This window comes from Nuphar pumila, chromosome 1, assembly GCF_984573655.1.
Source record: "Nuphar pumila chromosome 1, dmNupPumi1.hap1.1, whole genome shotgun sequence".
Taxonomy (NCBI): domain Eukaryota; kingdom Viridiplantae; phylum Streptophyta; class Magnoliopsida; order Nymphaeales; family Nymphaeaceae; genus Nuphar; species Nuphar pumila.
The window spans coordinates 57,347,481-57,419,569 of record NC_143249.1 but is presented as its reverse complement, the minus strand read 5'-3'; positions in this window follow the sequence as shown (position 1 = coordinate 57,419,569).

The following is a 72,089-nucleotide window of genomic DNA, read 5'->3' as shown; positions in this document are numbered from 1 at the left end:
TGTCAGAGATAACATAGCCAAAACAATATAAAGTTGCAGAGATATTGAATGATTAATCCATCCTCTCCACTTCTTCATAGCTTGATGTTTCTGATTACAGGATTCTACTCCACAGGTGGGCCATTGTCAAGAAGAGTTTCTTTGCAGCAGTTAGCTTACTTGCAGGGGCTTGTGAAAGTGCACCAATAATCATGACAGGGGGAAGGGATATGGCAGTGAAGAGAACGTTGTGAGTGAATGCTCAGTGGATAAGTGGTGGAGATGGTACTACAGGAGTAGGTATAGATGCTGGAATGGCACATCTGTAATGGCTGAAGCAGATGATGAAAATGGTTTCAATGAGTCCTCAATAGTCGCTGAAGTTGGAACTGTTTCAAGTTCCTCAAACTCACTTTTAGATGATGAAACCTTGGGTTTTGGAGGAACTTTTGAATAAGCATTCAACATCCAAAGAAAGCAGAGATATTGTAAGAGCCATTTTTTGCCGTCACGAGTAATGTGGTTTCAGCAACTCTTGGTACACAAGATCAATGAACTGGTTGTTATGATTGTTATATAGATGCAGCTTCAAGTGTGGTCAGTAACAGATCAAATGATCTGGGCTAAAAAAAAGAAATGGACTCAAGCTTGATCAGAGCCTAGATAGGCATGAGTGTATCATTTAATTAAAATTGAAATAATCAGACATAAAACGCAATACTCAGCTGAGCTGAGCTCATTCACCCTCCTATATGAATTGCAACAACCAAGATCAGATTGCAGAACATGGTAATAAACTCCTTCATTAAGCATTTAATGGTGGCAACTCTGCATGCCCCTCACGACCAGACAAGTAGCTAGGCACTTCTTCCAAACCAAGAAACTTTCCTAAGTTCAATAAGAAAAATTAAACGAATCCATAAGAGCTCAAATCCAACCTTTCTTTTTTTTTTAGTTTAGTTTCCAATTATTGATTCCATTACCAAGCACAAAAATGCTTGATATGTTAAGGATTGAAACCTATGAATCCTTACCATGCTGAGTAATAAACCTGATGATATGCACATATTTTACAAAAATGCATGGGATACATAGGTGCTTGCATGGGATACATAGGTGCTGTTAGTATTTACCCGACATCTGATGACATATTGTGGCATTACCTGCTAAACACGGTCCACATATTTAAAAAAGCTATGCCAACAGGGATGCTGGAAGTTGAGGTGTTATGCTGGGCTGTGGAATGCACAGGTACTGTTGTTGAACATTGGTCTCATCCTATGAACTTTCCTGAGACCTCCATTAAAATAACGCTCCCATTGCATGCGAGCTTTACTCCGTCAACCACGAACTTAACAGATCCCTCACGAATTTCTCCTTAAAAGATAATCGGATGAACCTTCATAAATTTTCCCCTCGAAAAGGCCAACTCCGCAGCAGGTCATTACTAAGAGATTTTTCAAGGCCATCCTCCAATGCAGAATGATCAAAGTTAACAATACCAGATGTCCCTTGAAATGAATTAGACAATTCACTAGTAAAGCAAACTACAGAGCCTGATAACTCCCTCTAATATCCCAGGATCAGGATTTCCTTTGCAAGGTAACTGAGTGATCTCAGAACTCTTACAATAAGAGATAACCTTGATACTAGCAAATTCTTAAAGTGTTCTTTATTTAGCTGCCTCACCCCCTTTTTTTTTGTCTGATTACACATAACAAACAACTGGTGCGTATATTCAGCAATCACACAGTGCTTCATAACATGAACCAGGCAATCAGAGTCACAACACCTCTCGAATTATACTAGATTCAAAGATTCGAGAGTTCCACTGAAACTTCTGGGGAACTATAGTAGCTGTGAATCATTTGATAGGTCCTGCTACCTTTAGACAAACGATCCTTCATCGTCTTAATTCCAATCTTCATTGGGGACTTATCACAGGTGGATTGCTTCGATGCTCATTATGTGCATGCCAATTCAATAAAACACACAATAACCCTATGCGTATGCATATAATGTGATAATAAACAAGTGAAACAAAATGCATATGATAAATTGACGACATGAACTGGTAAAACAAGATGCAAAGAAGAAATCATGGCATGTGACACAGGTCATGGAACATGAATCAAAGAACATGAAACGTAAATGTACCAAAATGATGAAAGCGATGAAGGAAAAACCTGAGTGAAATATGTTGTGTTACAAATAAAAGAAATGCAGAGGATCAAATGAAACCGCAGTAATGAATCAGGAATGTTGAGCATAAAGCCAAAAGACTAGTATAAAACAATATGTAACAAGAAATTAAAATGACTTTACGACAGTTTGTGACAGGATTTGAGATCTTATGCAGTGATATGTGTGATGGGTGCTTATGAACAAAGAAAATGGGGTTGATTTCAATGTACCAGATCCGAATGAATTAAACAAGATCACTGCAATTGTTACGCTAATAATCGATGTCATATAAAACAAAATGAAACATGCAATGGCTTTGCTAATCATGAATGGGGATGATGCAGATAAACAAGAATATAGCGATGGATAGAAACGATGGATTAGATACTATCGAACAAGAAATCTATCACAACAGATAGTTAAGCATAAACTAATGAAAATCAACACAAGAAAAGGGGATGGGATGCAAATACAGGGGATTAAAACTTGTAGAGTAAATATACTGACTCATATTTCCCAAAAAAAAAGAAAAAAGAAAAAAAAAGAAACGAAATAAGACTCTCTGATGAAATCTCTGGGTTGTTGTTATGCATCACCATGATTCACGGGCATATGGATACTCAGTACCCATCTGCCTCATCCATTTGCCAACAACACTATATACCCAGATGGGATTTTGGGGAAAGTCCATTACGAGAAAATAAAAAGAAAAGGGGAACGAAGGCAAATCGGAAATTGAGGCGTGAATTGACATCAGAATAAACCTTAGATTGAAAAATTAAATCGGCTATAGACTGCAATCATAAATGAAACAATCAAATTATATAAAAAAATGGAAAACATGCAGGAATCGATCATTTTGTTGATGTTACATTGTGTAAACCGATATTGCAATAGGCAAATCGGGATTACAAGGTGTGTGTTAATGGGGTCAAAAATCAGAAGATCAAACGAAAAACAAAACAAAAAAAGGAAAAGAAAGAACTCACAGACGGGAGAAATACTTACCTTGGTTTTCTTTCTTTGGAAGAGGGTGGTCGACTGTAGAGCCTTTGTGGCTAGGCCTCGATTGAGAAGGAAGAAGTGCTATTTCGAATGTGATGCAACAAGGTGATGCTCTTGTAGCTCTGCAGGGGTCCGGCTTACAGAGAAGGAGCCAAAGGGAAAGAAGGATGAAGAAGGGTTTCGTGAAGGAGAAAAGACGAGGGGTACGGGGGTGAAGAGGCTGTGAATATCAAAGGGAGAAAGGAGAGAGGTTAGAAGAAACAGGAGAAAATGGGGAAGCAAGAGGAAAATGGGTCGTGAAAGATGAGAGAGTGGGTGCGAGGGTGAAGAGGCAGTGTCGACCCTTCTTCCCCCTGTGTGTTTTTATAAAAGGGGAAAAGAAGTTTCGAGAAAAGGGAAATTTCGGCATCTTTGAAAATTTTTTAATAAAGATCAAAGGGGCGGCTCTTTTAAGGGAATTTTCTAAAAGAGGTTTTCTTTACAAAAATGATTTTTTTATAAAAGGGGCTTATTTGAACAATTTTTGCATTTTTCTGTTTTTATCTTTTTTTGCTCTCTTTCTTCCATTTTTGTATTTTTTGATATTCTTGGAATAAAGTTCTAAAATTTACGAGAATTAAAGATTTAAAACTATTTTGTTTGGTATTTTTGAGAAATATTTACAAAGGAGGGTTTTTCTGAGAATTCAAGGCTATTTTGGGGAAATTTCTTCAGAAAAATGGGTTTGGATCCAGGTTTTGAGAAAATATTTGAGTTTTAAACCTCAAATTGGGAAATACAACGCGATGGATCCAAACGGATACCAGACGAACTTGTCTGAGCTTTTCAAAAGTTATTTTAGTAATTTTGAGAATTTGGTTTGAAAATTAGATAACGAAGCTCAGATTTGGATTTGAAACACTGGGTCCGCACCCGAAATTGAGTTGGATATATCAACAGGGATTTAATTCAGAAAATATGAAAAATAATTGAAATTTAGTTTTGAAATTGCTTTTATTTTCTCAGAAAAATGGGGCCAGGCGAAAAAAGGAAATTTTTACAAAACTTTGAAAAATTTGGGGTGTTCACAGATGCCCCTCTTTGCTACTAAGCCGGTTGAAAGCCGAGCTTAGTGGCAAAGAAAACACTCCAAATTTTGAAAAAAAATGCCCCAGTCAGCAGATCTGAACTGGGTGTGGAAGAATTATTTTAAAAATATGACTTTTCAGGCTTAAAACATTATCCTGAATGGTTTTGGGGAGACAAAATGCTTGAAAATGATATAACTAAATAATAGAAATGAGGAAATCGTGATGGGACTTTGGGTGAAGATCCCAAAATGATGAAAGATTAGAATTTTGATGAAGTCTTATGGGTGAGACAAGATCAGCCTTTTGGAATGACTCAGGTTTAGCCCTTAACCTGGATTGAACGAAGATATATCAAAATGAATTGAATGAGAAAAGGAATACGTGAGGACCTTGATGGGACATTTTTTTGGAAAATGCCTTGTGAGATGAAGCTCAAGTAGAATCCTATCCTGGATGGATATACAAAACATGGATTCGATGGGAAGAACCATGATGGGACTGGAAGAAAACACCTCGTCGAAAGGAGGAACCTCGTTGGAACAAGACTCAGGTTTAACCCAAACCTGAAAAAGGAAGATACCTCATGGCACGAGGTTCAGGCTTAACCCTTAACCTGAAGAAGACGACCAAATGGAATCCTTAAATGAAGAAACCATAATGGGACCTTAGGAGTTTAAACGAACAAGTCCGAAAAGGATTTGCGAAAGGAGGAAGATGGGGTTCCCTGAAGCTTGGGAAAAGGGATGATATGGGGCGCCTCATTGCTGAGACTGAACCAGCTTTTGAAATTGATGAACTCTCAGCGAAGGTTCAGGTTTTGACCCTTAACCTGAGTGGGAACTACCATACGGATTTCTTGAATGAAGAAACCGTGATGGGACAGGAAGAGATACCTCTTCTGAAGGAGGCAACTCTTTTGGAAAATATAAACAACGCTAGGTTGCATCAAAATGGATATTGAATATGTATTTCATTCTTGGAATAGCTAGAAAATTTTGTCAATAAGATAAAATTATAGTCGACTCAAATGCTTAAAAAATGTGCACGTATGTGCAAAAGACATTCCCTCTTTTATCTAGAGTATCTCCTCCAATGAGGTTAACTCCTTGGTTCTAAGAGTCAAATTCAAAATTTTAGCGCTGATGATTTTCTTCAAGGAAGCTATCCATTTCCTTGATATGAGAAGAGAAAAAATATTCTTAATTTCATAAAAGCAAGTAGTGAAGAGATATTTGATAAAAGAATTTTGCATAAGAAAAGATGACTTCTGGCAATTTTGGCAGTTTGATATCTGGGTGTTTTCCCATGATGATTCTTTTTCACTCTTTTTGAGTTATTGAACTTTTTTTTGGTTTTTAACATCATCCTTCATTTGGATGTGTCCTGACTTTTCTCTTTTTTTTCAGAAAAGGGTACGTCATAAACTCCTTCATCTTGGAGATGTTCTGATCCTTTTTTTGTCTCAGGGATTCTATTGATGGTATTGGCTCAAAAGGTCTTTAGATGATAGCTGAAATCAAATATCTTTTAGGGTTTGTCGGTAGGTTCATCACACTCGCCTTCATCTCGACGGTGATCTGAACTTTCTCTGGAAGGATCCCTCACAAACTCCTTTATCTCAGAGATGATCCAAATCTTCTTTGGCCCCAGGAGTCTAGCTTTGCATATTCGTCTTCATCTTGACGACAATTGAGAGATCCCTTTTGCAGATATTTGATTGCAACTTTAAATGGGCGAGGAAACATGGATTGAGTGGATTCTTTTTATAGCTCAAGATATTTCCAGTGCCTGATTGCCAGATAGATGTCTTTAAACATGCGCCATAGCCATGATCAATATCAATTCGCTTCTGGCTTTTCAACATCATTGAATATTTCTTTTACTGATCATATTGAGGATGCTTCTTTCATCCTTTTGGTTGATCAACAGGTAAAGGATTTGAATTTTATCCCTTTTTCGCAAAAAGTTTCACCTTTTGGAAAGAATACTAGAAGTAATCTGAGGAAATTCTTTTCGTGTAGTCAGATTTTTAGAGTCAACAAATGTTTTTAGCAAATTGGCATAACGTTCCAGAATCCTTTTGTGAAATAATCACCCAATATAAATTTTGATGAGACCTTTAGTTGTAATTTAGGGAAATGATGAAAAGATCAGACCTTGGAAAACTTGACTGATGAAAGACATTTGATTCTGGAAATCCCAACCAGTTATGAGAAACTGGATTTTGGAAATCCCGACTAATGGAAAACATTGGATTTCAAATCCCGACCAGTTTATAAGAAACTGGATTTTGAAAATCCCAACCAGTGAAAAATACTGGATTTCAAATCCCATCCAGTGAAAAACACTAGATTTCAAATCCCGATCAGTTATGAAAAACTGGATTTTGAAAATCCCGACCAGTGAAAATATTGGATTTCAAATTCCGACCAGTGAAAAACACTGGATTTCAAATCCCGACCAGTTATAAAAAACTGGATTTTGAAAATCCCGACCAGTGAAAAATACTGGATTTCAAATCCCGACCAATGAAAAACACTGGATTTCAAATCCCCACCAGTTATGAAAAACTGAATTTTGAAAATCCCGACCAGTGAAAAATACTGGATTTCAAATCCCGACCAGTGAAAAACACTAGATTTCAAATCCCGACCAGTGAAAAACACTGGATTTCAAATCCCGACCATTTATGAAAAACTGGATTTCAAATCCCGACCAGTGAAAACACTGGATTTCAAATTCCGACCAGTTATGAAAAACTGGATTTCAAATCTCGAGCAATTATGAAAGCTGGATTTCAAATCCTCACCAGTGAAAACACTAGATTTCAAATCCCGACCAGTTATGAAAAACTGGATTTTGATTTAAAAAAGGTTCTATCTGAAGGTTTGAGAATGATTGAAATTTGAGAGATTATAACCCGAGGGTTGAGAAAATGATGAGATTTTGAAGATATTGCAACACAGAGGTTGGGAACTGATGGAATAAAGATTTTGAAGGTTTGGAAATGATAGAGTTAAGAAATTGCACCCTAAGGGTTTGAGCTTTTGGAAATACATGACCAACGAGTGTTGGATCTTTTTGGAAATACATGACCAACGTGTGTTAGATCTATTGGAAATACATGACCAACGAGCTGCTGGATTCTTTTGAAATATATGACCAGCGAGCTACTGGATCCTTTTGAAATATGTGACCAGCAAAAGTTGGATCCTTTTGAAATATGTGACCAACAAAAGCTAGATCCTTTTGAAATACATGACCAGCAAAAGCTGGATCCTTTTGAAATACATGACCAACGAAAATGTTGGGTCTTTTTAGAACACATCAAATTTTGGGAAGTTCAAACTTGAATTTTTTAGAATGAAATACTTTGACCAGAAAATTGAATTTAGAGAGTTACCGGTGCGAGGACCGGATTTTGAAAATGAGCTCAACATATGATTAAAAAAGTTTGAGAAATAACCAGTGTGAGGACTGGGTTGCGAAAGATGATCTAGATTTTCAAAAAGAATTTAGAAATCAAAGATCCTTGGTGAAGAATTAATGGACTATCATATTTTTAACTGTATGTGGTCTGCTTTCAGAATTTATTCCTTTATCCTGAACAGGGGAGGAAGGAAAGAAATACCTCGTTAGTAGGAGGCATCATGTTTATCCCTTAACCTGAAGGGGTATGAATGAAAATTGAAGAATGATAGAAATCGATGAAAGATTGATAGAAATTGACAAAATGTTTAAGGAAAGATTGATGTAAGTTCTGAATTTTGATAGGCCATCATAGTTAATCGTATGTGACCCGGTTTTCAGAATTAACCCCTTATCTTGAATGGGGAAGAAGGAAAAGAAATACCTCGTTACCGGGAGGCATCAGGTTTATCCCTTAACCTGAAGGGGAAAGAAGGATTTTTAAAAGAGAATAAACCAGAATCTTGAAATTGGGAATGGATTAGCCGGAAGGCTGGATTTTGGAAGAAGGTCCCACCTGGCAGTTGGGGTTTTTTGAAAAAGAAGAGAGTCTGCGTCGGAACTTGTGTATTTAAAAAGGAAGATGGAATATATAAAGGGGAAAAACCCGAGTCGAAAATCGGATATTCAAGATAAAAGATAAGATAGAAATTTTGAGTTTAGAAAACTCGAATTCTTGATGCAACGATTGGTCCCAACATGAGCATTGGATCTTAAAGAAAGTCTTAGTCGGAACTCGGAACTTCAAACGAAAGAATAAAGAGAAAAACTCGAGTGAGAGCTCGGATCTTCAAAACAAAAGATAAAAAGAGAAATTTTGAGTTTTTGAAAAATTTAAAATTTCGACGCAACGATTGGTTCCAATGTGAGCATTGAATCCAAAAGGAAGTCTGAGTCGAAACTTGGATCTTCAAATGAAAGAATAAAGGGAAAAGCCCGAGTGGGAACTCGGATTTTCAAAACAAAAGATAAAAGAGAAATTTGAGTTTGAAAAATTCGAAATTTCGATGCAACGATTGGTTCCAATGTGAGCGTTGGATCCAAAAGGAAGTCCGAGTCGGAACCCGAAACTTCAAACAAAATAATAGAGGGGAAAACCCAAGCTAGAACATAGATCTTCAAAATAAAAGATAAAAGAGAAACCCGAGTTTAAAAACTTGAATTTCTGAAGAAATGATTGGTTCCAACACAAGCATTGGTTTTTGACAGAAAGTTTTTAGTCAGAATATTGAATTTTGAAGATTTGCCAGTGCGAGGACCGGATCTAGGATTGAGAATGACCAGCTCGAGGACAGAATTATTTGCATGTGATCTGATTGCCCCCTTATCATGACTGGGGAGGAAATAAAATTTGAAAAGAATTGACAAGAAGAGATAGAAATTGATGGAAGTTTTTGACAAAAGAGAAGAATCAAAGAAATTTATGAAAATTAACTTTGTAAAAGAATTCTCACAGGTAGCAGTGTTGCTCCTATGAGGGGTTTCAAGATTATCCCTTATCCTGAATGGGATAGAAATAAAATTTTGGCAAAAATTGATAAAAGGTTTGATAAAGAATCGACAAAATTTTTGATAAAGAAATAAAATTTGATGAAATTTGATAAAGGATAAAATTTTGAAAAAGATTTGGCAGAGATTAATGAAGCTTTGAAAAGATGAAGAAAGACATTCAGAACTATCCCTTATCCTGAAGAAAGAAGGACCTCATAGGATGAGGTTTCAGGTTTATCCCTTATCCTGAAGGGGTGGGGGGGAGAAGGAAAAAGAAATACCTCTTGGGAAAGAGGCATCAGGTTTATCCCTTAACCTGAAAGGGTAAATTTTGAAACAAGAATTGACAAGAATAATTTTTAAAAAAAATGGATGAATAAAATTTGATAAATATGAATAAAACTGATAAGACTGAAAGAGGATTTGATAAATGAAAAATTTGATAAAAGTTGAGAAAAATAGTTTGTTTGATTCTGCCTGCATGAGGGATCTTTAAAGAATATGCGAAAAATCATTTTTTGGAAAGAGGATTAACCGTGAGAGGAATGATCAGCGTGAGAGCCGATCTTTGAAAAAGGAATTAATCACGAGTGATCATCATGAGGGTCAATTTTTTTGAAGGCAATGGTTTTGAAAACCTATTTTTATGGAAAATAAGATTAACACGAGGGTTGATTTTTCGAATGCAATGGTTCAAAACCAATTTTTGGAAAATATGATCAACAAGTGGGTTGATCTTTGAATGAAATGGTTTGAAACCAATTTTTAGAAAATATGATCAACACGAGGGTTGATTTTTTTGAATATAATGGTTCGAAACCAATTTTTGGAAAATATGATCAACACGAGGGTTGATCTTTGAATACAATGGTCTGAAACCAATTTTTTGGAAAATATGATCAACACGAGGGTTGATCTTTGAATGCAAACGGTTTGAAACCGATCTTTTGGAAAACATGATCAACACGAAGGTTGATCTTTGAATATAATGGTTGAAAACCTATTTTTTTGGAAAAGATGATCAACACGAGGGTTGATCTTTGAAATATAATGGTTAAAAACCTATTTTTGTTAAAGATGATCAACACGAGGGTTGATCTTTGAAAAAGGTTGGACTAAAATATTTGAACTTTTTGGTTATTATGATGAAGATTTTGCAGAAACTAAAATTTCATGATTTTTGAAAGACCCCCATAAGTAATATCATTTCTCTCATGAATGATGTCAGGATTGTCCTGTATTTTTAAAAGGACAGGAATTTAATGCCCCAGTATGGCAAAAGAAGGAAGTATTGAATATCAAAGATATAAAGAAAATTGACATTTCATTCATAAGCAAAGGTAGATAATAAAACTGAATATTTACAAGTACTTCAACCAAAAAGTTACAAAAGACTGGGCTGACTTGCCCCTATAAAGTGAATGACAAAAGGGGATGAAAGCGAATTTTTTTGGCATTCTCAATTCTCTGAGTGGTTTGGAAATGGTTTGGGTGGAACTGCAGGCTGCTCCTCTCCTTCCTCTTGCACCAAAAGTTCTTTGTCAATGTAGTCATGCATAATATTTTTTAGGACGAAACAGTGTTTCGTATCATACCCTCTTGCTCGATGAAACTTGCAGAAGCAATCTTTCCATTTCCCCTTGGTGACAGAAGGATCAACCTGCCTTGGGAGCTTGATCATGTCTTTCGCGAGCAGGTATTGGAGAACTTCTTCGATTGGATGACCTAGAGGTGTAAGCTTGCGATCATAATCCCAACCATCATGCTTTGCTTTCTTCGGCTTGCTTAACTTCTGCTGAGTGTTGACCCCTTTCTACGAGTTGGACTGGGCTTGCATGGTTAGGAGATTTGGATGCTTTTCTTCTTCATTTTTGACAAAGAGATTCTTATCAAGGCAGTCTTGAACGATATTCTTGAAGACAAAGCAATGCTCAGTGTCATGCCCTGTTTCCCTATGGAACCTGCAGAATTGGTCTATATATTTTCCCATGATTGTGGAAGGGCTGGCGACTTTTGGGAGCGTGACTAATCTGTTAGACAACATGTATTCGAGGACTTTGTCGAGCAGCTCATCTAAAGCAGTGAAATCTCGACCCTTGCTCTAATCCTTGCGCTTTGGTCCTTCTTGCTTCTTGCCTTTTTGTTGAGGACTGTATGGAAGAAGTCTATCATGGTTTTCACAACATTTCCCTCTCTGGCCTTTATACTCTCCTAGGTTGCTGCCCTGGTTGCCTTGGTTGCTGCCCCTGCTGGATTTAGAGTTTCCTGCATTGATATTGCTGTGTTCATTAATGGGGAAAGTGACAGGTGTCTCTCCTTCGGTGGGAATTTTTCTGCAACTGGCTTCAGCTTGTTCGGATAATATCTCAACCATCATCTTTTTGAATAACCGATATATAGCAGGATCAATCTCACTTTTGTTGTCCTGAACTCCCTCTCTGACAAACTTTTGAGAATCCATTCCTTACTCTCTGCTTTAGAGCAGTGCAATCTTTGATCTTTGCCTGAATTAACTGGCAATGCCAATGCTCTCTCTGTAGGGCAAAATGGGGTTTTTTAGGAAAGATTTTGGAAGAAATTTTAATAAAGGAAGAAATCATTATCTGACAATGAAAATATCCCATTACGAGGGATCGGGTTGGCACCAAAATTTGCGACAACCGCATTGTTTTTCTGTGAAAAAGGATAAACAACAAATATTAATTTTGAAAAGGACATCTCCTGACAAAAGATATTTTATTGCAAAAGAGGGTAAGAAATAGAATATATCAGAAAAAGAATTTTGAAAGTAGATGGCAAAGATTTAAGATTTGAAGAATTTGTAGGCAGGATCAAAGAATTTGAAGAAATCATAAGGAAAAATACACCTGGGTTTTAAAAACAAAGAGAAATTTTTTGAATAATATATACCCAGAGTTTTGGAAAATATAAGGAATATAAAATATCATACAATCACAGATGTACAAACAAGGATGCACAAACAACACTTTCTAAAGCTGACTCTAAATGCAATATTTTGAAAATGGCTTGTAGGACCTTAATCCTAACTCTAAGGTTCAGATCACCTGATTCCAATCAAGGTATGCTGATTTACACAATCCAAAGCTCAAAGTACGTGGCATAGAAATATTTCTCTGGTTCTAAGGTAATGGCTTCCCAACATCCTTGAGCACCTATCGATATACCTCGAACTATGGCCCTTAAGTACGTGGTAGGGGGGCGCTAACCCAAATAAGTGGTCCAGTTGTGAGGCTCTTTCCCAAACTATGGTTCAGTGAGACAGCCCAACAACGTGAAGACCGGGACAATATAGGTATGGAGTTTTTCAAAAATATGTTTAACATGCAAGAAATCAGATGGCTCTAATGCAAGTCCTAAAAGAGATAGATGAAAATGAAGAGGAGCATACACTTGCATACATTGTTTGCATTCAATCCCTAGAATTGAGGAGAGTTGTATTTCAGACCTAAGTCTAATGTGAACATGGAATAATCTCCTCAATATGGTCCTACCAAACCATACTTAAAATCCTATATGCAATGATGTCAGCTTAGGACAGAGTCTAGGCTCCTAAGGTTTGCATGGAAATGAAGCTGACATTTGTAGAATAAAGACTTAGAAAATATCAAAGGCAAAGAGAAAGGTATAGATCCAACTGGACGAAGACGGGTCCCATCACGATCGCCAAACCTGTGATCATCGCAAAATTTTTCCTCTTGTTCCTCTTTTTCCTTTCTCTTCGCCTTTCTAACCTCTATTTCCCTTTTGAAGGGGGATAAAAGATAGAAAAGAAAAAAGAGAAAACGAGAAAAAGGAAAAAGAGAGAGGAACTCTTTTGCGGGGTCTCACTTGACCTTAATTTTGAAGATATTTAAGAAAATAACTCACCTCCGTTTTGAAATATTTGTGAGAAAATTAGGAGACGGGATTCGCTCGTTTGTACGAGGTTTGACCGTTCCTGGCGCCTTTACCAGGGGTAATCGAACCAAGGGTCGAATTCATGCCTTTTTGCTTTGCTAAAAGATTATCTAAGAATTTATTCTAAGTCTAAATGCACAGAGAATCATACTTGTGCAATGCAAGGATGTATGCTCTTTTGAAAGAATGATTTGGAAATCTCCAAGTGTTTCTGAGATGAACTTGATAATGGAGTGAAGAAATGTTTTCTGAATGGTTGAATCTAACTTAGAACTTGAGATAGATTAGGAAGGATATTTTGAAGTTCTAAGTCTTTGAAATGATCAGAGTTGGGAAAATAAATCTTTGAATTTGAAAAGAATGATTGGAATATGAGAGAAAAAAAAATGAAGCTTCAAAGTCAGAAATGGACTTTACATTTGAATTTTAAACTCAGATTTGAAGTGGAATTGATTTCTAGATTTAAGTTTTGAAATCAGGATGGAATTTGGACTTTGAGAAGTCTAAATGGAATTGAGAGATGGAATTGGTTTTGGGAATTTGGGAATCAAGATAAACTTGGATTCTGAAATCAGGAAAGAAATGTTGTTGGATTTGAAAGTTGGAATTGGAAATAGAATTTGATTCAAAGTCTGGAATTCAAGATAGAATTTGAATCCAAAGTCTGGCCCCTAAATAGAATTGAGATCCAATATGAAATTGAATTCTGGATTTAGAATCCTAAATGGGAATTGGATCTGAAATCTGAGATCCAATGATGAAATTTGGATCTGAAGTCTGAGATCCAAGATAGAATTGGATCTGAATTTTGGAATGAAATTTGGATCTGAAGTCTGAGATCCAAGATGGAATTGGATTCTGGATCTTATAATGGATTTTGGATCTGAGTCTGAGATCCAAGATGGAGTTGGATTCTGGATCCTAAAAATAGATTTGGATCTGAAGTCTGAGATCCAAAAGTGGAGTTTGCAATCGGAAATCTTGATCCAAGTTGGGATTCGGATCTAATTTTGGATTTGGATTTTTAAAGTCCGAATGGGACTTTTGAAGATGGATCTGGGTTTTAAAAAACCCGGATTGAATTTAAAACTTTAGCAAAGAATCAAACTTTGAGATTTAGAATCAATCTCAAACCTTTGAATTGAGAATCACGACTCAATCTGAAGATAAAGAATAATTTTGAATTTTAAAATCAGAAGATGAATCAGAAACTTCAAAGTTAAATTGAACTTTTGAAGTTTTGAATTTTGAATTGGAAATGGAAGTTTTGAATACAAAATGTTTTTGAAATTTCAAAGTCAATTTGGGCCTTGAAATCGAATTTTTGGATCTTGAATGAGATAGAATTGAATTTGATTCTATAAATAAGATTTGATCTGAGAAATAAAGAAAATACTCAAAAATCACTCAGAGTTTTTAAAAGGGAATTTTGAAAATATGATACAATTCTATCCTAAATGATGAATGAATTTAAAGATTTTGAAATTGGATTTGAAAATCATATCTTATTTTTTAAGTGAATTAAAATAAGATTGAAGATATAATACACTCCTGACTATGGTCGTTGAATGTATTATATAATGATCATATTTAAATTCGAATGAAGAATAAAATATATTTTGGTGCTCTTATAGAGTTTAAAATGAAATTAACTCTCAATATATCCTGACTATGGCCATTGATATATGTATTGAATTAATTTTAAACTAAACTCTGATAAAAGAGGAAAATATTTAAAGAAAATATGATGAATTTTGAAAAAGGATCGAGTGTGGATCCAGAGTTATTCCATAAAAGATGAGAATCCTAAGTCTTGTTCACATCCTGACTATGGCCATTGATGTAAATCATCAACTTAGGATTAATCACCTCTTATAAAACTGTGCACGTGCCATTCGTGTGCCCATTTGTGAGTTTTTTTTTAAATGAAAGAGCAAATTGATATAAAACCTAGCACATATATACTCATGCATTCTAATGCAAGGAAATAAAATAATCTCATTGGTATCTAATCATTACATCATTTGAATTTGTATAAAATCCTAATATGAGAAAAAAATTTATCATTCTCCAAGAACCAAGGAAAAATGCAAAAAAGAAGGAAATGAAAATGTTGTGTCAAACTAATTATACACATGCTAATGAAGAAGTGAATACGTAGAGTGCCATAAAATGTTAAATGATAAAATAATGTGAAGATGCAATATTTGCACAAAAAGGTGACGGGATACAGATAATATATAAGATATGCAGGTGGTCAGGAATATACAATACACAGTCATTTAGATTTCCAATAAGGATAGAACATTTCATGTGCAGCAATATCGAGAGTCGCTGCAAATCAAATACAGCCAGTTGTTTTACTGCAAATTGAGTACATATGTTGTCAACCTGTGCATGCTATTTGAAATGAGAATTGCCTATATTGTAGGACTGAAATAGAACGTATATATCAGATAGAATGGTACATACCAGAGTTAAAACTTACCATTGATGAACAACCTAGGAACAGAAACTATTGAACTTCCTATGGATCCTAAAGCCAAAATGTCACTGCTTGACCAGTGAACTCCCAACCGATGTCGGCTTTAGGGATAATATTAACAACATCAGGACTAAACCCTGCTAACCATAACACAAATGACACCAACAACTTCATGAATCTAACGAGTTATGCAGAGGCAATCAGTGACATGACCATATATGATGAATGATGGGATGGAACAATCCCTTACCACCTTCACAAAGAATTTGTATGCTATAACAGTTTCACCGTATTCGGCTGAAGTTTATTATTAGTGCGGGAGGATGATCTTCCAAAGCACAAGATTATAAAACATAATGAATTGTATAAAGTTGGAATGTAATATAAGCATTCAAGAAAACAATGTCAAATAAGTAAGCTATGTGAAATAAAACAAAAATTGAAATGCCAACAATAAAAGGCAATGAAACTGAAAATGAGGATGCTGGAACTGAAAAACAGTGAGCATAACAGTGTAGTGTAGGTGCTGAAATATAAAGGTATGGCTAATGTGTAAGTGCAATAAATGTGTAATGAATAAAAATCAAAAAAAAGAAAAAAAGAAAAATATACAGGTGGTGGCTATAATATGCTGCTGGAGATTTCAAATGCCATATGATGGAGTGGACAGATTGCTATGCTGTGTAATAAGTGCTAAGTGGATCATAGCAACTGTGAGATGACATATTTGGAGATTTAATGATTGAACTAGCAGACATAATGCCAAATAGCATAATGAACAGATGTGAGGGACGAAAGCTAACTTGATGGAGAATTACGATCTTGCTGCTGCCACTTTATCTTGCTAGAATTATGATATTGGATGCTGCTCGTCTTAAGAGACAAGATGACGAGATCACCACAGTTGTCAGAGATAACATAGCCAAAACAATATAAAGTTGCAGAGATATTGAATGATTAATCATTCCTCTCCACTTCTTCATAGCTTGATGTTTCTGATTACAGGATTCTACTCCACAGGTGGGCCATTGTCAAGAAGAGTTTCTTTGCAGCAGTTAGCTTACTTGCAGGGGCTTGTGAAAGTGCACCAATAAGCATGACAGGGGGAAGGGATATGGCAGTGAAGAGAACACTGTGAGTGAATGCTCAGTGGATAAGTGGTGGAGATGGTACTACAGGAGTAGGTATAGATGCTGGAATGGCACATCTGTAATGGCTGAAGCAGACGATGAAAATGGTTTCAATGAGCCTTCAATAGCCGTTGAAGTTGGGACTGCTTCAAGTTCATCAAACTCACTTTTAGATGATGAAACCTTGGGTTTTGGAGAAACTTTTGAATAAGCATTCAGCATCCAAGGAAAGCAGAGATATTGTAAGAGCCATTTTCCGCCATCACGAGTATTGTGGTTTCAGCAACTCTCGGTACACAAGATCAATGAACTGGTTATTATGATTGTTATACAGGTGCAGGTTCAAGTGTGGTCAGTAACAACTCAAATGATCTGGGCTAAAAAAAAGAAATGGACTCAAGCTTGATCAGAGCCCAGATAGGCATGAGTGTATCATTTAATTAAAATTGAAACAATCAGAGACAGAAAACACAATACTCAGCTGAGCTAAGCTCATTCACCCTCCTATATGAAGTGCAACAACCAAGATAAGATTGCAGAACATGGTAATAAACTGCTTCATTAAGCATTTAATGGTGGCAACTCTGCATGCCCCTCACGACCAGACAAGTAGCTAGGCACTTCTTCCAAACCAAGAAACTTTCCTAAGTTCAATAAGAAAAATTAAACGAATCCATAAGAGCTCAAATGCAACCTTTCTTTTTTTTTAGTTTAGTTTCCAATTATTGATTCCATTTCCAAGCACGAAATTGCTTGATATGATAAGGATTGAAACCTATGAATCCTTACCATGCTGAGTAATAAACCTGATGATATGCACATAATTTACAAAAATGCATCGGATACATAGATGCTGATAGTATTTACCCAACATCTGATGACATCTTGTGGCATTACCTGCTAAACACGGTCCACATATTTGAAAAAGCTATGCCAACAGGGATGCTGGAAGTTGAGGTGTTATGTTGGGCTGTGGAATGCAAATATACTGTTGTTGAATATTGGTCTCATCCTGTGAACTTTCCTGAGATCTCCATTAAAATAATGCTCCCATTGCATGCGAGCTTTACTCCGTCAACCACGAACTTAACAGATCCCTCACAAATTTCTCCTTCTTAAAAGATAACTGGATGAACCTTCGGAAATTTTCCCCTCGAAAAGGCCAACTCTGCAGCAGGTCATTACTAAGAGATTTTTCAAGGCTATCCTCCAATGCAGGATGATCAAAGTTAACAATCCCAGATGTCCCTTGAAATGAATTAGACAATTCACTGGTAAAGCAAACTACAGAGCCTGATAACTCCCTGTAATATCCCAGGATCAAGATTTCATTTGCAAGGTTATTGAGTGATCTCAAAACTCTTACAATAAGAGATAACCTTGATACTAGCAAATTCTTAAAGTGTTCTTTATTTAGCTGCCTTACCCCCTTTTTTTTTGGCTGATTACACATAACAAACAACTGGTGCGTATATTCAGCAATCACACAGTGCTTCATAACATGAACCAGGCAATCAGAGTCACAACACCTCTCGAATTATACTAGATTCAAAGATTCGAGAGTTCCACTGAAACTTCTGGGGAGCTATAGTAGCTGTGAATCATTTGATAGGTCCCGCTACCTTCAAACAAATGATCCTTCATCATCTTAATTCCAATCTTCACTGGGGACTTATCACAGGTGGATTGCTTCGATGCTCATTATGCGCATGCCAATTCAATAAAACATGTAATAACCCTATGTGTATGCATATAATGTGATAATAAACAAGTGAAACAAAATGCATATGATAAATCGATGACAGGAACTGGTAAAACAAGATGCAGAGAAGAAATCGTGGCATGTGACACAGGTCATGGAACATGAATCAAAGAACATGAAACATAAATGTAATAGAATGATGAAAGCGATGATGGAAAAACCAGAGTCAAATATGTTGTGTTACAAATAAAAGAAATGCAAAGGATCAAATGAAACCGCAGTAATGAATCAGGAATGTTGAGCATAAAGCCAAAAGACTAGTATAAAACAATATGTAACAAGAAATTAAAATGACTTTACGACAGTTCGTGACAGGATTTGTGATCTTATGCAGTGATATGTGTGATGGGTGCTTATGAACAGAGAAAATGGGGTTGATTTCAATGTACCAGATCCGAATGAATTAAACAAGATCACTGCAATTGTTACGCTAATAATCGATGTCATATAACGCAAAATGAAACATGCAATGGCTTAGCTAATCATGAATGGGGATGATGCAGATAAACAAGAATATAGCAATGGATAGAAACGATGGATTAGATACTATCGAACAAGAAATCTATCACAACAGATAGTTAAGCATAAACTAATGAAAATCAACACAAGAAAAGGGGATGGGATGCAAATACAGGGGATTAAAACTTGTAGAGTAAATATACTCACTCATATTTCCCAAAAAAAAGAAACGAAATAAGGCTCTCTGATGAAATCTCTGGGTTGTTGTTATGCATCACCGTGATTCACGGGCAGATGGGTACTCAGTACCCATCTGCCTCATCCGAATGCCAACAACACTATATACCCAGATGGGATTTTGGGGAAAGTCCATAACGAGAAAATAAAAAGAAAAGGGGAACGAAGGCAAATCGGAAATTGAGGCGTGAATTGACGTCAGAATAAACCTTAGATTGAAAAATAAAATCGGCTATAGACTGGAATCATAAATGAAACAATCAAAGTATATACAAAATGGAAAACATGTAGGAATCGATCATTCCGTTGATGTTACACTGTGTAAACCGATATTGCGATAGGCAAATCGGGATTACAAGGTGTGTGTTAATGGGGCCAAAAATCAGAAGATCAAAAAAAAAAAGAAAAGAAAAGAAAGAACTCACAGACGGGAGAAATACTTACCTTGGTTTTCTTGATTTGGAAGAGGGCGGTCGACTGTAGAGCCTTTGTGGTTAGGCCTCGATTGGGAAGGAAGAAGTGTTATTTCGAATGTGATGCAACAGGGTGATGCTCCTGTAGCTCTGCAGGGGTCCGGCTTACAGAGAAGGCGCCAGATGGAACGAAGGATGAAGAAGGGTTTCGTGAAGGAGAAAAGACGAGGGGTGCGGGGGTGAAGAGGCTGTGAATATCAAAGAGAGAAAGGAGAGAGGTTAGAAGAAACAGGAGAAAATGGGGAAGCAGGAGAAAAATGGGTCATGAAAGATGAGAGAGGGGTGCAGGGGTGAGGAGGCGGTGTCGACCCTTCTTCCCCCTGTGTTTTTATAAAAGGGGAAAAGAAGTTTCGAGAAAAGGGAAATTTCGGCATCTTTGAAATTTTTTTAATAAAGATCAAAGGGGCAACTCTTTTAAGGGAATTTGCTAAAAGAGGTTTTCTTTACAAAAACGTTTTTTTTATAAAAGGGGCTTATTTGATCAATTTTTGCATTTTTCTATTTTTATCTTTTTTTTGCTCTCTTTCTTCATTTTCTATATTTTTTTGATATTTTTGGAATAAAGTTCTAAAATTTACGAGAATCAAAGATTTAAAACTAATTTTTTTGGTATTTTTGAGAAATATTTACAAAGGAGGGTTTTTCTAAGAATTCAAGGCTATTTTGGGGAAATTTCTTCAGAAAAATGGATTTGGATCCAGGTTTTGAGAAAATATTCGAGTTTTAAACCTCGAAAAATACGATGGATCCAAACGGATATCGGACGAACTTGTTTGAGCTTTTCAAAAGTTATTTTAGTAATTTTGAGAATTTGGTTTGAAAATTGGATAACGAAGGTCAGATTTGGATTTAAAACACTGGGTCCGGACCCGAAATTGAGTTGGATATATCAACATGGGATTTAATTCAGAAAATTTGAAAAATAACTGAAATTTAGTTTTGAAATTGCTTTGATTTTCTCAGAAAAATGGGGCCAGGGGCAAAAAGGAATTTTTTACAAAACTTTGAAAAATTTGGGGTCTTCACAGATGCCCCTCTTTGCTACTAAGCCGGTTGAAAGCCGATCTTAGTGGCAAAGAAAACACTCCAAATTTTGAAAAAAATGCCCCAGCAGTTGTAAACACCCCAAAATTTTCAAAATCTTTTAAATATTCCCTTTTTGCCCCTGACCCCATTTTCTGAGCAATCGAGTCACTTTTAAATCTAAATTCCAGTTCATTTCTAAAGTTTTACTGAAATTAAATTCATTTTATATGTCTGACTTGATTTCGGATCCGGATCCATTGTTCAGATCCAAATCTGAGTCTCGTTGTCCAACTTTTAAATTAAAATTACAAAAAATACAAAAAATAGTTTTTAAATAGCTCGGACAGCCCCTCCGACGTCGGTTTGGATCCATCGTGTTGTATTTCTCGATTCGAGTTTTAAAAACTCGAATATTTTCTCAAAACCTGAGTCCAAACCCATTTTTTGAAGAAATTTTCCCAAAAATAACCTTAAAAACCTTCTTTTGTAAATATTTCCCAAAAATACAAAAAAATTTAGTTAAAATCCTCGTTTTCTCGTAAATTCTAAGGTTTCATTCCAAAAATACCAAAAAATAGAAAATGCAAAAAAAAAATGTCTAAACCGGTTTTTGAAAACCTCTTTTTGAAAATATCCTTTTTAAGAAAAACCTTTTTTTTTGTAACGGAGCCTTCTTTTTAAATTTGCGTGAAAAGACTGAAGGGCCTCGTAAAAAAAAACATCTTTTAGGGTTTTCTCGCAAGGGGTCGGATGCGAAACATTTTTTTCCCTTTTTCCGCTCCACCTTCTTCCTCAATCGCCCTCCAAACCCTCCATGGCCGACCCCATGTGTGTTCCTCCTTCCACCGAACCCTCCAGAGGCTTCATCTAAGCCATCTATCGCTAACCTTCGCATCCTCCATCGCTCGGATCCTCCCTAAGCCCTTCTCGATTCTTCCTTCTTCCCCTATTTAACAAACCCCATTATTCCTTCAGAAGGACCGCCTCTCACCCCCACACCTTCCTTCATCTTCAACATCCATTTCTACCCTTTCCCCTTTTCTCTTTCCTTCAGGATCATCGATCATTCACACTCTCCACTAACGCTTGTTGTTTTCCCCTCTTTCCGAAAAGATCATCTTCTCCCTACATCGAGAAGCACCTTTATCCAAGGCACCAGCGGTTCGCCTCTCTCTGCTAAGCCCTTCTAAAAGGAAGCCTCTTCAAGGCCATCGTATCCGTTCTTCTTCTCCCTGATCGGGCGAAGAAAATCCAGTTTCACCACACCAGAAAGAAGCCTATTGAAGAACAAGAAGGAAAGCAACCCTTCTCTCCATCCTTCAAGATCCTCTACAAACGGGAGATTGTTTTAGGATCCCCTGCAGAAGTAAGTAAGCTTCCCTTTCCTCCTTGACCTTCTCTGAAAATTTTTTGTTGTTTATCCTATTTCGTCTTCTTAAACTCCTATTAACGCACCACGGGTGGGATGGGATTGCCTATAGCAATCACAACCCACCCCCTGTGCAACATCAAATGGAACAAACCATGTTCCAACATTTCATTTTTCATTTACTTACAATTTTACTAGTTCTATCCATCTTGATTTGAGATTTCCCCTTTGATTTCGGTTTTCTATTCGTTTTGGCTTTCTGTTGGTCTTGATATTTCATTTGTGAAATTTTATGTCTTATTTACATTCAGATTTTCAAAATTACGTTGGATCCCCAATTTATCTCACTAGGTTTTCTTAATCTATGAATTCGATTACAGTTCATTTTTTTGAAATATAGATTTGATTCGTCTGCAGTGCAATCATTGCATTCCATGGCAACGAATTTTGTCTTTTAAGTTCATCTGCATTATCGATTACCTGGGTTTTTATTTTTCTCTGCGTTCTAGTCTTCATATCTAGCATTTTTTTTTAATGTTGTGCCTTGTTTCCATTACTCATTTGCTGTGTTGTTTCGATCATTGAAACTTACTCCCTGCAGTTGTATTTCATTATTTCAATCCACTTCATTAATTAATGCTATTCATTAGTTCTTTTTATCATACTTTTCCCTACTTAGATATGGTTTCCTCCATTTTGCCTTGAGTACTTTTTTTTCTTATTTTATCGTGGGTTATAAGAGCATTCAGGACTTATTCGTGTGCACTGATCATATCTCATATGCCTTGCTCTGGCACCCATTAGCACCTTACCCTCATACTTAGAATCATTATATGTCACTCTGTCCAGTAGCGACTTCCTCGGCAGGCCATCAGTCTATGGTAAGCCACTAATGTAGCACATGTTCAGACATGGTGTTAATCGATTGTTATTAAATATAATTTACTTGTGTATCTGATTCATTGGTCGAAAAGCAAATTATAGCTGTTGTTAAAGGGAACTCCCCAATTTGTTTCTGAACAATGGATTTGTTTAAGATTAATTAGCTGCTGAAGATGGTTCGTCAAATGTCGATTTGGAGATACTGACCATTGAAGATAACTCGACATCAAATTGATAGGGTAGTGTGTTTATACATTTTCAGAGCTTATTTATCAGCGTTTACATCCCATGTCATCTGTTTTGCTTTTTTTATATCACATTTAACTCATGGTATTTTCTCTTGCCGCAGGCCTTCTCTGTGTATAGTTATATTTAGGCCACCACGTTCACCTACTCACTGTAAACACCCCAAATTTTTACCTTCATCCAGTGTTTGTCCATTTCATAAGTCATTACAGATCATTGCATGTCATTGCACGTATTCTGCATAGCATTGTATGACATTGCATCTCATTTTCGAGATCCAGCACTCCTATTTCAAAACATTCAATCCAGATTTGAATTTTAAAGCTTTATTTCAAAATCAATTTCAAAACTTGGGTTTTTATTCAATACTCTGTCATTTTCCAACCCCAGGACTTTATATTTCGAAGTATTTTTTCAGAAAACAATCTGAATTCATTCCAAATTCACATTTTAATCGATTTCAATTCACAGATGAGACCCATTGAGGTGGTGTCGCTTCTGAATTCCTCTATTCATCAAATTTTTGAAAGTTTCAGTCCGATCAGGACTCTGTCTCAGAGTCCTAATCCAGTCAGGAGTCTGTTTTTAAGTCTGTTTTACTTCCATTTTTAGTCTTTTTCGATTATTTTCAAAATTTAGGTCATTTTACAGAGTCCAGTTAGTTCAGGACTCTATTTTAGAGTTCGGTCAAGTTAGGAGTCTAACCCTGACTGTGTTTTCTGACTTATTTCATCGTTTCTTGATAAAATCTTTCAAAAACCTTTCATTTAGCTTTCTAAAATCTCAGAGTCCTAAGAGTTCAGGACTCTGACTCAGAGTTCCAGTTCGCTTGAGACCCTATTTTCAGAGATCTTGAATTTCAAATATTGATTTTAACCCCTTTTTCAAAGCTGTTTTCAGTAGTTATTTCAAAACTTTCAAAAATTGATATGGGCCCACTCAGTTGGAACCATATCCAGAGGAATTCTGACCCAGTTAGAACCCTATTCTATTTCAAAAAATTTAATTTCAAAGTTTACTTTTGAAAATCTTTTGAAAAATCCTTCAATTTCAAGTTTTAAAATCTTTTTTTTTGAAAAACTCAAGTAGGGCCCACCCGGGGTAGTGCCATATTCGAGTAAGTCAGGGCTAGACTAGGGTTAGTCAGTGTCTTGGTTAGTGTTAGAGATTTAGAAGAGTCAAAAGTTATTTTAAAAACTCATTTTGAACTTTGGATTTTAAAACTAGTGTTTTAAAAGGTTTTTAAAGAACTTTAAAAACCCAAATGTGGAAAATGCCAAGTGGCATCACATTTGGGGATTTTTTAGGATTAGCTAGGGGTTAATTAGGCATTATTTAGGATAATTTAGACTAGGGGTAGTTAGGTAACTCCACCCCAAAATCGCCCCCCCTTTAGAAGTCCAAAAATTTCAAAATTGCTAATTTTTAAAAACCTAAAAAATTGTTATAAAAGGCCCCCATAGGGGGGACGATTTTTCTAGCCACCTTGGGAGCAAATCTTGGAGCTTCTCTCTCCTCTCCAGCCCTTCCTCCATTGCTGCAACTCCAAGGTATGAACTTCTTCACTTTTCTTATTTTATTTAATGCTTTTTAATGCTTTAAACCTAGATTTAGGCTTGGACACCCCTCCTTATGGAAGATCAACCATGGTTTCACCTCATAAACCATCAAGAATCAGCAAGAACGATCCAAGAAGGTGATATAACCCTGTTTTGGATGATTTACAGGGATTTTAATCCATTAGAATTGATTTTAATATGATTCCTTACATTATTAACCAATAAAATATATGATTTACCCTTTTTAATGGGTTAAATCTATGTTTTAAAGGTGATATCAAATTCCAGCCATTGATTCCCTGTTTTGATTTTATTTTCATGGTTTATTCATGTTTGTTTTATGTTCTACAGCATAAAAATAATTTTTATTTACTGTTTTATGGTTTATTTTATTGATTTACATTAGTTAATGCATGGTTTTTCAAGTTTCTTAAATTTCTGTGTGTTTTAGGTTTAGAACAGTAAATATAATGTTATTTCGGATTGAAGTTCTCATTGTTTATTTCTTATTTTTTTATATGTTATGCATGCATGAGTTATTGAGTTCCTGTAAAAAAATCAGAGGTTTTGGATCTCGGGAACCCTGTCAAAAAAATCAGACATCAAATCGGGTTTTTAAAGTTTTAAAATCGTGGTTAAAATCAGAAAGGTAACTTTCTGTGATGATATTTCTCTCATCTTATATCCGATTTTAGATCTGTAAAGTGATATGGATTCAAATTGAGTAGATATGTCTGATGTGAAATTTTCAGATTTTTTTATTACTGTTTAGTATTTTTCCTCTTTCAGAGAATCTGTTTTTAAGTTTAGAACTCGTTAGGGTTTACCAAAACCCTAATCAGACTTGTGTTAGTCATAAATCCCAAACCACAAATCCGATTCATGATCTGTAAAAAGTGACTATTGTTATTTTTCTGTCTACTGTTCACCACTAAAAATTAAGAGATTTTTGTTTAGGATTGCTATTTATGCCTGTATTTTCAATCTGGAATAGTTGTTTTAATCCCTGTTAAAAGTGATATATTTTAGCCCAGATTGCCGGAAGGGTTTCTCCCTAACCGGAGATGATTTTTCCAATCTGTAAATTGGGAAATCTCTGTTTTTCTTCTTAGTTAGTTTCTGTAAAATTTCATAAATTTCCATGGAGAGTTGACTCCTGGTTCAGGTCTTGGATTGAGACTGGTTGGTGAATTAGGTCAAAAATAGCATATTTTTAGGGTTTAATGCAATTTTTGGATTAATTTAATGTCAAAAAATTATTTTTATAATCCCAATTCGACATTAGGGTTATAACAAGTTCAGGTACCAATTTTTATGGATTTTGAAATCCATTTGATGGCTGAATTAAGCAAATTGCAAAACCGGGTTCCTGAAAGATCCAAAAACACTGCAAAAATCACAAAATTTGTGATATTATTGGATTTTCGTGCATAAGCATATGGTTTTAGGGTTTTATTATGTTCATAAGCATATTAGGATGCTTTAGGTTTAATTTTGTAGTTAGTTGATTTCATTTAGGTCATAAAACCCAAATTTTTACCAAAATCTCTTTCTAAAAACCCTGATTTCAAGGCCATAGTCTTGCTATCGGGGGCAATTTGGTCATTTGACCTAAATTTCGAAATCCCTAACCCTAATTTCATATTTTTAATCATGTCATAGTATATTTGGTTTGAGTTTATTTCATTCAAATTTCAAAACTTGCATTTTATCAAAATATCTTTCTAAAAACCCTAATTTCAAGGCCATAGTCTTGTTATTAGGGGTATTTTGGTCATTTTGACCCCAATTTCGAAATTTCATATTTTACCTTTATTATTTCTTCATATTTTATCATTTTGATTTATGGGAATCATGGCAAAAAGGCTTATATCTAGCAAAATCCAGTAATTTCTAGATATTACTGGATAAATCTAGAAAAGCCAACATATATTCATTAACCAAGTTTTTTAGTTTTGCAGGTACATTGAAGACTTTATTTTTCATGTATTTAAATTTCAATAGTGATGTAATTTGTAATTAAACTTTAGAATAAGAATTTACATTTCCTGCTTAGCTTAGGTTGCATTGCATATAGTTTATTTTTTTTAATAATGTTAATGTGTGATGGATGATGATTCATGCATATTTTTATGAATTCATTATGGTCTACATGAATGGCACATGCACTAGCTTCTATGAAGTTTATAAACTTGGAGGAATTTGTATTTATGGCCATAGTCAGAATACGAATGATACCTAGATTTATGATCTTCACATTAGCCACATTCAGCCTACACTCTTAGGCTAACTTCAAAATGCACTGCATTTCTAAAAAATACAAAAAGTATTTCTCAATTCCTCAAATCCATATTCATTCATCTCATGCATTTGCCAATTTCAATTTCAAAGTTTGAATTCAAAGAATTTCATTTTCTCAAAATTTTCTAAGTCATATGGAGAAATCGATTTTCTCAGAATATGAAAATCTCAAAGTATGTTTCAAGTGTTTCTCAAGTTCAAAATTCGAAATTTCAAGGTATATTTTCAAGTTCAAAGTTGGAATTCAGAGAAACCAAGTTCTCTCAGAATTGATTTTCATAAAATCTCAAGATTTCCCCAGAAATCGATTTTTATTTTCAGAAATATTTTTTCAAGTCTTAATTCACGATTTTCCATGTGATATCATTTCTAAGGTTTACATTTTCTAACTATTTCAATCATTCAAAGCAAACATCATGTTTTCAAAATGTGCATTTTCTGAAAATTCATAGCAAATGCCTGATTCTATGTGCATTTAGAAATTAGAATATGATTTAGACAAGTTGAATAGAGTAGAGCATAAGATTGATCCTTGGTTCAATTACCCCTGTTAAAGGTGGCAGGAACGGTTGAACCTCGTACCGACAGGCGAGTCCCATTCTTCGGAATTTTCCCGCATTTTAAAAACGGAGGCGAGTTATTTTCAAAATCTTTTTCAAAGGTCAGTTTGATTTGCAAAAGTTAAAAATTTTGCGATGATAACTGGTTTGGCGACCGTGATGGGACCTGTCTTTGCCTGATCAATCTAATGCTCTACTTAGTTCAAATTGTCAAAATCGATTTCCATGGAATGTCAGTTTTGCTTTATGATATCATGTGAACCTAGGAGCCTAGACTTGAACCCAGCTGACATGGAATGCATACAGACTAGGTATGGTTTGGTAGGACCATATTGAGGAGAATTATTCATGCTCACATAGACTTAGGTCTAATACAACACTCCTCAATTTAGGAATTGTATGAAAACAATGTTTGCTTCTTCAAATATTTCAAAATTCTATCTCTTTAGGACTTAGAGCCTTCTGTTTGATTGCATGTGTTCATGTTTTTCAAAAACCACCCCACCTATATTGTCCCGGTCTTCACGTTGCTGGGCTCTCTTCCAGAACCATAGTTCGGGACAGAGCCTCACAACTGGGCCACATATTTGGGTGAAACCCCCCTGCCACGTACCAAGGGCCATAGTCCAACGTATATCGGCAGGTGCTCAAGGATGTTGGAAAACTTGAACCTAGAACCGGAGGAATTGATTTTATGCCACGTACATCGAGCCTTGGCTTGAGTATATAGGCATAACTGGATTGGATACAGTTGATCTGAACCTTAGAGTTAGGATTAAGGTCCTACAACTATTTCAAAATTTGTGCATCTAGAGTCAGCTTTTAGGGAATGCTGTATGTGCATACTTGTTTATGCAGAATGTGATTGAATGTGTTATTTCCTTTTTATTTTCCATATTTTTCCCAATTTTCTAAAAAAACTAGACGATTTTTCAAAATTCCCCAATATATGTCCATGTACAGTCCATGTTTTAAATCTTGGACGATTTTCCAAAATACTTCATTTTCCATTTATTTCTTCATATTTCATCAAACCCTGGACGATTTTCCAAATTTCCCTTCATTTCCTTCAAAACTCCAGGTGATTTCCCATCTTTCCTGTCTTCTGGATCTCGAATTTCTTGCTTTATCCTGCCTGCATTTTCCTCAAAATTCCTGTATTTTCCAAGCCTTATTCCAATTTCCATGTCTTTCAGTTCGATAGCATCCAGTCAGCTTGATTCAGTCTTCCCTGAGGGTCACATCTCCTACGAGGTGCGACAAAGTCTTCCCGAACATCGAGTCCTCAGCACTGGATCCTTCTTTCCCCGGTGGTATTATTCATGGTTCAAGAACTTCTCTCGTATGTTTTCGGACCATCTGGACGAATGTGGATTGGAACTGGCGTCCGCAGTGGGAAAGCAGACAGTCAACGACAACTTGATTCATGCACTAGCAGAGCGGTGGAATCCGAGCACTTCTACCTTCTGGTTCTCGTGGGGAGAGATGACAATACTGATGGATGAATTTTCAGAGATTATGGGATTGCCCGAGCCAGCCGGTCAGCCTGGAGATCCATTGAAGAAACAATTTCTGATTAATGTTAAGGGTCTGGACCCTAAGGATGCCTTAGCTCGCATGACAGGACGCAAGTCTTGGCCATTGATAGAGGAGGATGGAAACGAATATGTGGATCTGCTCGAAATCTACAGACAGTATGGGACATTTGTGGAAGTCAGCTCGCTGTCCAGAACAGCTCGAGAGAGAATTCAGCAGGCGATGGTTCTGTGCACGGTAGGATTAGTTTTCTTTCCAGATGGACGAAATTACATGGATATCAGAATAGTTCAGCTTCTAAGGAGATGGGGAAGTCGACAGACCAGCCGCCTCTCCATAGCCATGGCCGCATTCGCCTTTCTATACCGAGGGTTGACTCATTTCGCACTCGGAGAATCGATTCTAGTCGAAGGGTGCACTTATGTATTGCAATCTTGGTTCTTCCGACATGTGCCAGTCCGAGCCAGTTCCTTCAGATACAATGGTGAAAAGCTTCTTCCAGTTGCACGATACCGGTTCCTGATCGACAACCTTCAGGAGGAAGAAGTCATATGGGACTACTTTGATCGTCAGGAATCACCTCCCAGATATACTTATGCATATGGCAAGCGATTCAGGCTACTTGGCCCATTCTTCTGCGCATACTATCATCCAGAGCGGTGTGTCAGGCAGTTCTCTCAGAGGCAGAAGCGCGTAGAGATTCATCCACTAGCCGGGGTTCTGCCAGAATTCGATCTCGCATCAGATCAGTGGTCCGGAGCATACCATTCTGCCAGACATGGCTGGGATTCCTTTGTCAGTCTTACTATTTTTCCAGGTCCTCGTGTATCTTCTGATTATCTGGAGTGGTGGAAAATGGTCTGTCCCCCTCCCCTCTGTCAAGTGTATTATTGATAAAATCATGTTTTTCCTCTTAATAAAAATTCCTTTATTTTACATTGGTTTGACGACCTCGCCTAGGTAACAAGGCATATTTTCAGTTGTTTATCTTGCAAAGAATAGCAACGCAATTGTCGTAATCCCAGCGACGACTCAATCCCCTAGTAATGGGATATTATTTCAATTGTCTACCAAAATTCTCAACAAATATTTTCCTCCAAACCAAATTTCCTTCAGAAGCCTAACCATCAGTTCTGCCCTGCAGAGAGCATCAATAATATCCAAGAGAACATTTGTGATACCCGATGGTTGATACAAGATCCAGAAAGAAAGCCGCATCAGTTGAAGGCGTCACGTACTCAGTAGCTTCAGAAGAAGAGATGGACTCACCTCGATCAATCCAGAGTCAGGGTCAGCAGGCGGATGATGGCATCGATCCCCAAATGTACGTCATGTTCAAAAAGATGATGACCAAGATGCTGGCAGAGCAAGCTGAGGTCAGTACTGAGCAAATTCAGACCAAACAGAAAGATAAGGGTCAGGCCGTCAAGAATGTGAAGATCAGCAAAAAGCAGAGTCATCACGAGGAAATATCTGATGAGTTAGAATCAGCTGACGATGCTGACAAGGAATGTGAAAATAAGTATGAATTCAGAAGGTCGACTCAGGGGCAGGGGTCGGCCTACAAATCCAAGAATCAGTTTGTTGACGACCCTACGCAGTCACAACTGAAAGATGTGATGAAGATGGTTAAGGATCTGCAGGCCCGCGACAAGGGCAAGAAAGTCTTCACCAGCGAAGACTTCTATGATGGACTGGATGGGGATGATGATCTTGATAATCTCCTCAAGAAATTTATCAAGTTTGATGGTTCGGGTGACCCAAAAGCACATCTCGCCCTATTCTTCGCAGAATGTTCCAGGTTCAAGAGGAACAATCGTGCCTTATTTCTCTACTTCCCTCGCAGTTTGGAAGGTGTCGCAGCAAAGTGGTACTCAAAGCACATTAATCCGATAGAACTGAAAGAATTCGACAAAGTGGTCAATTTATTTATTGAGCGCTTTCTATTCAATGCTGAAGCACTCCCGACTCTCAGTCATCTCTGCAGTCTAAGGCAGAAGGAAAACGAGAAGGCCAGGGATTTCATTCATAGATGGAGATCCGCTTGCAATAAGATGTGCGAGCCAATAGCAGAAAGACACGCACTATCTTTGATCCTGAGCAACTTCTCGCAACCCCTGAGGGGACTAATTTCTACATCTCCATCGAAGAGCTTCATAGAACTAACAGAACGAGCCGAATGGCTCGAGTTGAGTATGGAGAACGGGTCTTATGAAGGTTTTATGTTTACAAAGAATAACAGTCAACAAGAATCAAAGAAGAAAGCCCATTTTACCTACTCTGCCAGTAACAGCAAGAATCAGAACAAAGGAAATGGAAAAAATCATAGTTATGCTTCAGGAGGGTCAAATCCCAACAAAAGTGATCAGAAAGGCAAGTCGATTATTCAATATGATAAGCAGCCACAGCAGACCCTCGAACAAAGATCAAGACCACAAGAAAAGCCGAATCGGGAAGGATGGAGTTATAACTGCAAGTTTACTCCTCTAGACCAGTCCCTCGAGATAGTATTAGAATATATGCTCGACAGTGATATGATTAAGCTTCCAAGGGTAGCTGACCCGCCAGTGGTTATGGGAAAAATGAAGGACAGATTCTGCAAGTTCCACCGAACTGTGGGACATGATACCGAGAACTGTTTCGTTCTCAAAAACATCATACAAGATTATATTGACAAAAATCTGTTAGTAGAAGGGGCTGAAGATGAGAAAATGGAGATTCTAAAACAGCCTTTCTTACAGCACTCAACAGCAATGATATCTGATCATCCCTTTCAGCCACAAGATCATATCCGACCATGCCCTAGCAGTGATATCAAGGTGCAACATCAGGTATTAGTGTTGTATAAGGCCCAGTCTGGTTCTCAAAAGATGGACCTCGTTTCAGCATTCAGTAAGCTGAAAGTTTCGAGAGAACCCGCTGGAGTATCTCCAGAGGTAGCCAAAAGAATGCCCTGGTTACCCAAGAGCCTTGTCAAATCTACTTCGGAAAAAGGAAGAAAACCAGAAGAAAAGGCCGACACGGTACAAAGACCAATCACTGCCCTCTCTAATATCCCTATCCTTGAGTTGACACGTTCCTCTCCTAAGCATCAGCAAGTCCTGGACGATTTACTGCGAAAGATCAAGGTCAAGCCAGACACCACACCTGAAGACATGGCTCAGATCGTTAATCAAGCCATGACCAATGCTCCCATAACCTTCTCAGATGAGGATTTGCCAAAACCTCACGCATTTCATAATAATGCCTTGTACATTGTGGTGCGAACCCGGGGAATGACTGTACCCCACGTGCTTGTAGATGGAGGCAGTAGCCTCAACATTTGTCCTGAGATGACTGCCAAGGCTCTGGGTATAAAAGAAGAAGAGTATACACCGGATCCGATCACCATTTATGGGTTTGATAATCATGGACAGACAGCAAAGGGAAAGATCTTCTTGGAAATATTTATCAACTACTCTGTTCATACAGTGCTTTTCCATGTCGTTAACGTGCCGCCAACGTATAATCTTCTACTGGGAAGAACATGGATTCATAATGCCAACGCCGTGCCATCCACTCTGCATCAGTGCATCAAGTGGTCTAAAGGTGGCATGATAACTACTGTTTTGGGGGAAGATCCTGAAGAGAGGCTACCTCAGCCTATGATCCCTAGGCCAACTTATACTGCTGATATCCCTAGCATTAGGGAAAGTGAAGAAATTGTTCTCAGTGAAAGCCTTGAAATGCTAAAGTTAGGAGCAACATCAGAGACAAATCACACCGCAGCGATGGTCCAATGGCAAGGACCACATTTCTTTAAGATTGGAGGTCATCTCGATTACAGTACTTTCAAGGACCATCCTCTTTTCCCGCAGTTTGTTAGGACCAAGAAAGGATTTGACCTGTTACTGAAGCATGGTTATCAGCCTTTCAAAGGATTGGGCAAGAACGGAGATGGCCGGCTAGAGCCAGTGATCCCCGATCATCATCCGCGCAGGGCAGGACTAGGATTCATGGGCAAAAGATCTCACAAAAATACTGTCTTCATTAAAGGGATCCATTAAAAATTTTCTACCATCTGTCTTTTCTATTCCATTCATTTGATTTTTGCAGTTTGTAGGGACAATGTCCCATTTCAGTTCATTTTAAGTGTCCTTATTTCATTTCAAGTCTTCAATAAAGTTATCAATTTTCTCGTCTATCTGGATGTCATCTTTCTCTTATTCCTCTGCAATTTGTCTTCAAAATTCATTTGTTCTTATCTTTTTTATTCCCATGCAATTTATGTCATAATAAAGGAGCTTTCTCTAAAAGCTATTCCTTTTTAAAATTTCAGAATGTCTTCTCAACCGATAAAAAGGTTAGTCATTAATCCTTCAATCCAATCGAAACCGGCAAAGATATATCGGGTCCGAGCAAGAGCAGGGGACAGTAAGGTCATAAAGCAGTCAGAAGAAATGGCAGAATTCGATTCGTCGCTTCCAGAGTTGCCAGAATTTACAGCGATTCAGAAACAAGATGAACCATCGACCCTAGTCCAGGATCCGACTGAGGACATCAATATTGGTTAAGAAGATAGTCCGAAAATTCTCAAGATCGGCACCAGCCTAAGTACAGATGAGAAGGAAAGGCTCATTGACTTTCTCAAGCAGCACCAAGAAGTATTCGCATGGACTTATGAAGATATGCCCGGTTTAGATCCTAAATTGGTGGAACATCGACTCGTTCTGAAGCCTGATGTGAAACCTGTTAAACAGAAGTTAAGGAAAATGGATCCTCGAATCGAGCAACAGGTCAAGGAAGGACTTGAGGACTTGCTTAAAGCAGGATTCATTCGAGCAATAGATTATCCAGACTGGTTGGCGAATATCGTTGCAGTTCCCAAGAAAAATGGCAAAGTGCGAATTTGTATCGAATTTCGCGATCTCAATAAAGCTACTCCGAAGGATGACTATCCCCTCCCAAATATTGACCTCCTAGTTGATAGCACGGCTGGGCATGCCATGTTTTTCTTCATGGACGGATACTCCGGATATAATCAGATCAAGTTAGCCGCTCGTGACCAATCCAAAACATCCTTCACTACGCCATGGGGCACTTTCTGTTATACAGTCATGCCGTTTGGGCTCAAAAATGCTGGGGCAACCTATCAGAGTGCAATGGCTGCCATTTTCCATGATCAAATGCACAAGACTATGGATGCATATGTTGATGACATCCTGGTCAAATCCAAAGAAAAAGAAGATCATATTGATGCCTTAAGTCAAGTCTTCAAGCGGCTTATTCTTTATAAGCTAAGACTCAACCCTCAGAAGTGTGTCTTCGGAGTTGAATCAGGCAAATTGCTAGGCTTCTTGGTCAGCAAAAGGGGGATAGAAATGGATCCCGCTAAAGCAAAGGCCATCATTGACATGCCACCTCCAACTATTCTTAAGGAATTGCGTAGTCTTCAGGGACGTATGCAATCAATTCGGAGATTCATATCCAACCTTGCCATGAGATGTGAACCTTTCAATCATCTACTCAGAAAAGGAGTGAAATTTGAATGGGAACCAGAGTGTCAGCAATCGTTTGAGCGTATCAAGAAATATCTTATTAACCCGCCCGTTCTAAAGCCACCAGAATTGGGAAAGCCTCTCTTGCTATACGTTTCAGTTAACCAAGCCGCTTGTGGCGGATTCTTGGCACAATATGAAGAAGGCAGTTTGGTTGAACATGCCATTTACTATGCAAGCAAGACTTTTATTGACTATGAGAAGAAATATTCTCAAATAGAGAAGACATGCCTAGCACTGATATGGATGTGTCAGAAGCTGAGACATTACTTGTTAGCATCAGAAGTCAAGATTCTCTCAAAACTTAATCCTCTCAAGTATATTCTAGAACAACCATTTCTTAGTGGACGGATTGCTAAGTGGCAAGTCCTGTTAATGCAGTATGATCTGGGGTATGTTTCTCATTTAGGTCTGGATTTTTACTCAGTATGATCTGGGTTGAAGCCGTCACTCTGCGTACAGTGGAAGGTCGACATGTAGTCTCGTTCATTCATAAGAACATTCTTTGTCGTTTCGGTATACCGCACGACATCGTGTCAGATAATGGTACTCATTTCAAGAATGAGAGAATGAAGATCTTTTGTTCAAAATTCAGAATTCATCATCATTTTTCAGCTCCTTATTATCCACAAGGAAATGGTCAGGCAGAAGCAACCAACAAAAGTTTGATTCGCATCTTGGAAAGAACCGTTGAGACGGGTCGTGATTGGCACGAGAAAATTCATGATGCACTTTGGGCATATCGAACTACCATTCGAACCCCAACCAATGCGACTCCTTCAGAACTTGTTTATGGGACTGAGGTGGTGTTACCTCTTCATGTTCAGAAACCCGCCCTTAAGTTCGCATCTCTTTTAGAGCTACCACTCGATCAGTATCAGCAACAGAGATTGGTACAGTTAGATTTACTCGATGAAAAAAGACTCAAAGCAGCAGAACACGCTCAGTCTTATCGTCAGAGGATAGCAAGGCAATATGCCATGTCAGTCGTCGAAAGGAGATTCCAAGTTAATGACTTGGTTCTTAGATCAATGGCTTATCTCAAGTATCGCCCACGTGGCAAATGGTCACCAAACTGGGAAGGCCCCTACGTGGTGAAAGAAGCATTGCCCCGTAATTCATATCGTCTGATTAATGCAGACGGGGTAAAACTATCCGACCCCATTAATGCTCGACATCTGAAGAAATTCTATACCTAGAAAATCTCCATTCTATCTGTTGTATTCTTCAAAAATTCCCCTCAATAAATGATCAATTATTCTTTGGTCAAAATATCTCTCTTCCCCAGAACATACTGGGGCATTCTTGTTAAAGTTGCCTTTTATCCAAAACAATTTGTGTGCAGGCAGGATCTAATAAATCTCTCATTTTGCACGCATGTGCACTCAGTTGCATCCATTTGCATTTGCACGCATTCATCTGCATCAATTTGCATTGAATTTCCCATTCAGGATAAGGGATAAATCCTGAGACCCCGGCAAGTCGTCCAAGTCATCGCCAATTGATGACCCTTCAAAACCCAGTGCTCGTACTGGTAATCTTTTAAAACCAGTGCTTGTACTGGTAATCTTCTAAAAAAAAAAAAAACCAGTGCTCGTACTGGTAATCTTTTAAAAACCAGTGCTTGTACTGGTAATCTTCTAAAAAAAAAAAAAAAAACAATGCTCATACTGGTAGTCTTTTAAAATTCAGTGCTCGTACTGATAACTTTTTAAAATTCAGTGCTCGTACTGGTAGCCTTTTAAAGTCTAGTGCTCGTACTGGTATCCTTTAAAAATCCAGTGCTCGTACTGGTAATCTTTTAAAATACAGTGCTCGTATTGGTACTTTGTCAAAGTTCGCTCTTCATACTGGTCGCAACATAACTCTCACATTGAGATTCAGGCTCAATCCTCAGACCTGCGAACCAAACAATCTGTATCAGACCCTTGGGTCGTTCCATTCTGTTAATCTGACATTCGGGTTGCCGATTTTGTCAAGACCTCTAGTCATTCGTGTTATCAAGCAGTTCTTTGAGTTATCAAAAGCTATCAAAATCAATCGCCAAGTATTTCTCTTGCGAGGGACCCTTTTTCCAGGGAGAGTTCGAGGGAGCTCGTTTCTTTTCGCATGTCTTTATTGTTCGTTCGTTGAACCCCTTTTTCTAGGGAGAGTTTGAAGGGACTCGTGATTCACGAACAGTTTACAAAATAATCTTTATTGTCACACAAGGAATCCTTTTTCTAGGGAGAGTTTCGACGGAAGCTCGTCCTCCTTGTAACCCTAAATGTCTTTTGTTAGGCCACCCCCGTCGTCGAGGACCCTTTTTCCAGGGAGAGTGTGATGGACTTGTTCCTCTATGATATCCTTTCAATCTCTGTTAGCGCCCCCCTTTCCATAAGAGAAGCCTAGAAATAGGGAGTTTTGACGAAAACTCTATTTCTCTTCGAAAGTTCGTTTTGCAAACACCTCCTCTTCAGGGAAGAGAGGAGTATCTTTTGTTACCCGTTCAGGTAAGGGTCAAGCCTGAGTCTCTCCTTTGGGGAAAGGAGAGGAGAATCTAGCCATAGATGTGTCATATAGATCTCAAATGATTTCCTTCACCAAGGATTCCAAGAATATTTTTCCAATTTGCCATAAAAAATAGTTGTTGATTTCAAAATCTTTATCGCATAAAATTGTACCTCAGAATACCTTCAGTATTACTTCCGAAGTGACAAAGCTTTTGCGAAAAAGGATTCAAAATTCAAAATCTTTCTATTGGCCAACCAAAAGGATGAAGAATAAATCCGTGATATGGCCAGCAAAGAAAATTCAATGTTGTTGCAAAGCCATGAATGATTGATATTGATCGCAGTCAATGGCGCATTTTTAAAGACCATTCTTGGAAAATAAAAGCAGTTGAAATAGCCTGGGTGACACAAACAAAAAAATCCATACCATCTCTACATCTCCTCCATCACCTAAGCTGCAATTAAATATCTGCAAAAGGGATCTCTCAACTGTCGTCAAGATGAAGGCGAATTAGACGAGTCGACCCCCGGAGCCAAAGAAGATTTGGATCATCTCCAAGATGACGGAGTTTGTGACGGATCCTTCCAGGGAAAGTCCAGATCACCGTCGAGATGAAGGCGAGTGTGATGGATCTACCGACAAACCCTAAAAGATATTCAATTTCCGCTATCATCAAGAGACTTCCAACCAAAGAGCTAATAATCGTCAATATAATCCCTGAGAGAGAAGAAGGATCGGAACATCTCTGAGATGAAGGAGTTTGTGACGTACCCTTCCAAAAAAAAAATAAAGAGAGAAAAGTCAGGACATCTCCAAAATGAAGGATGATGTAATTCCTGAAATATCCAAGAGAGCTCCAATTCTGTCAAAAAGAGAGTGCAGAAAGATCATCATGAGAAGAGAATCCCAGGATATCAGACTGCCAAATCTATCAAGAATCTTCTTTAATTTTGCGAAATTCTTTTATCAATATTCTTTCACCAATAGCTCTCGTAATATCAAGAATATATTCTTTTCCGCCCATATCAAGGAAATTGATAGCTTCCTTGAGAGAAAGTCAATGGAAATGATAGTCGAATTCGAATCTTGATTCTACGGAGTTAAGTCCAGTCAGAGGTAATACTTCAGGTAGACAAGAGGGAATATTATTCATATATATATGTGCTTATCATTCTCGAATCAACTACAATTTTTTTATCTTATTGGCAATCTTTTTAAGTTATCCTGACATGAAGTGAGAACTTGATGTTTATTTTGATGTATCCAGGCGTTGTTGTTATCCCTTTTAGGATCGGATGATGGGAGTTGTCCAAGATCCTTCCCTTCTTGTTTTGATCTGAGTGCCTGGGCTCTCAGATTCGCACACTTCCCTGTGCTCCCCACTGTCCCACCATAGACAGTTCCCGTTCAGGTTAAGGGTTAAACCTGAATTTTCCGCAAAAGGTCATCTGTCTTAAAAGCCATTCAGTCTTAGCAATGAGACGTCCAAGATCAATCCCTTTTCAAGCTTTAGGGAACCCCCTTTCCTCCTTTTGCAAACCCCTCTCGGATTTATTGTGCAAAATTCGAAGGTCCCATCATGGTTTCTTCATTCGAAGACTTCATTTATCGTCCCCTTTCAGGTTAAGGGTTAAGCCTGAGCCTCGTTTTTCCACGAGGTATCGTCCCCTTTCAGGTTAAGGGTTAATCCTGAGCTTCGTTTTTCCACGAGGTATCGTCCCCTTTCAGGTTAAGGGTTAAGCCTGAGCCTCGTTTTTCCACGAGGTATAGTCCCCTTTCAGGTTAAGGGTTAAGCCTGAGCTTCATTTTTCCACAAGGTATCGTCCGCTTTCAGGTTAAGGGTTAAGCCTGAGCCTCGTTTTTCCACGATGTATCGTCCCCTTTCAGGTCAAGGGGTTAAACCTGAGCCTCATTCTGATGAGGTATTTCATTTATCGTCCCCTTTCAGGTTAAGGGTTAAGCCTGAGCTTCGTTCCATACGAGGTATTTCCTGTCCCATCCAGGTTAAGGGCAAAACCTGAATCTCACTTTTTTTCGAAATAAAATTTTCTCCTTATTCTTCATTTCATATCTATCATCATCCTTTGAACTAACTCTTTCATACCCAGTCAGATTCATCTAACTGGGGCATTTTTTATAGTCCAAATTTGGTGTGTTTTCTTTGCCACTAAGCTCGGCTTTCAACCGGCTTAGCAGTAAAGAGGGGCATCTATAAACACCCCAAATTTTTACATTCATCCAGTGTTTGTCCATTTCATAAGTCATTACAGATCATTGCATGTCATTGCACGTATTTTGCATAGCATTGTATGACATTGCATCTCATTTTCGAGATCCAGCACTCCTATTTCAAAACATTCAATCCAGATTTGAATTTTAAAGCTTTATTTCAAAATCAATTTCAAAACCTGGGTTTTTATTCAATACTCTGTCATTTTCCAACCCCAGGACTTTATATTTCGAAGTATTTTCTCAGAAAACAATCTGAATTCATTCCAAATTCACATTTTAATCGATTTCAATTCACAGATGAGACCCATTGAGGTGGTGTCGCTTCTGAATTCCTCTATTCATCAAATTTCTCAAATTTTTGAAAGTTTCAGTCCGATCAGGACTCTGTCTCAGAGTCCTAATCCAGTCAGGAGTCTGTTTTTAAGTCTGTTTTACTTCCATTTTTAGTCTTTTTCGATTATTTTCAAAATTTAGGTCATTTTACAGAGTCCAGTTAGTTCAGGACTCTATTTTAGAGTTCGGTCAAGTTAGGAGTCTAACCCTGACTGTGTTTTCTGACTTATTTCATCGTTTCTTGATAAAATCTTTCAAAAACCTTTCATTTAGCTTTCTAAAATCTCAGAGTCCTAAGAGTTCAGGACTCTGACTCGGAGTTCCAGTTCGCTTGAGACCCTATTTTCAGAGATCTTGAATTTCAAATATTGATTTTAACCCCCTTTTCAAAGGTGTTTTCAGTAGTTATTTCAAAACTTTCAAAAATTGATATGGGCCCACTCAGTTGAAACCATATCCAGAGGAATTCTGACCCAGTTAGAACCCTATTCTATTTCAAAAAATTTAATTTCAAAGTTTACTTTTGAAAATCTTTTGAAAAATCCTTCAATTTCAAGTTTTAAAATCATTTTTTTTTGAAAAACTCAAGTAGGGCCCACCCGGGGTGGTGCCATATTCGAGTAAGTCAGGGCTAGACTAGGGTTAGTCAGTGTCTTGGTTAGTGTTAGAGATTTAGAAGAGTCAAAAGTTATTTTAAAAACTCATTTTGAACTTTGGATTTTAAAACTAGTGTTTTAAAAGGTTTTTAAAGAACTTTAAAAACCCAAATGTGGAAAATGCCAAGTGCCATCACATTTGGGAATTTTTTAGGATTAGCTAGGGGTTAATTAGGCATTATTTATGATAATTTAGACTAGGGGTAGTTAGGTAACTCCACCCCAAAATCGCCCCCCTTTAGAAGTCCAAAAATTTCAAAATTGCTAATTTTTAAAAACCTAAAAAATTGTTATAAAAGGCCCCCATAGGGGGGACGATTTTTCCAGCCACCTTGGGAGCAAATCTTGGAGCTTCTCTCTCCTCTCCAGCCCTTCCTCCATTGCTGCAACTCCAAGGTATGAACTTCTTCACTTTTCTTATTTTATTTAATGTTTTTTAATGCTTTAAACCTAGATTTAGGCTTGGACACCCCTCCTTATGGAAGATCAACCATGGTTTCACCTCAAGAACCACCAAGAATCAGCAAGAACGATCCAAGAAGGTGATCTAACCCTGTTTTGGATGATTTACAGGGATTTTAATCCATTAGAATTGATTTTAATATGATTCCTTACATTATTAACCAATAAAATATATGATTTACCCTTTTTAATGGGTTAAATCTATGTTTTAAAGGTGATATCAAATTCCAGCCATTGATTCCCTGTTTTGATTTTATTTTCATGGTTTATTCATGTTTGTTTTACATTCTACAGCATAAAAATAATTTTTATTTACTGTTTTATGGTTTATTTTATTGATTTACATTAGTTAATGCATGGTTTTTCAAGTTTCTTAAATTTTTGTGTGTTTTAGGTTTAGAACAGTAAAGATAATGTTATTTCGGATTGAAGTTCTCATTGTTTATTTCTTATTTTTTTATATGTTATGCATGCATGAGTTATTGAGTTCCTGTAAAAAAATCAGAGGTTTTGGATCTCGGGAACCCTGTCAAAAAAATCAGACATCAAATCGGGTTTTTAAAGTTTTAAAATCGTGGTTAAAATCAGAAAGGTAACTTTCTGTGATGATATTTCTCTCATCTTATATCCGATTTTAGATCTGTAAAGTGATATGGATTCAAATTGAGTAGATATGTCTGATGTGAAATTTTCAGATTTTTTTATTACTGTTTAGTATTTTTCCTCTTTCAGAGAATCTGTTTTTAAGTTTAGAACTCGTTAGGGTTTACCAAAACCCTAATCAGACTTGTGTTAGTCATAAATCCCAAACCACAAATCCGATTCATGATCTGTAAAAAGTGACTATTGTTATTTTTCTGTCTATTGTTCACCACTAAAAATTAAGAGATTTTTGTTTAGGATTGCTATTTATTGCTGTATTTTCAATCTGGAATAGTTGTTTTAATCCCTGTTAAAAGTGATATATTTTAGCCCAGATTGCCGGAAGGGTTTCTCCCTAACCGGAGATGATTTTTCCGATCTGTAAATTGGGAAATCTTTGTTTTTCTTCTTAGTTAGTCTCTGTAAATTTCATAAATTTCCATGGAGATTTGACCCCTGGTTCAGGTCTTGGACTGAGACTGGTTGGTGAATTAGGTCAAAAACAGCATATTTTTAGGGTTTAATGCAATTTTCGGATTAATTTAATGTCAAAAAATTATTTTTATAATCCCAATTAGACATTAGGGTTATAACAAGTGCAGGTACCAATTTTATAGATTTTGAAATCCATTTGATGGCTGAATTAAGCAAATTGCAAAACCGGGTTCCTGAAAGATCCAAAAACACTGCAAAAATCACAAAATTTGTGATATTATTGGATTTTCGTGCATAAGCATATGGTTTTAGGGTTTTATTATGTTCATAAGCATATTAGGATGCTTTAGGTTTAATTTTGTAGTTATTTGATTTCATTTAGGTCATAAAACCCAAATTTTTACCAAAATCTCTTTCTAAAAACCCTGATTTCTAGGCCATAGTCTTGCTATCGGGGGCAATTTGGTCATTTGACCTAAATTTCGAAATCCCTAACCCTAATTTCATATTTTTAATCATGTCATAGTATATTTGGTTTGAGTTTATTTCATTCAAATTTCAAAACTTGCATTTTATCAAAATATCTTTCTAAAAACCCTAATTTCAAGGCCATAGTCTTGTTATTAGGGGTATTTTGGTCATTTTGACCCCAATTTCGAAATTTCATATTTTACCTTTATTATTTCTTCATATTTTATCATTTTGATTTAAGGGAATCATGGCAAAAAGGCTTATATCTAGCAAAATCCAGTAATTTCTAGATATTACTGGATAAATCTAGAAAAGCCAACATATATTCATTAACCAAGTTTTTTAGTTTTGCAGGTACATTGAAGACTTTATTTTTCATGTATTTAAATTTCAATAGTGATGTAATTTGTAATTAAACTTTAGAATAAGAATTTACATTTCCTGCTTAGCTTAGGTTGCATTGCATATAGTTTATTTTTTTTAATAATGTTAATGTGTGATGGATGATGATTCATGCATATTTTTATGAATTCATTATGGTCTACACGAATGGCACATGCACTAGCTTCTATGAAATTTATAAACTTGGTGGAATTTGTATTTATGGCCATAGTCAGAATACGAATGATACCTAGATTTATGATCTTCACATTAGCCACATTCAGCCTACACTCTTAGGCTAACTTCAAAATGCACTGCATTTCTCAAAAATACAAAAAGTATTTCTCAATTCCTCAAATCAATATTCATTCATCTCATGCATTTGCCAATTTCAATTTCAAAGTTTGAATTCAAAGAATTTCATTTTCTCAAAATTTTCTAAGTCATATGGAGAAATCGATTTTCTCAGAATATGAAAATCTCAAAGTATGTTTCAAGTGTTTCTCAAGTTCAAAATTCGAAATTTCAAGTTATATTTTCATGTTCAAAGTTGGAATTCAGAGAAACCAAGTTCTCTCAGAATTGATTTTCATAAAATCTCAAGATTTCCCCAGAAATTGATTTTTATTTTCAGAAATATTTTTTCAAGTCTTAATTCACGATTTTCCATGTGATATCATTTCCGAGGTTTACATTTTCTAACTATTTCAATCATTCAAAGCAAACATCATGTTTTTAAAATGTGCATTTTCTGAAAATTCATAGCACATGCCTGATTCTATGTGCATTTAGAAATTAGAATATGATTTAGACAAGTTGAATAGAGTAGAGCATAAGATTGATCCTTGGTTCAATTACCCCTGTTAAAGGTGGCAGGAACGGTTGAACCTCGTACTGACATGCGAGTCCCATTCTTCGGAATTTTCCCGCATTTTAAAAACGGAGGCGAGTTATTTTCAAAATCTTTTTCAAAGGTCAGTTTGATTTGCAAAAGTTAAAAATTTTGCGATGATAACACTCACCCCTGTCATTGACGATGGACAGGCAACATGACCATCCTCTAACATTTTCAGGAATTGTATTTATTACAGGAACTAGTTGCTTCATCAACGATTGTATCTCCTGTTGAAAAGGAAGTCACCAATCCAGACCAGTCACCAGGTCCTTCTTGGCTTTCAGATTTTGACCTTGCTTTTGATGGATTTGCAAATATCTTTGAAGTTGTATATGTCCATACAGATGATTGGCAGCAATAAAGCCTTGATTCCAAGTTTTCTTTTAGTTTAACTTAGATGGTTACCATGATGAAGCATATATGAATCTGTTGTTCTTTCGTGAATTTGGAATGAAAAGCCTTGTTTAGCATGCTCAGTAAGTCTCTACCTTAGTTAAACTTGATGAAAACAAATGTAAACCTTGGTAGTAATAACATAAATATCAGATACCTAAAGCATTGATGGCGATTTTGAGGTTTGCTTCACTGTTGAAAAACAACAGTTACGATGATCACTGGTACCAGATGGTATTCTATCTATAGAAACTGGCATTTAAGCTGATTTTTTATATGAAAGAATGCAGATTCCTTGCTGTCTCTGGTAAAATTTTGAAGGGCATTACTCAATCCATGGTAGCCTGACATTATTAGACATAAAAAAAAAAGTAAGAATAAGCAAGTGAATGTCTGAGTATCTCTGATCCCCATAATAATTGAAAAAATTATTTTCGGTTTTTCAATTAGTAGATGGTCCATGTGATATTTCGGATTAATTAAAACCTGTCCCAGCAACAGGAATTCTTGCCCAAGAATGACTATGTAGCACTATCCTTGATCCCATTGCAACCATCAAAATCAGCTGGAATTGGTTTATCTTGACATTCATCATCATATTTTCTTTTACAATACCTGTCATAATCAGTCTGCATACAGGTTGCTGCCTGTTTTACGTCATCTGTGTGATATATTGTATGTTCTTTTGGGGGTTTTGAGTTAATTACCAAGATCAGGTTGTCTTGAAAAAAAAGGAAAAAAATAGCTCAACTCTCTGGGGAATCAAAGCGGTGGAAAATCCTCCGAATTCATTAACATAGATGCATCCACAGGTAAGGTGACTTCCTTGAAAGAACTTTCATTTGCAGATGCAGCTTTGTCCAGTTTTGCAGCAGATTGTTCTGTTGAGAGGACTGCTCGATATATCTCTGACAAGAGTGTTGTCTTGGCAACATCCCAGGCATTAACTGATACAGTCAAAATCATCAAGGAATGGGTCTTTTTTTTTTTTTATAGATACATATGTATATATGCGTTAAATCATGAATGTTGCTCTATATGAAATTGACCTTCTAAAGAATATTTTTGTTTCTTTCACATAGGCATCACCAACTGATTGTTAACGCTGATTACAGGTACGACTTTATCAACACTAACAACCTGATTGTGGCGTTAATCTTTCGGTTAAAGAGGCAAAAAGGTAGGCCTTGAACCCAAAATCATGTGATAGCGTGACTTCTACTATGGTTATAATAGTATGAAGTGTCTGTAGAATTTTGTAGCATTTGGTTCCCTGCTACATCTACCGTTGTTGTATATGTTTTCTCTAAATGTTTTCATTTCCTTTGTTCATCCATTATACTATTACATTTTTATTGCACTCCATGTACATCTACAGTATCCATACATCCCACGTTTGTAAAAACACAGGTATATGTCTACACCTGTATCATACAATGCTTGCATGTTGTGCTCCACAGCATATGTATTACCCATTGTTCAAGGTTATACCCTTCCACATTGGCTACATAGCACCTCGGTTGGTTTTTCGTAGTCTTTGGCAGGTGTTACCATTTATTCTGTTTCCATTTAATTGCACCATCAACATTCCTGAACTTAGCTGGTTTCAGATGATTTGTGTAGTAGATCAATCTATTTGCATACTCTAACCTGATCAAACCATCAGATCTGAACATCATCACTAATTGCATCATGTTATTGACACAAGTGGGCATTAGGTATGTTTGCATTAATTGGGTATTGTCTGACGCCTGTTTCCCTTGCAGAAATCTGGATATTTTCCTATTGTATGTTCCATGGTTGTATCCGCACGGTATACTGACTTAACTTCATTTTGTCATGTTTCTGCATACTGCATGATTCATTTCCTTTTATCTGCATGATAACATCTCTTTGTTCCTGGTATATTTTTGGATATAATCTCCCTGTGCACAGCTAATGCCCATCATCTTCCAACCCTGCCCCTTCACAACAATCAACACTATTGCAACCTCAAAGCACTGTGCCTCACCTGCACATCTGCTGTCAACCCTCTTTCCAACCATAGATTTCACCACAGGAAAAGAATCTTTCACAGTGGTTCATAATGAACCACTGTGGTCCTCCATTTTCATAGTAGTTTATTAAAAACTACTACATCTGCAATTTCTCACAGTGGTTCACAAAGAACCATTGTAGTCTTTCTTTTTATGGTAGTTCGTTGAGGAACTACTATAGCCATAATCTTTTGCAATGGTTCACAATGAACCATTGTAGTCTTTCATTTTTCATAATAGCTCACTATGACTAATGCCATCCCTAATGATCCGTCCTGGATCATTCTGTCTCCAACATCTTCCTACCTATCACCCTCCTCCTTTGCTCCCAGCAACACCCCTGGTAGCCTTATTCCCCCAGTGCAGCAGCCCAATGGATTGCGGTAGTCCATTTACCCTATATCTTTGTCATATATATATACATACATATATACATATATATATATATACATATATTACTTCTAGTTCCCACGTATGACATAATATGCATATATACATATATATATATATGTATATATAAATATATATATATATATATATATATATATGATTTTCCATTCATAGCAGTTCTTCCTTCATTGTCCATATGATATATCAGTATCTTCACCATCCACTTAGGATTAGCTTTATGCATGCATGATCATATGCTTTCTTTGGACCTAAGTATTAAGCCATATAGGCATCCTCACATGCATAGCATATAGGTATATATATGAACCCTTTTATCATTCACCTCTTTAGATTCAACACAAATTTTGCAGATTTTTCTTCTATGAGCTTTTTTTACCTTGTGCTAACCCTTGTTTTGCAGGACTTCTCCCTTGACTTAGAAGCTTTGACATTTTCAAATTCAATTCAAATAATGTAATAGATAGAGCACAATGAAAATTCTACATTTTCAGTCTTAGATAGAATGAATAAACATTATAAATATCATGAATTACTTGTCCTCATATTTTCTCATTTATTTTAAAAAATTCACGAATGGGAACACGAATGGCACGTGAACCATTTCGTAAGAGGTAATTAATCCTAAGTTGATGATTTACATCAATGGCCATAGTCAGGATGTAAACAAAACTTAGGACTTTTATCTTTTATAAAATAACATTGGATCTACATGGGATCCTCTTCAAAAATCATCATATTTTCAAATATTTTCTTCTTTTATCAGAGTTTAGTCTAAAAAATTAATTCAATATATATATCAATGGCTATAGTCAAGATATATTGAGAATTAATTTCATTTTAAACTCTATAAAAGCACCAAAATGTGTTTCATTCTTCACTTCAATTTAAATATAGATTATTATATAATACATTCAACGACCATAGTTAGGGATGTATTATGTTTTCAATCATATTTTAATTCATTCAAAGAATGCGATATGCTTTTCAAAACCAATTTCAAAATTCTTTAAATTCATTCATCACTTAGGATAGAACTGCATCATATTTTCAAAATTCCTTTTTCAAAACTCCGAGTGATGTAAATATCTTCTTCAATCAATCTTCAATTCTTGTAAAATCCAATTCATCTTTCATTTTCAAATTCTGTTTCATTTTCAATCTCAAAGTTCAATTTAACTTTGAGATTTTAAATTCATTTTATATTCAAAAATTCTAATTCAAATCAGATTTCAAAGTTCAATTTGACTTTGAAATTCCAAATTCATTTTATATTCAAAACTCCAATCAAATTCAAAGTTCAAATTAACTTTGATATTCTTGATTCATCTTTTAAATTCAAATTCAAGCTCCAAATTCAAGTCCAATTTGACTTTGAAATCCATTTATTCTCAAATCAATTTTAAAATTCCAAATCCAAAGTTAGATCCAAATTACATCTTGGATTTCAGATTTCGGATCCAATTCCCATTTAGTATTCTAGATTTAGAACCCAACTCCACTTTTGGGTCTCAGACTTCAGATCCAATTCTATTTTAGGGTCCAGAACCCAGTTCCACTTTGCATCTCAGACTTCAGATCCAAAATTCCATCTTAGGGTCCAGAGTCCAACTCTATCTTGGATCTCAGATTTCAGATCCTAAATCCATTTTAAGACCCAAAATCCATTTTAGGATTCAGAATCCGATTCCATCTTGGATTCCAGATCTTGGATCCAATTCTATTTATGATCCAAAATCCAATTCCATTCCCAACTCTAAATTTTAAATCCAATTTCGTTTTCAGATCTCATCTGAACTTCCTAAATCCATTTCCATTTTTAAATACCATTTGGATTTCTCAAATCCATCTTGATTTCAAACTCTAAATCTAGAATTCAATATCACTTCAAATTTCATCTCCTCTTAAATCCAGGTTAAAAATTCAAAGTCAATTTTTGACTTTGAAAATTCATTTCTTTTCCTTTTACCTCAGTTTTAAATCATTCTTTCTCAAAATCAAGATTTATTCTTCCAACTGTCATTATTTTAAAGACTTAGAACTTTATATATCTTTTCTGATCTATCTCAAGTTTTAAGTTAGATTCAATTATTCAGAAATCATTTCTTCATCAAATCTATCTCAAAAATACTTGGAGATTTTCAAAACATTTTTTTCAAAAGAGCATACATCCTTGCATTGCACAAGCATGATTCTTTGTGCATTTAGACTTAAGATAAATCCTTAGATAATATTTAGGCAAAGCAAAAGGCATAGATTTGATCCTTGGTTCGATTCCTCTGGTAAAGGCGCCAAAAATGGTCGAACCTCATACCGACGAGCGAATCCCGTCTCTCCATTTTCCCGTAGATATTTTCAAAACGGAGGCGAGTTATTTGCTAAATATTTTCAAATTAAGGTCAAGTGAGACCTCGCAAAAGAGTTCCTCTCTCTTCTCTTTCTTTTCTCTTCTCTCTTCTTTTATGTCTTCTATTTTCTCTCTTAAAAAAAGAGGAAATAGAGGCTGGAAAGGAAAAAGAGAAGGAAAAGAGAGAAACCACAAGAAAGGAAAAATTTTGCGATGATCACAGTTTTGGCGACCGTGATGGGACATTCGTCTCCGTCTAGTCGAATTGATGCCTTTGCTTTGCTTTGATATTATCTAAATCTTTATTTTTCATGTCAGTTTCATTTTTCATGCAAACCTTAGGAGCCTAGACTCTGTCCTAAGATGACATTATTTGCATGTAGGATCTAAGTATGGTTTGGTAGGACCATATTGAGGAGATTATTCCATGTTCACATTAGACTTAGGTCTGAAATACAACCCTCCTCAATTTTAGGGATTGAATGCAAACAATGTATGCAAGTGTATGCTTCTTTTCATTTAAATTCTATCTCTTTAGGATTTACATTAGAGATATCTGATTTCTTGTATGTTGAGCATATTTTGAAAACCTCCCTACCTATATTGTCCTGGTCTTCACGTTGCTAGGCTGTCTCACTGAACCATAGTTCGGGAGAGAGCCTCACAACTGGACCACTTATTTAGGTTCGCGCCCCCCTACCACGTACCTAAGGGCCATAGTCTGAGGTATATCGGTAGGCACTCAAGGATGTTGGGAAGCCATTACCTTAGAACCAGAGAATTATTTTTATGCCACGTACTTCGAGCCGCAGCTTGAGTATATCAGCATACCTTGATTGGAATCAGATGATCTGAACCATAGAGTTAGGATTAAGGTCCTACAAGCCATTTTCAATTATTGCATTTAGAGTCAGCCTTTAGGGAGTGTTGTGTGTGCATCCTTGTTTGTGCAGCTATGATTGTGTAATATTTCCTTGTATTCTCCTGTATATATCAAAACGTCTTCAAAACCTTTGGTATATTATTCAAAACTTTTCTTATTTTCAGAAACCCCAGGTATATTTTTCTTTGATTTCTTTAAATTCTTTTCTGATCCTGCCTGCAATTTTTTAAATTTTTTGAAATCAACCATCTATTTCCAAAAAATTTCTATGAACCTTCTAAATCTATTCCTCGCCTTTAAACAAATCTCTTTCATCAAGAGATGTCCTTTCGATCATGTTCTAAAATTATTTATTTCTTCTCACAAGAAAAGGATGTGATTGTCGTACCTTTTTCATGCGGACTCAGTCCCTAGTGGTGGGGTATCTTTTGTCAAATTGACTTCTTCTTTTATCAAAAATTCCTCTGAAATCTTGCTAAAAAGGTCCCACTTTGCCCTACAGAGAGAACATTTGGTATTAACGAGTGGTTCAGACTAAGATCAAAGACCGCACCAGTTAAAAGCAGAAAATGAGAAATGGACTCTCAGAGGTTTTCCAGAGGAGGTCAGGACAGCAAGAGTGAGATCGATCCCACCATATATCGATTGTTAAAAAAGATGATGGTTGAGATATTGTCTGAGCAAGCGGAAGCCAGTTTCGGAAAAGCTCCCACCGCTGAAATAACACCTGTCACTTTCCCAATAAGCAAACAAAGCGATAGCAGTGCACGAAGTTCTAAAGCCAGCAGGGGCAACAATGAAGGCACTCAGGGCAATCAAACCAGCAATTCGGAGGAATCTAGAGATCAGAAGGAAAAGCTCGGCATGACCCAGGACAAACCGCTTCTATCCACTCAGCACAAGGGCAAGGGTCAGGAAAATCTAAAGCGTAAAGATTGGAGCAGTAACCGAGATTTCACCCCCTTGGATGAACCGCTTGACAAAGTCCTTGAATACATGTTGACCAAGAGATTAATTAGGCTCCCAAAAGCCACGAGTCCTTCCACTATCTTGGGAAAATACAAGAACCAATTCTGCGGGTTCCACCGGACGACAGGACATGACACTGATCATTGCTTTGTCTTCAAAAACATTATTCAAGACTACATTGACAAGAATCTTTTTATTGAAGGCGAAGAAGAAAAGTGCCCAATCCCCCTAACCAAGCATGCTCAGTCTAGCTCTCAGAAAAGGGACAACTCTCGACAAAAATCAGGCAAGCCAAAGGAGATAAAGCATGATGGTTGGGGTTATGATCGCGAGTTTTCCCCTCTAGGTCAGCGAGTCGAAGTGGTTCTCGGATACCTGCTCACGAAAGATATGATCAAACTTCCAAGGAGAGTTGATCCTTCGGTCACCATGGGAGAATGGAAAGAGTCTTTCTGCAAATTCCATCGAGTAAGGGGGCACGATACAGAGCATTGCTTTGTCCTCAAAAACATCATACAGGATTTCATCGACAAAGAAATTTTGGTACCAGAGGAAGGAGAGGAGGAGCCTGCAGTTCCGACCTAGACTCTTCCGGACCACTTGAAGAATTGATAAAGTCAAAGTTTTTTGCTTTCGTCTCTTTTTGTTAGTCGTCTTGTAGGGGCAAGTCGGCCCAGTCTTCTATGAATCTTTTCCTTTCAAAGTTCTTGTAAATATTTAGTTTTCGAACCTTTGCTTATCAATTAAATGTCAATTTCCTTTATATCTTTTATATCCAATACTTCTTCTTCCTTCGCCATACTGGGGCATTTAAATTCTTGTTCTTTTCAGAATGCGGGACAATCCTGAGATCATTCATGAGAGAAATAATATTACCTATGAGGGTTTTTAAAAAATCATGAAATTTTGAAAGTCTTCATAACCAAAGAGTTCAAATATTCTTTGGTCCAACTTTCTTCAAAAATCAAACCTTGTGTTGATGGGTTGAGAACCATTATCAACCCTCGTGTTGATCATATTTCCAAAAATGGGTTTTCAAACCCTTATCAACCCTCGTATTGATCATATTTCCAAAAATGGATTTTCAAACCCTTATTAGCCCTCGTGTTGATCATATTTCCAAAAATGGGTTTTCAAACCCTTATCAACCCTCGTGTTGATCAAATTTTCCAAAAATGGGTTGCGAACCATTATCAACCCTCGTATTGATCATGTTTTCAAAAAATGGGTTATGAACCATTATCAACCCTCGTATTGATCATGTTTTCAAAAAATGGGTTTCGAACCATTATCAACCCTCGTGTTGATCATGTTTTCCAAAAATAGGTTTTCGAACCATCATCAACCCTCGTGTTGACCTTATTTTTCCCCAAAAAAAAATTTAGTTTTGAAACACTATATTCAAAAGATCAACCCTTGTGTTGATCTTATTATAAGTTTCGAACTGTTATTTTCAGAAATCAGATCTATTGTTGATCTTTTTTTTCAAAAATTAGATTTTAAACCATTGCCTTCAAAAATTGACCCTCATGATGATCTCTTATTTGAAGGATCAGTCCTCACACTGATCATTCTTCTTGCGGTGGATTTTTTTCCCAAAAATGATTTTTTTCACTTATCTTTTAAATAAACATTTTCCTTTAAAGATCCCACGTGCAAGCAGGATCAGACAAACTTTTTTTCTAAAAATCTTATCAACTTTTTAGTTAATCTTGTTATCTTTATTAAATTGCATTCATTTCATTTTTTAATTTAATCAAGTTTTTTATCAATTTATTGTCAATTTTATCAATTTTTTTTCAAATTTTATCAAGTTCTATCGATTTTTATCAATCTTCATTAACCCCTTCAGGTTAAGGGATAAACCTGATGCCTCTTTCCCATGAGGTATTCTTTTATTCATTACCCTTTCAGGTTAAGGGATAAACCTGACCCTCGTTGTCCGATATGTTCCCATCCAAGACAAGGGATAATCTTGATACCCCTCATAGGAGCACCGATGCTACCCGTGAGAATTCGTTTTCAAAATAAATTTTCAATAAATTCCTTTAAATCCTTCTCCATTTTTATAAATTTTATTCTTTTTTCCTTTCAGGTTAAGGGAAAAACCTGAATTATTTACCATAAATTCTTCAATTCACATCAAATTTTATTCTATACTCCTTCAAGATAAGGGGAAATCCTGAAGGTGTCATAAATAGATTCGAATATTAGGCCACCTTGGGTCAAGGATCTCGAATGAATCTCCCATCTTCTTCATTGTCGGAATCTATTCATACATTTTGTCAATCCTTCTAAAATCTGACTCTTGGGTAGGAATTCTTTCCTTCCCATCTGAGTTCCGACTCAGGTTTTTATTTTCATTTTCCTTTTTTTTATTATTTTAAAAGATCCGGGTTCCGACTCGGGTTTTTCCTTTTTATTTGGCGTTTGAAGCTCCGAGTTCCGACTCAGACTTCCTATCGAATTCAACACTCGTGTTGGAACCGATCGTTTCTTTGAAGATTCGAGTTTTCAAACTAGGATTTCTCCTTTTTTTCTATTATTTTTAAGATCCGGGTTCCGACTCGGTTTTTTCCCTTTTATATGGCATCTGAAGTTTCGAATTCTGACTCGGACTTCCTATCGCATTCGACATTCATGTTGGAACCGATCGTTCTGTTGAAGATTCGAGTTTTCAAACTCGGGTTTTCCCTTTTTATTATTATTTCAAAGATTTGGGTTCCGACTCGAGTTTTCCTTTTTATATGGCATCTGAAGTTTCGAGTTCCGATTCGGACTTCCTATCGGATTCGACATTCAAGTTGGAACCGATCGTTCCATTGAAGATTCGAGTTTTCAAACTCAGGTTTTTCCTTTTTATTATTATTTCAAGATCTGGGTTCCAACTCGGGTTTTTCCTTTTTATATGGCATCTGAAGTTTCGAGTTCCGACTCGGACTTCCTATCGGATTCGACATTCATGTTGGAACCGATCGTTCCGTTGAAGATTCGAGTTTTCAAACTTGGGTTTTCTTTTTTTTATTATTATTATCTTAAAGATCCGGGTTCCGACTCGAGTTTTTCCTTTTTATATGGCATCTCAAGTTTCGAGTTTCGACTCGGACTTCCTATCGGATTCGACATTCAATGTGGAACCGATCGTTTTGTTGAAGATTCGAGTTTTCAAACTCGGGTTTTCCCTTTTTATTATTATTTTAAAGATTTGGGTTCCGACTCGAGTTTTTCCTTTTTATATGGCATCTGAAGTTTCGAGTTCCGAATCAGACTTCCTATTGGATTTGACATTCATGTTGGAACCGATCGTTTTGTTGAAGATTCGAGTTTTCAAACTCGGGTTTTCCTTTTTTATTATTATTTCAAAGATCCGGGTTCCGACTCGGGTTTTTCTTTTTTATATGGCATCTGAAGTTTCGAGTTCCGACTCAGACTTCCTATCAGATTTGACATTCATGTTGGAACCGATCGTACCGTTAAAGATTCGAGTTTTCAAACTCGAGTTTTCCTTTTTTTATTATTATTTCTAAGATCCGGGTTCCGACTCGGGTTTTTCCTTTTTATATGGCATCTGAAGTTTCGAGTTCCGACTCGGACTTCCTATCGGATTCGACATTCATGTTGGAACCGATCGTTCCATTAAAGATTCGAGTTTTCAAACTCAGGTTTTTCTTTTTTTCTTTTTTTTTCAAAGATCCGGGTTTCGACTCGAGGTTTTCCTTTTTATATGGCATCTGAAGTTTCGAGTTCCGACTCGGACTTCCTATCAGATTCAACACTCATGTTAGAACTGATCGTTTCGTCGAAAATTCAAGTTCTCAAACTTGATTCTCATTCATTCTTCTATTTTGAAAAACCGGGTTCCGACTCAGATTTTCGCTTTTGTATGTTCTTATTTTCTCGAGTTTCGACTCAAATTTTCTCTGTTAATCCAATGCTCGCATTGGACCAAGTTTCTCCTCGGCTTCCCTTTCAGGTTAAGGGATAAACCTGAACTTCCCCTTCAAGATAAGGGATAATCCTGAAACACTTACAATCATTCTCGCTTAAACTCTCAAGTATCTTTGAATGTCGATCTCGTTTTCAACTCTTCATTCGAAAACCAGTGCTCGTACTGGTATGCATTTTCAAAAACCAGTGCTCGTACTGGTATGCACCTTTGAAAATCCAGTGCTCGTGCTGGTGTGTATTTCGAAAACCCAATGCTCGTGTTGGTGTGCATTTCAAAACCCAGCGCTCGTACTGGGGCATTTTTCAAAATCCAGTGCTCGTACTGTTGTGTTTATCAAAACCCAGCTATCGTGCTGGTACATTTTCAAATCTAGTGCTCGTGCTAGTACATCTAGTGCTTGTGCTAGTTTTTGGCTGACTGATCAAGTTAGCTTTCCAGGTTCAGTCTTTGTACTAACCAATCATCAACAATTCAAGCTCTAAATTCTCGATTTCGACCTTCAGGTTACCATTTTGTCAAAAATCAATCTTTTTCTCTTGCAAAAGACCCTCTTCAGGGAGAGTTCGAGGGAGCTCGTTCCTTTCGCATACAACCATCTTTCGTTCGCAAGAACCCTCTTCCAGGGAGAGTTTGAAGGGACTCGTTTTCTTCGCAAACAGTTTGCAAAACAACAACCAACTTTACACAAAAGAACCCTTTTTCCAGAGAGAGCTTCGACGGAAGTTCATTTCTTTTGTGGCCCCCATTTTTTTTCTCTCATCTTTGGCCAAACCCCTTCACGGAGGATCCTCTTCTAGGGAGAGTGTGATGAACTCGTTTTTCTGTGATACTTTCTCAACTTTGTTTTTTCGGTCGCTTTTCTATAAGAGAAGCCTAGAGATAGGGAGTTTTGACGAAAACTTAATTTCTCTTCGAAAGTTCTGTTTTGCAAACACCTCCTTTTTGGAGAAGAGAGGAGTATTTTCAACTTCCCATTCAGGTAAGGGTTAAGCCTGAGTCTCTCTTTTTGGGGAAAAAGAGAGGAGAATTTTGTCATGGATGTGTCAATTCGATATCAAGCGATTTATTTCATCAAGGATTTCTAGATTACTTTGCCAATTTGCTATAAAAAATCATTGTTGATCTCAAAATTTTCATCGCATAAAGAATTACCTCAAAAACTACTTTTAGTATTATTTCCAAAGGAGCAAGACTTTTTGCGAAATAAGAACTAAATTCAAGCTTTTTTTGTTGGTCAACCAAGAGGATGAAGAAAAATCTTCGGTATGACCAGAAAAGGAAAAATTCAATGATGTTAAAAATCCATAAGTGAACTGATATTGATCATAGCTATGGCACATTCTTAAAAGATCGTTCTTTTGGCAGTAAGATAGTGGAAATATCCTAGGCAGTAAAAAGAGAACCTACCCAATCCATATATCCTCAGTCCTTCAAAGCTGCGATCAAATATCCGCAAAAGGGATCTCTCAATTATCGTCAAGATGAAGACGAATTATGTGAGCTAGATCTCCGGGGCCAAAGAAAATTTGGATCATCTCTAAGATGAAGGAGTTTGTGAAGGATCCTTCTAGGGAAAGTTCAGATCACGGTCAAGATGAAGGCGAGTGTGATGGACCTACCGACAAACCCTAAAAGATATTTGATTTCTGCTATCATCTAAAGACCTTTTAGAACCGATGTCATCAAGCCTAAATTTCTGAGAAAAAAAAAAGGATTGGAACATCTCCAAGATGAAGGAGTTTGTGACGTACCCTTCCCCGAAAAGAGAGAAAAGTCAGGACATCTTCAAAATGAAGGATGATGTAAAAGCCCAAGAAAGCTCCATGACTCAAAAGAGTGCAAAAAGATCATCATGGGAAATGCCCAGGATATCAAACTGCCCAAAACTGTCAGGAATCATCTTTTTTTATGTGAAATTCTTCTATCAATATCTTTTCACTCAATCACTTTTATGAAACTAAGAATATTTCCTCTCTTTTCATATCAAGGAAATTGATGTCTTCCTTAAAGAAACTCAATAACAACAAATTTGAATTTGACTCTTGATTCTACAGAGTTAGCCCAATTGGAGCTAATACCCTAGGTAGAAAGAGGTGATATTTTCATATATATGCAAAATTCAATCATTTTTAGATCAACTACAATTTTTGGCATCTTATTGGCAATACTTTCTCATTATCCCAAAATGAAGTGTGAAACTGATATTCGTTTTGACATATCCTGACGTCATCCCTCCTTAGGATTGAAAAGTCATTTTCTTCCGTCTGATCTGAGCGCTCTCAGATTTGCACACTTCCCTGTGTTCCCCACTGTCCCGCCATAGACAGTTCCCGCTCAGGATAAGGGTTAAACCTGAACTTTTTACAAAAGGTTTGTTATTGTTAAAAGCTATTTTCAGTCTCAGCAATGAGGCGCCCAAGAACAACTCCTTTTTCAAGCTTTAGGGACCCCCATTTTCATCCTTTTGCAAACCCCTCTCGGACTTATTGTGCAAAGTCTAGAGGTCTCATCACAGTTTCCTTGCTCCTTGAGGATTTTGTATCCATTCAGGCTAAGGATTGAAATTGTTACCTCGCTCCTCGAGGTATAACCCAAAACCTTCTGCGAGAGGTCGTATGTTTTTAGAAAGTTGATTTAGTCTCAGCAATGAGACGCCCCAGATCATCCCCTTTCCAAGCTTTAGAGAATCCCTTGTTTTTCTCTTCTCGCAAACCCCTTTCGGATTTGTTCGTCCAAATTCTGAAGGTCCCATCCTGGTTTCTTCACCGGAGGATTCCGTATGGTCGCCCTTTCAGGTTAAGTGATAAGCCTGAGTCTCGCTCTGCGAGGTATCTTCCGTTCAGGTTAGGGTTAAACTTGAATCCCATTCGACTAGATATTCTTTCTAGTCCCACCACGGTTTCTTCATTTGAGGACTTCGTGCGATTCCCCCCACTCAGGTCAAGGGTTAAACCTAAATCTCGCTTCGGCAATGCATTCGTAGTCCCATCACAGTTTCTTCGTTCGAGGATCCTGTATGGTCGTCCCTTTCAGGATAAGGGTGAAGCCTGAATCTCGTTCCGTGAGGTATCTTTCTTTCAGGTTTGGTTTTTACCTGAACCTCTTTTCGACGAGGTAATCCTTCCAGTTCCATCATGGTTTTTCCCCACAAAGGAATCCATACTCTGTACATTTATCCAGGAAAGGATCATGCTTGAATTTTATCTCGTGAGGCATTTCTCTCAAAAATGTCCCATTGAGGTCCACTTATATCCCTTTCCCCATCCAGATTTTCTTGATATATCTTCGTCCCATCCAGATTAAGGGTTAAACCTGAGTCATTCTGAAAAGCTGATCTTGTCTCACCCATGAGACTTGATCAAAATTCTTACCTTTCATTATTTCGGGATCTTCACCCAAAGTCCCATCACGATTTCCTCATTTTTTACTCAATCATATCATTTTCGAGGATTTCGTCTTCCCAAATCTATTCAGGATAAGGTATTAAGCCTGAGAAGCCATGTCTTTCAAATCAATTCTTCCACACCCAGTTCAGATCTGCTGACTGGGGCATTTTTTTCAAAATTTGGAGTGTTATCTTTCCCACTAAGCTCAGCTTTCAACCAGCTTAGTAGCAAAGAGGGGCATCTGTAAACACCCCAAATTTTTCAAAATCTTTTAAATACTTTTTTTGCCTCTAACCCCATTTTCTGAGCAATCGAGTCACTTTTAAATCTAAATTCCAGTTCATTTCTCAAGTTTTACTGAAATTAAATTCATTTTATATGTCTGACTTGATTTCAGATCCGGATCCATTATCCAGATCTAAATCTGAGTCTCGTTGTCCAAGTTTTAAATTAAAAATACAGAAAATACCAAAAATAGTTTTTAAATAGCTCGAACAGTCCCTCCGATATCCGTTTGGATCCATCATGTTGTATTTCTCGATTCAAGTTTTAAAAACTTGAATATTTTCTCAAAACCTGGGTTCAAATCTATTTTTTGAAGAAATTTTCCCAAAAATAACCTTGAAAATCTTCTTTTGTAAATATTTCCCAAAAATACAAAAAAAAATAGTTTAAATCCTCATTTTCTCGTAAATTCTAAGGTTTCATTCCAAAAATACCAAAAAATAGAAAATGCAAAGAAAAAAAAATATGTCTAAACCGGTTTTTTAAAACCTTTTTTTTTATAAAGGAGCCTTCTTTTTAAATTTGCGTGAAAAGTCTGAAGGGCTCCGTAAAAAAAACATCTTTTAGGGTTTTCTCGCAAGGGGTCGGATGCGAAACATTATTTTTCCTTTTTCCACTCCACCTTCTTCCTCAATCGCCCTCCAAACCCTCCATGGCCGACCCCATGTGTGTTCCTCCTTCCACTGAACCCTCCAGAGGCTTCATCCAAGCCATCTATCGATAACCTTCGCATCCTCCATCGCCCGGATCCTCCCTAAGTCGTTCATCGCCAACCAAGCCCTTCTCGATTCTTCCTTCTTCCCCTATTTAACAAACCCCATTATTCCTTCAGAAGGACCGCCTCTCACCCCCGCACCTTCCTTCATCTTCAGCATCCATTTCTACCCTTTCCCCCTTTATCTTTCCTTCAAGATCATCGATCATTCACACTCTCCACTAATGCTTGTTGTTTTCCCCTCTTTCCGGAAAGATCATCTTCTCTCTACATCGAGAAGCACCTTCATCCAAGGCACCAACGATTCGCCTCTCTCTGCTAAGCCCTTCTAAAAGGAAGCCTCCAAACCTCTTCAAGGCCATCGTATCCGTTCTTCTTCTCCCTGATCGGGCGAAGAAAATCCAATTTCACCACACCAGAAAGAGGCCTATTGAAGAACAAGAAGGAAAGCGACCCTTCTCTCCATCCTTCAAGATCCTTTGCAAATGGGAGATTGTTTCAGGATCCCCTGCAGAAGTAAGTAAGCTTCCCTTTCCTCCTTGACCTTCTCTGAATTTTTTTTGTTGTTTATCCTATTTCGTCTTCTTAAACTCCTATTAACGCACCACGGGTGGGATGGGATTGCCTATAGCAATTACAACTCACCCCCTGTGCAACATCAAATGGAACAAACCATGTTCCAACATTTCATTTTTCATTTACTTACAATTTTACTAGTTCTATCCATCTCGATTTGAGATTTCCCCTTTGATTTCGGTTTTCTATTCGTTTTGGCTTTCTGCTGGTCTTGATATTTCGTTTGTGAAATTTATATGTCTTATTTACATTCAGATTTTCAAAATTACGTTGGATCCCCAATTTATCTCACTAGGTTTTCTTAATCTATGAATTCGATTATAGTTCATTTTTTTGAAATATAGATTTGATTCGTCTGCAGTGCGATCATTGCATTCCATGGCAACAAATTTTGTCTTTTAAGTTCATCTCCATTATCGATTACCTGGGTTTTTATTTTTCTCTGCGTTCTAGTCTTCATATCTAGCATTTTTTTTTATTGTTGTGCCTTGTTTCCATTACTCATTTGCTGTGTGTTGTTTTGATCATTGAAACTTACTCCCAGCAGTTGTATTTCATTATTTCAATCCACTTCGTTAATTAATGCTATTCATTAGTTCTGTTTATCATACGTTTCCCTACTTAGATATGGTTTCTTCCATTTTGCCCTTAGTACTCCTTTTTTTCTTATTTTATCATGGGTTATAAGAGCATTCAGGACTTATTCATGTGCGCTGATCATATCTCATATGCCTTGCTCTGGCACCCATGAGCACCTTACCTTCATACTTAGTATCATGTTGTCCTCATTATATGTCACTCTCTCTAGTAGCGACTTCCTCGGCAGGCCATCAGTCTATGGTAAGCCACTGATGTGGCACATGTTCAGACATGGTGTTAATCGATGGTTATTAAAGATAATTTACTTGTGTATCTGATTCATTGGTCGAAAAGTAAATTATAGCTGCTGTTAGGGGGGACTCCCCAATTTGTTTATGAACAATGGATTTGTTTAAGATTAATTAGCTGCTGAAGATGGTTCGTCAAATGTTGATTTGGAGATACTGAACCATTGAAGATAACTCGACATCAAATTGATAAGGTAGTGTGTTTATACTTTTTCAGAGCTTATTTATCAGCGTTTACATCCCATGTCATCTGTTTTGCTTTTGTTATATCACATTTAACTCGTGGTATTTTCTCTTGCCGCAGGCCTTCTTTGTGTATAGTGATATTTAGGCCACCATGTTCACCTACTCACCTCTGTCATTGACGATGGACAGGCAACATGACCATCCTCTAACATTTTCAGGAATTGTATTTATTACAGGAACTAGCTGCTTCATCAACGACTGTATCTCCAGTTGAAAAGGAAGTCACCAATCCAGACCAGTCACCAGATCCTTCTTGGCTTTCAGATTTTGACCTTGCTTTTGATGGATTTGCAAATATCTTTGAAGTCGTATATGTCCATACAGGTGATTGGCAGCGATAAAGCCTTGATTCCAAGTTTTCTTTTAGTTTAACTTAGATGGTTACCATGATGAAGCATATATGAATCTACTGTTCTTTCATGAATTTGAAATGAAAAGCCTTGTTTAGCATGCTCAGTAAGTCTCTACCTTAGTTAAACTTGATGAAAACAAATGTAAACCTTGGTAGTAATAACATAAATATCAGATACCTAAAGCATGGATGGCGATTTTGAGGTTTGCTTCACTGTTGAAAAACAGTAGTTACGATGATCACTGGTACCAGATGGTATTCTGTCTATAGAAACCGCCATTTAAGCTGATTTTTGATATCAAAGAATGCAGATTCGTTACTGTCGCCGATAAAATTTTGAAGGGCATTCCTCAATTCATGGTAGCCTGACATTATTAGACATAAAAAAAAAAGTAAGAATAAGCAAGTGAATGTCTGAGTATCTCTGATCCCCATAATAATTGACAAAAAATATTTTGGGTTTTTCAATTAGTAGATGGTCCATGTGATAATTCGGATTAATTAAAACCAGTCCCAGCAACAGGAATTCTTGCTCAAGAATGACTATGTAGCACTATCCTTCCTCGATCCCATTGCAACCATCAAAATCAGCTGGAATTAGTTTATCTTGACATTCATCATCATATTTTCTTTTACAATACCTGCCACAATCAGTCTGCATACAGGTTGTTGCCTGTTTTAAGTCATCTGTGAGATATATTGTATGTTTTTTTTAGGGTTTTGAGTTAATTACCAAGATCAGGTTGTCCTGAATAAAAAGGAAAAAAATAGCTCAACTCTCTGGGCCATCAAAGTGGTGGAAAATCCTCCGAATTCATTAACATAGATGCATCCATAGGTAAGGTGACTTCCTTGAAAGAACATCCATTTGTAGATGCAACTTTGTCCAGTTTTGCAGAAGATTGTTCTGTTGAGAGGACTGCTTGATATATCTCTGACAAGAGTGTTGTCTTGACAACATCCGAGGCGTTAACTGATACAGTCAAAATCATCAAGGAATGGGTCTTTTTTTTTTACAGATACATATGTATATATGCGTTAAATCATGAATGTTGCTCTATATGAAATTGACCTTCTAAAGAATATTTTTGTTTCTTTCACATAGGCATCACCAACTGATTGTTAATGCTGATTACAGGTACGACTTTATCAACGCTAACAACCTGATTGTGGCGTTAATCTTTCGGTTAAAGAGGCAAAAAGGTAGGCCTTGAACCGAAAACCGTGTGATAGTGTGACTTCCACTATGGTTATAATAGTATAAAGTGTTTGTAGAATTTTGTAGCATTTGGTTCCCTGCTACATCTACTGTTGTTGTATATGTTTTCTCTAAATGTTTTCATTTCCTTCGTTCATCCATTATACTATTACATTTTTATTGCACTCTCTGTACATCTACAGTATCCACACATCCCACGTTTGTAAAAACACAGGTATATGTCTACACCTGTATCATACAATGCTTGCATGTTGTGCTCCACAGCATATGTATTACCCATTGTTCAAGGTTATACCCTTCCACATTGGCTACATAGCACCTCCCTTGGTTTTTCGCAGTCTTTGGCAGGTGTTACCATTTATTCTGTTTCCATTTAATTGCACCATCAACATTCTTGAACTTAGCTGGTTTTAGATGATTTGTGTTGTAGATCAATCTATTTGCATACTTTGACCTGATCAAACCATCAGATCTGAACATCATCACTAATTGCATCATGTTATTAACATAAGTGGGCATTAAGTATGTTTGCTTCAATTGGGTATTGTCTGACGTCTGCTTCCCTTGCAGAAATCTGGATATTTTCCTATTATATGTTCCATGGTTGTATCCGCACGGTATACTGACTTAACTTCATTTTGTCATGTTTCAGCATACTGCATGATTCATTTCCTTTTATCTGCATGATAACATCTCTTTGTTCCTGGTATATTTTTGGATATAATCTCCCTGTGCACAGCTAATGCCCATCATCTTCCAACCCTGCCCCTTGACAACAATCAACACTATTGCAACCTCAAAGCATTGTGCCTCACCTGCACATCTGCTATCAACCCTCTTTCCAACCATAGATTTCACCATAGGAAAAGAATCTTTCACAGTGGTTCATAATGAACCACTGTGGTCCTCCATTTTCATAGTAGTTTATTAAAAACTACTACAACTGCAATTTTTCACAGTGGTTCACAAAGAACCATTGTAGTCTTTTTTTTTATGGTAGTTCATCGAGGAACTACTATAGCCATAATCTTTTGCAATGGTTCACAATGAACCATCGTAGTCTTTGATTTTTCATAATAGCTCACTATGACTATTGCCTTCCCTAATGATCCATCCTGGATCATTCATTCTGGCTCCAACATCTTCCTACCTATCACCCTCCTCCTTTGCTCCCAGCAACACCCCTGGTAGCCTTATTCCCCCAGTGCAGCAGCCCAATGGATTGCGGTAGTCCATTTACCCTGTATCTCTGTCATATATATATACATATATATATATATAATATATATATGCATATATATATATATAATATATATATGCATATATTACTTCTAGTTCCCACGTATGACATAATATGCATATATATATATATATATATATATATATATATATGATTTTCCATTCATAGCAGTTCTTCCTTCATTGTCCATATGATACATCAGTATCTTCACCATCCACTTAGGATTAGCTTTATGCATGCATGATCATATGCTTTCTTTGGACCTAAGTATTAAGCCATATAGGCATCCTCACATGCATAGCATATAGGTATATATATGAACCCTTTTATCATTCCCCTCTTTGGATTCAACACAAATTTTGCAGATTTTTCTTCTATGAGCTTCTTTTACCTTGTGCTAACCCTTGTTTTGCCAGACTTCTCCCTTGGCTTAGAAGCTTTGACATTTTCAAATTCAATTCAAATAATGTAATAGATAGAGCACAATGAAAATTCTACATTTTCAGTCTTAGATAAAATGAATAAACATTATAAATATAATGAATTACTTGTCCTCATATTTTCTCATTTATTTTCAAAAATTCACGAATGGGAATACGAATGGCACGTGAACCATTTTGTAAGAGGTAATTAATCCTAAGTTGATGATTTACATCAATGGCCATAGTCAGGATGTAAACAAAACTTAGGACTTTTATCTTTTATAAAATAACATTGGATCTACACTGGATCCTCCTCAAAAATCATCATATTTTCAAATATTTTCTTCTTTTATCAGAGTTTAATCTAAAAAATTAATTCAATATATATATCAATGGCCATAGTCAAGAAATATTGAGAATTAATTTCATTTTAAACTCTATAAAAGCACAAAAATGTGTTTCATTCTTCACTTGAATTTAAATATAAATTATTATATAATACATTAAACGACAATAGTCAGGGATGTATTATGTTTTCAATCATATTTTAATTCATTCAAAGAATGAGATATGCTTTTCAAAATCAATTTCAAAATTCTTTAAATTCATTCATCACTTAGGATAGAACTGCATCATATTTTCAAAATTTCTTTTTCAAAACTCCGAGTGATGTAAATATCTTCTTCAATCAATCTTCAATTCTTGTAAAATTCAATTCATCTTTCATTTTCAAATTCTGTTTCATTTTCAATCTCAAAGTTCAATTTAACTTTGAGATTTCAAATTCATTTTATATTCAAAAATTCCAATTCAAATCAGATTTTAAAGTTCAATTTGACTTTGAAATTCCATATTCATTTTATATTCAAAACTCCAATCAAATTCAAAGTTCAAATCAACTTTGATATTCTTGATTCATCTTCTAAATTCCAAATTCAAGCTCCAAATTCAAGTCCAATTTGACTTTGAAATCCATTTATTCTCAAATCAATTTTGGAATTCCAAATCCAAAGTTAGATCCAAATTACATCTTGGATTTCAGATTTCGGATCCAATTCCCATTTAGGATTCTAGATTTAGAACCCAACTCCACTTTTGGGTCTCAGACTTCAGATCCAATTCCATTTTAGGGTCCAGAGTCCAACTCTATATTGGATCTCAGATTTCAGATCCTATATCCGTTTTAAGATCCAAAATCCATTTTAGGATTCAGAATTCGATTCCATCTTGGATTCCAGATCTTGGATCCAATTCTATTTAGGATCCAGAATCCAATTATGTTCCCAACTCTAAATTTCAAATCCAATTTCGTTTTCAGATCTCATCTGAACTTCCTAAATCCATTTCCATTTTTAAATACCATTTGGATTTCTCAAATCCATCTTGATTTCAAACTCTAAATCTAGAATTCAGTATCACTTCAAATTTCATCTCCTTCTCTTAAATCCAGGTTCAAAATTCAAAGTCAATTTCTGACTTTGAAAATTCATTCCTTTTCCTTTTACCTCAGTTTTAAATCATTCTTTCTCAAAATCAAGATTTATTCTTCCAACTCTCATTATTTCAAAGACTTAGAACTTCATATATCTTTTCTAATCTATCTCAAGTTCTAAGTTAGATTCAATCATTCAGAAATCATTTCTTCATCACATCTATCTCAGAAATACTTGGAGATTTTCAAAATATTTTTTTCAAAAGAGCATATATCATTGCATTGCACAAGCATGATTCTTTGTGCATTTAGATTTAGGATAAATCCTTAGATAATATTTAGGCAAAGCAAAAGGCATAGATTCGATCCTTGGTTCGATTACCCCTGGTAAAGGCGTCAGGAACGATCGAACCTCGTACCGACGAGCGAATCCCGTCTCTCTATTTTCCCGCAGATATTTTCAAAACGGAGGTGAGTTATTTGCTAAATATTTTCAACTTAGGGTCAAGTGAGACCCCGCAAAAGAGTTCCTCTCTCTTCTCTTTCTTTTCTCTTCTCTCTTCTTTTCTGTCTTCTGTTTTTTCCCTTCAAAAAGGAGGAAATAGATGCTGGAAAGGAAAAGGAGAAGGAAAAGAGAGAAACCACAAGAGAGAAAAAATTTTGTGATGATCACAACAGCAGATCTGAACTGGGTGTGAAAGAATTATTTTGAAAATATGATTTTTCAGGCTTAAAACCTTATCCTGAATGGTTTTGGGGAGACGAAATCCTCGAAAATGATATAACTAAATAATAGAAATGAGGAAATCGTGATGGGACTTTGGGTGAAGATCCCAAAATGATGAAAGATAAGAATTTCGATCAAGTCTTATGGGTGAGACAAGATCAGTCTTTTGGAATGACTCAGATTGAGCCATTAACCTGGATGGGACAAAGATATATCAAAATGAATTGAATGAGGAAAGGAATACGTGAGGACCTTGATGGGACATTTTTTTGGAAAATGCCTTGTGAGATGAAGCTCAAGTAGAATCCTATCCTGGATGGATATACAAAACATGGATTCGATGGGAAGAACCATGATGGGACTGGAAGAAAACACCTCGTCGAAAGGAGGAACCTCGTTGGAACAAGACTCAGGTTTAACCCAAACCTGAAAAAGGAAGATACCTCATGGCACGAGGTTCAGGCTTAACCCTTAACCTGAAGAAGACAACCAAATGGAATCCTTAAATGAAGAAACAATAATGGGACCTTCGAAGTTTGGACGAACAAGTTTGAAAGGGGTTTGCGAAAGGAGGAGGATGGGGTTCCCTAAAGTTTGGGAAAAGGGATGATATGGGGTGCCTCATTGCTGAGACTGTAAACACCCCAAATTTTCACTCACCTCCCCGACATCTTCACCAAGCATCATCATCCAGCCTTTTTGAAATCGCCGAAGGGCAAAATGGTCATTTTCTGAGCTCGGACCTTGCAAAAGTCTAATTTTCATCTGCAACTCTCAAAATTTCTCTATTTTTATCTCAGATGTTCAAGATTTTACTCCTGACAGGAGACAGACATCTCCAAGTCTTGATTCAAGATTACATTTCATAAGACATGACATTGCATATCATTGCATGAGCATTTCAAATCACTGCACTGCACAGCATGTCATTTCGAGGTCCAGAACTCTTGATTTCAAAATTTTCAATCCAGATTAGAATTTCAACTCTTTTCAAAATTGATTTCAAAACCCTGGGTCTTCAAAATTATCAATTTTTCCCATTTTACCCCCAGGACTCTGAATTTCAAAATATTTCCTCAGGAAAACCATCTGGATAGTTTTCAATATGGTATTCAGTCACTTCACCTCAGATTTTGCCCTTTTTGACAATTTCAAATATCTTTCTTTTACAAAATCGCCCTACAAGGGCCAACTCTTTCCAAAATTCCTGTTTTGCCCATTAGTCCAAATTTTTATGAAAATTCCAAAAAGCGGTTTTACTGTCTTGTCCTTATGTCAATAAAGAAGCAATGTGGGACCCACATTGAGGTGGTGTCACACAGGCTTTTCTTTTGAAAATTTGAATTTTGAAAAACCAAAAAAATATAGGAGCATTGTCCCCTGGATTGGTGCCACTTGTCCTTTCTCTCTCCTCCAATTTACATGCCATGTGTTAGCATAGGGTTCACCTAGAGTTGGTGCCACATGTCACCTTCCCTCTTCTGCCACGTGTCAGTGTGGGGCTACCCTAAGAAGCTGCCACATGTCATCCCATTTATCTACCATATGTCACCCTATCCATCCTGCGCCATGTGTCATTCCAAGACTACCAGGAAATGCCAAGTGTCATAGGTTGTCCTGTCTAGAAAAGTGGAGCTTGTCTCCTCTGAGGTGGCGCCATTTGGAGTGTCTCCTGCAGAGGACACATGGCAAGCTCTCATTTCCTCAGAAAAAGCAAGTGCCATGTGTCGTTTTCTGTTTTCTTCAGAAAAACTAGACTTCAAAAGTTCAAAACTCCTCATAGGTGGCGCAAATCCTGAACTCCTACCTTTTTCATCCTGTCTGAGATGGCGCCACATGGTCTGGCCCACCTTCTCATCCCTCTGCCACGTGTCATCTTCTGCTTTTTTCAGAAAAAGAAGGTGACACATGTCTCCTTCTCACTCCTTCAGAAAAAGTAGAGGACACATGTCCTCTCCCTACTTTTTTCAGAAAAGTAGGAGACACATGTCACTGCCCTCTTTTTCCTTCCTCTTGCCACATGGCATTGTAGGAGCCACCCTGAGGTGGCGCCACATGTCCATCCTCTATTCCTCCAGGGCCAATCTCCATTTGAAATTCGAATTCTCCTCTGAGGTGGCGCCATCTGAAGAACCACACCAGCAGGCTGACACTTGGAACCATCCTGGACTGCCACATGTCCAGATCTCCTTTCACCAGAAAAAGCAAAATTCAAATTCCTCTGAGGTGGCGCCTTCTGAGCCCACTGCTCTGTCCTTCTAACATGTGTCAAACACCTTTTGAGGTGGCACCATTCCAGGACTCCATTTGGCTCCATTTTTTTTATTTTTTATTTTATTTTTAATAAAGGTAGCCCACCATGAGGTGGCGCCACCTGAGGACTCCCTACAAAAAGTGAATTTGAAATTCAAACTCCAAGAGAGCACCCTCTGAGGTGGCGCCTTCTGGGAGTTCCCTGCAGAGAGAATCAAGCAAACTTTTGAAAAATTCCAAATTCCCCCTACTGAGGTGTCTCACCCACAAAATTTCCATTTTCTTTTATTTTTCTCAAAATCAAAACACCTTTTGAGGTGGCGCCACCTGAGGATTCCCTGCAAAAGACAAATTCGAATTTCAAACCCCTCAGATGACACCCCCTGAGATGGCGCCACATGGAGGGCTCAGATCCAGCCTGTTTGAATTTCAAAATTTTTCAGAAAAGTTATAAAAACAAGGGTTCACGCCCAGCCTAAGGAGATCATTTTTTTTTTTTTAGCTCTTGTGAACTTGGAAAATCCGACCTAACCTTCTTAAAATCGGATTTTGAACTGTGGAAATCGTGCCCCCTTTGGCACATTGAAGAAGATGGAGTAAAGTTCGTGCCGTGGCCAATCCGATTCCAACAGAGCTCGATTTTGGTGGACCATCCGAAGCTCAGAGTGAAGGACGAAGGAAGCTCGTGATAGATGCCCCTTTCAAGAGCTCCTACGCTGCGTAACGAAGCAAGGTGCACTTCTTTTCCCCTTGATGTGATTCTATAATCCGAATCGGGAGTCGTTTGAAGAAAGAGCTCATCCGAGGGATGGATTGAGCTATTCTCATAAAACGACATATATAAAATGTTTTGTTATGCTTCCTTGATGATTTTTAACATTCATATAGTTATCTAGGTTTAATTTGCATTTTATTTCATTCATTTAGCATATTTCATGAATTAATTAGGATTAATTTAGCCTTTATTTCAATTCTGCTTATTTTCAGTAGGTCTCTGTTTTTGTCAGTCAGTCCACACGTCTTTTCATGCATTTGTTTTTTATTAAAAATCCCAAAAAAATCAAGGAATGCGCCCTTAGGTGTCCCTAAAATTTTGCCAAAAATTCGGGGCCATTTGAATTTGTTTACTGAGGTAAACATTCAAAATGGCAAGTCGGGTTTTGTTACCGGGGATACGTTTTGAAAATCATTTGCCGACTTGTAAAATCGAGATATCCCTCATGGGAGATCCGATTTTCGATCCGAAAACTGTTCTGAACTCGGGAGAATGTCTAGTTTTTAATATGATTTTTTCATATTGTTCTAATTTTTTTTATATCTGACAAAAATCCGAGAGTTCGGGACACGTGTCAGAGCCTAATTTGGGCCTCTGAGATCTTGGATCGACTTACGGCTATGGTTTCTCTTTGTGTGTTGCTCCAAATCCAAAACTGTAAAAAATGAAAGTGGTGTCCGAGATGTCCTCTGTTTGAATCTGAAAGCCTGTAATTTTTAGAACAGTGTTGACCCCTGCTTTGGATTTTTCTTGTCAGCCCCCTATTTTGCTACATTTGTCTGTTCTGTTAGTTTAGGCAGAAATAGTTATATTTTTATCTATGTTTCCGTTGATCAAATGCCGAAGTCATAAACATGAAAGTTGTTCATGTAGGGGTCGTGCATAACTCTGATTAATTTCATAAATTTCCATGGCCGTTTTGTATTTCTTTAGCATTTTTCATCAGATTAGTGTGATTTTTATCTCTGTCAGAACTAAATCTCTGTTATTGAACTCACCATGGCTCAAATCCCAAGGCTATAAAAACCAAAAATGTTCCATTTCGGGTCTTTTAGCAGTCCGAAAAATATCAGAAGTTTCCATGGTGTAAATCTTGCATTATCATATTAGGCATTGCATTTGGTTCAGATCCATAGGCAAAATCCATCATTTTTAGGACGTTCCTTGAATTTTAGCATTTAAATCATATCATTTCGTGATTTTTAGCATTCTAGGTTGTTTATCAGAGTGTTTAGATGCTTCATACCGAATTTGGTGTAATTTAGAATCCATTTGAGGTTCGGATCATCCATAATACCAAAACAGGGTCCCGCAGGACCCGGATCCAAGCGAAAATCGTTATTTTTGATAAATTGCAAAATACCAAATTCTGATTTTACAGTCTTAATGTGTCTAGCAGCATGTCATCATATCTCTTACTACATTTCATCATCATTTGATTCAATTTGAACTTCAAAATCTCAATTTTACCAAGTTTTCCTTCAAAAAACCCTGATTTTAAAGGTATAACTTTATAATTAGGGGGATTTTGGTCATTTTGACCACCAATTCCAAATTTCAAACTGTTTTCCACTGAATTCCCTGCATTTACATCATTTCAAAACATCAAGGAAGCATGAGAATAGGGTTTATATCCAATTAAATCCAATAATTTCATAATATTATTGGAAAATCTTGGAAAAACCCACATATTTGAGCTAACTTTATTTCAAGCTTGGCAGGGACATTCCAAAGAAGGAGCTGAAGTCTGCAAATTTCTTTTATTTCCTTTATTTAGTGATGTAATAATGTAAATTTTGGAATAAGATATTTAATTTCCTGCTTAGACTAGGATGCATATCATATAGTTTGAATTTATGCAATATCCTGTTTCTATGATTCATGCATTTTATTTCAAAAGCACTATGGATGTTCACGAATGGCACGTGCACCAACTCTTAGGGAGTTGATGGACTCGGTGGGATCCATATTTACGGCCCTAGTCGGAATATGGACGAGACCCAGATCCATCATCTTTCTACTAGTCACATTGAGCCTACACTCTTAGGCTATCTTAAAATGCACATCATATTTCCAAAGTTTTCAAAATCATGTGCATCAAATCAACTAAATTCTGAACATATTCATGGCCACAGTCAGGATATGTGAAGGATTTATCTTGACTTAATGCATATTTTTCCAACAAATCTCTTAGAAAATCTTTTCAAAGTGCATTCATTCACTTATGTCATTTGCATCATAAAATCATTGATTTTCTCAAGATTTTCTCAAGAAAACTTCATTCTCAAGAAATCGATTTCTCAAGAAATTCTAAGGATTTTTCAAAATCGGTTTTCCAAAGACAAGTTTTTCCACAGTTTTCCCAGGAAAATGATATTTTCTTAAGATATTCAAAAGAGTTTTCCAATCTTTCTTCAAGATCCAAAATCGATTTCCAAGTATTTCAAAAGGTAAAATTCCCAGAATTTCGATTCCCCAAGTTTTGAATTTCCTTCTCCAATGATTTTTCCTATAAATTTTCCATCATTTTCCTAAGAAAACTCTCAAAGTCCAAGTTTTCCTAAGTAGTGTTTCCCTTTTCAAAAGGTTCATCTTTTCTCAAGAATCACTTCCATTTTCCCAAGATTTTCAACTATTTCTGATTTTTCCACATCTTTATAAGCTTTCTCATGTTTTCCAAAAACCCCTTTTTTATCTGAGTTTCCTGAGAAATTGACCTTTTTCCTGAGAGATTCTTTCCAACTCCAAATGTTTTTCTAAGCATACATCATGTTTTCCAACTGGCATTTTCCAAAATCTCATAGCACATGCCTGAATTCTCTGTGCATTTAGGATAGAACATAACTTTGATAATTTCGCTAAGTCAAGCATAGTTTTGGTCCTTGGTTCGATTACCCCTGTTAAAGGCGGCA